At 39.6% G+C, this 60,948-nt stretch overlaps 3 protein-coding genes across 6 annotated transcripts in view; all 3 read left to right on the top strand.

The window, feature by feature from the left end:
* itga7 (integrin, alpha 7) overlaps nt 1-4,503 on the top strand; it is a 42,522-nt gene extending 38,019 nt beyond the window's left edge. For 3 of the 4 annotated variants that reach the window (XM_074670327.1, XM_074670305.1, XM_074670313.1), the window contains exons 23-25: nt 84-182; nt 297-422; nt 2,768-4,503. In XM_074670327.1, the coding sequence (XP_074526428.1) occupies nt 84-182; nt 297-422; nt 2,768-2,923 (381 nt within the window). In that variant the 3' untranslated portion in view covers nt 2,924-4,503. Of the gene's footprint in view, nt 1-83; nt 183-296; nt 423-841; nt 1,007-2,767 lie in introns of all 4 variants that reach the window. The other variant, XR_012598271.1, reaches the window with a different exon arrangement.
* Nucleotides 4,504-9,001: 4,498 nt separating this feature from the next.
* On the top strand, nt 9,002-12,629 carry npffl (neuropeptide FF-amide peptide precursor like). Its single transcript, XM_074667336.1, has 3 exons — nt 9,002-9,154; nt 10,276-10,391; nt 12,115-12,629. The coding sequence occupies exons 1-3, from the start codon at nt 9,002-9,004 to the stop codon at nt 12,233-12,235; spliced, it is 390 nt and encodes a 129-aa protein (XP_074523437.1). The 3' UTR covers nt 12,236-12,629.
* Nucleotides 12,630-22,614: 9,985 nt separating this feature from the next.
* Nucleotides 22,615-60,441, top strand: LOC141788422 (protein phosphatase 1 regulatory subunit 1A-like). Its single transcript, XM_074667335.1, has 7 exons — nt 22,615-23,023; nt 40,484-40,544; nt 48,170-48,207; nt 48,349-48,412; nt 51,887-52,069; nt 56,604-56,732; nt 57,338-60,441. Exons 1-7 carry the CDS (start codon nt 22,943-22,945, stop codon nt 57,412-57,414), a joined length of 633 nt encoding a protein of 210 aa, XP_074523436.1. The 5' UTR covers nt 22,615-22,942; the 3' UTR covers nt 57,415-60,441.
* The last annotated feature ends 507 nt before the right edge of the window (nt 60,442-60,948 follow it).

The following is a 60,948-nucleotide window of genomic DNA, read 5'->3' on the forward strand; positions in this document are numbered from 1 at the left end:
TCAGTTATTCTCCAAATAGTTGTTAAATAACTGATCAGATCTCAGATATCAAGTGTTCATTCCTGTTTCTGTCTCTATCACAGGAGTATTCATCCGTCAGTGCTCTGGAGCTGCTGGTCAGAGCCAACATCACTGTCAAGTCCAGTATCAAACACCTGATCCTCAAGGATGCTTCTGCACAGGTTTGAACACACCTTGCAGATCACATAAAAAATGTATCCACCTGATTATTGTTCCAGATTTTATGATACTTTTTTCTCTACTGCATTTAAATAATATCCTCCCCTCCTCTCTAGATTCCAGTGACGATTTATCCTGAGCCTGGTCTCACAGATCAGTACTGGATCCCCTGGTGGATCATCCTCATAGCTGTTCTTGCAGGCATCCTGCTGCTGACTCTACTAGTCTGCATACTGTGGAAGGTAACAAACACACTTACAGACACAAACACACTCATGGTAATTTACTATGTGTTGCAAGACTCTCATGTTCTGTTGAAGTCCAAAAACTATAAACATCCTGAGCCACATTAAGACCAGGTTAAAGGCCTCATAGTTTTATTGACTGTCTCTTCCACACCATCAGCCTTTAACATGGTCTCTCAACTTTCCATGGAAGTTAGATTATTTCCATCTGCTCTGTTCTGCTCTGTCCTGTTATCATCCTATTCTTACCGGCTCACTCGCATCTCTTCCTTCCCTTTTTGTTATGTTTGTCCTCTGTGTGGCATCTTTATTGTTTTGTCTCCTCTCGACTCAATCTGGGGTCCCTCAATCCCTTCTCTATTTCATTTTCCCATTTCCTTCCTCCATTCTCTTTCCTGTGGTGATGTGTGGCTCAGTGTGGGTTCTTCAAACGCAGTGAGCGGCGTCGACACTATGAGACGGAGTACTACCGCGCCCATTTGGGGGTCCAACCCTCGGAGGTGGAGAAGCAGGCGTCAGAGCTATAATATAAAGAACATTTTACCCTGGCCTGCTCTCCCCTCCTCTTCCTCCTCCAAGCGGTAAACATATTCACCAAAAATTGCTTTGTTCCTGGACGCACTCTGGTGTGGCTGGTGGTGTTCATTGCAGTGTGAAATATTAGCACATTCTGACACTATACTAACAAAAGCAAGGAGATATTGAAGTTTAGCTGTGAAGTGATGGGTGATAAATCCCTTGGTTCTGTTCTGTGCCTTACAAAATTTCATTTTGGTACAGCAGTCATGGTGGCTGCAGATTTGCATATTCATTGCAAACCTGGACTTCTTATGTTTTGGTCTCTATTTAAGAAAAAATAAATGGTGCAGTTTCCCAGAGATTTAAAGTTTGAAACCCAATAGTAAATTTCTTACTTGTTCTTAGACAGAAATAGACCAAATAGAATTTCAACACCAAGCAAGCAGCTGTACATATTCAACTGTCTCTTTCAGATATTTTCAACCATATCAGGTAGCTAGCTAATGTCAAGCTAACATGAAGAAGACGCCATTGTCAAAGCGTTTTAGTGCTTATTTATGCATTTCCCATTTTATGCTCTAAAACTGTGATTTTAATTCCTTAATGCACAGCTAAAACCTTATAGAGATGATTGGTGTCTGTGGTGTCTTAAGCTTGACCATAAGAGATTTATCAGGATTTAGCAGAATTGTGCAAGCTAAACAGCTTGTTGTGTTAAGTTACCAAATAAATAAATAAGTCAGAATAAAAAGAGAAGGCTTCAATGATTAAAAAAAAAAAAAAAAACCTGTACATTTAAAGTAAGATAGACATGACTTCTTTCTGCAAAGTTTTGTTGGGCTTTAACATTCACAAATCTGATGCAATGCAAAATAGAGCTGCTAACGTTGGCATAAACATTTTTCACATCCACGACCACTTTGAAAAGGGAAACAACATTTCAACAATATCCCAGTCCAAAAAAAATAAAACTCTCAACACCCACACTAAATTTTGTTGAGTAAGAGATTTTGTTTTTGTTTATGGAATTGTTAAGCTAGGTTACAAATGAAGGAAGTGAGCTAGCTAGGTAGGCATGCTAACTATTATGCCCTAAAATAGAGCAGAAAAACACGCCAAGTTTTTTTTTTTTTAAGTCCCTTGATGAAAATATCTCTGATAGGAGAAACTGATAAACTGTCAACATGTAAAACATTTCTCCCTAAACAACCTTTAACCGTGTACCCCAGCCCGCTCTGCAGTATCTGTATCATTGTTCGCCAAAGGAGGATGCTGATTTATTAATACTTTACAAATGGATCCTTTCATTCATTCTCTCTCCTTGTTATACATGCCGATTGAACACCATCCAGCCATCTCTCCTTTGGGGCTTTTAGCTGCCTGCTGTGCTGTTTGCTGTACAACTGTTTGATTTTCAACACTTGTTCATTCTGGCACCACTCTTACTTGCCTGTCATGCACTCCTCAATCCATTAACTCTGATTTCCTCTGCATCCTGCGACCAAATGACTTTGCTGGTTGCCAGAATAAACTCGTCATTAATGTCAGTGAATGTTTTTGGCTGTTGTAATGTAATGTGTGTGATTTTCTTAACTCTGGCAGTGTGTTGGTGCCAACTCAGCCTGAGAAGTCATTTTATTCTTTTTTTTATTACAGACATAGTTTTGAAGGAATGAATGAGATTTGGGTATCTTTTTCTAGGCATGATTTTGGAAATCTTATCTACATAAAGAAGTGTGGTTACTTACAATCACAGTCTCATACATTTCATTAACTAACTCTGTTTCCTTCCTCCTTTCTTCCACGTCTCTCTCCTTCGGCAGTGTGGCTTCTTCCAGCGGGCCCACTACAAAGACAAATTGCCTCAGCACCACGCAGTGAAGATTCCTCGTGAGGACCGGCCACAGTTCCAGACTGAAAAGTCAGGAGTCATCCACAAAAAGAAATGGGCCACACACTGGAGCGACGGGACTTCGTAACTCCCTTTGAAGCAGTGACCGGCTTCGTTCGAACCACCATGTGTGGCACTCATTCTGTCTTTGCATTGGGACTAACAGACTAAAAAAGTGCACACAGACTGAGATCACGACATCCTGTGCACATTGTACTGAGCTGGTACTGTCACCGGAAGCCAGTTTCTCCGAGATTGGATCTATAATCCTCCATACTGTCGCCTGCTTATGGCTGGCCTAAGGTTGTCTGTTTATACTTTGCATCAATAACAGTGTGTTTTATGGTAAATACAGAAGGCCAGCAACAATATTAGAACCAGATCAGCTGCTTGTAATGTTTTACAGCCAGTAGAGGGAGCACTGGGACTCTATTATAGAAAAAAGGAAATCACAACTCAAAGACATGCATGAACGCTCCAATGTAGAGTTAAATGAAAGACAGACACACTGGACTTTGTTGATGGAGAAGCCACTGCCCTTTACAGAGACTACTTTCTGCCTTAACTACTGTAGAACTGACAGCTTCTAAGGGCAAAAAAATGCATTTTTTATAAACTGACATTTTCTTTTTAGTTAGAACTGAGACACATGGCGAGATTTTCTGTTTGTAAGATATCAGTAGAGAAAAAGTTGCAAAAAACTGAATGTGTTTTCTGTGGGTGCACTGGTTGCTCTGGAAAAAGGTTAGGTTCACCTGATGGCTTTTTTTAGGAAAAGAATGTCTTCTGGAGGAGAAACTTTAGTTGTGTCTTTGTTTCTTTGAAGGTTTGTCAACATGTACACAGTTAATCACCCTGAGTGAACTTGAATAATAATAAGAAAACCATGTTGCAGCCTATTTTAGCCATGGCTATAGCACTGTTGTTGCATGGAAACCAGAACATGTCATGAAAGCAAAGCAATGTTTAGAAATTATCTGCCCATTTACAGTGAAAGGATGTACATTTGTGACGCAAACCTAGGGTCTTCGCATCAAAATCCACACTCACAGGAGTTTAGTTTTCTCTGTGTATAAATGTGTAATGTTTAAAGATTTGATCTTTTCATAAAACAAATGAAAATATGTGAGGATGTATCAGAGAAATGTAAATGAACTTTTCAAGCAATAACAATTTGAGTTTTTCTGTATCCAGTTGCAGTACGTTTACTTTCTTGTCACATGATGTGGGTGATGTACTCTGGTGACCATACACTTTTCCAGCACTGATGTTTCAAACTGCGTACAAGTGCCTTACGGTAAAAAAAGCAGATTGTTTGCTGCTTTAAAAGAACAGAAGGCAATTTACACACCACACCAGGCTGCTCTGAAAGCATCTGTTGGACACCTGTGGACAAATAAACATCATTTCACACTTCAGGAGAGAAGGGATTACTGAAAGCCCAGAATCTATCATTGAGGACCCACACAGACTTTCTTTAGATGTATTTTTTGGAGGATGAAGTGGCTGTTAAGCATCGAGAGTCAGCTTGTTTTTTAAAGGTATTGCTGGACAATCTTGTATTAGCTGCATGAAGCTCCTGTTACTGTTCTGACGCCACCCCCTCGCCCTGTTTTCTTTTTTGTTTTTGTTTTCATGACTCAATGTTTTAATTTATTTTCTGTTTGGCAGCACTGTATTAACATTGTAAATAAAAATATGATGAAACTGAATAACTCCAGCAAGATGTGTCACATTCTGCAGGATTTTGGTGTTCAAGTGTTTGCTGCAGTTCACATGGAAACCACTAGATGGCGCCAAATCTCAGGCTGCTTATACTTAACTATCTTGTCTACAGAAATAATGGATATATTAAAATAAGTCAGTATTCATGTGAAGGTTGGCATTTTAAGTCCGGATCAGCAATAATTACAAGATAATGACAAAGTGTGTATGGAAGCTGTATACTGTATTTATTTGCTGTATTTAGTGGTTATATAGAATAGAATAGAATAGAATAGAATAGAATAGAATAGAATATCCTGTCTGCTCACACCAGGTGAAGTTCTTCCAGTGTGGCGTTGGTGTCCAGAGTTAGCTCTGTTAGCCATGTCTGTGAATACCATGATGCTACTCTGCCCTCTGGTATTCCCTCTGTTGCTTGGTTATCTTACTGGAGATAGATCTTACATTCCAAATAACGATGGATGGAAGGAAAGGTCTATGTTATCACTTCTTAACTCACACCTGAGTATCAGCATATCGTCCTCACCTCTTTCTCCTCACCTTGTGGAAAATCATTAGGCCTTGCACCAGTTAGCATTGACATGCTAAAGGCTGCTAACAGCTGATTTCACATGTAAACATTGCAGCCATGGTTACATGTAGGATGTCCAAACAATCCATCCTTGATCTTGATATGACCTCCATCATACGTACATGGTGTCAGCAATTATGATGACACCATGATTTTTATTGGTTGATTTAACAAATATAATCAATACCCAGAAAAACAAAGAGAAGAGGCAACTTGAAAAAGCCACTGTGTGTCTGAAAGAATAAGACAAAATCAATTGAATAGGTCTACAATATTGGTGGCTTTCAGTAGTAATATCTTCAGCAGACGGTATACCTGTCCAGGCCCTCAGGCCGACAGCCCTCAGCCAGGTTCATAAAACTCATTCAGATCTGAGCTTTCAATACGCTGTTCATTTCCTGCTTTGAGAACTCAGCTCAGAACACAATTTCCCTTAATTACACTACAGCAGCTCCACACACTTAAACCAGCAGGAGGTGTGTGAGTGAGAACAGAAATGAGTGTTCCACACAAGAATAAAAAAAGATGGGGTTTAATCAAAGATGACCTCTAGAGCCGAGGACAATAAGGATGAAAACAGGTACTTCAACCATCTAACCCCAGCTATAGAATCACTGATGTGCTAACCCTTTAACTGAGAGACAAGCTGTGAGTAACTTCCCAAAGAAACACAGAGTCTCAGGAGCTTGATTTATCACCAGAGCTGAAAATAATTTACTTCTTTTTTTAGAGCATTAGACACAGTAACTATAGTCCAAATAAACTTTCAGACTCACTTATTTCATGCATATTATTTTTCTTTCACTGCAATGTTTATATACAGGGGGTGGATTAATAATCTATTCTACAAATGGTCAGTAGAGGGAGCCCCACATCTTGTGGACTCACCTTCAAAGCTGTTATGTTCTCTCGCTTTCAACCGGTTGGTAATTTAAATGTTTATTCAAAGCTTAAAACAGACTCTCATTTGGGTTATTTTTTCTACCTGATCATGGTTTACCTCATACTCATTGATAAGCATTAGATGTGCTGATGGACATGTTGTGTTTCTTTGTGATAGAGTCAGGCTCTTGGTTTATCACAGGAATGGGAAGTAGTACAAACCTCGGTTAGATGCCTATAAACTGATACTCGTACTCAAAAAGTGTCAAAAATAAGAATTAATAAAGATGGTGGTGAAACAGCACAAAATGAATACCACTTCATATTCCTGTTTTAAAATATAGTGGATTAGGCTCTTTAGCCCATGATCTTATTGGTTAGACACTAATTTCCCCCTGAGTCTTTCATATGTCATCCTGGTTGATACGGCTGTTAAATAGAGCCAGTTTAAATGTGTGTGTGCGTGGTTAAGCCGATTGTCACCCATTAGGCACTCTGACGAGACAAATCTGCTGATGTCTCATCCAGTATTGGGGAAATGACTAATCATTACACACGCAGAAACACACATACACACATGTCAAAGACAGACAAATTGAACACAAACAGCACTAATAAAGCCAGTCACTCACACAAATCAAGCTTTAACATGGCTTTTGTTTGAAACAAGCAATTTAAAGGACCCGGACATTTAACAAATGATGGGTTTGTGTTCTTTGACGCTCTTTGCTGTGGGAGAGGCTTCTTCATTAAACCCCTTCATCAGCATGTCACATCAGAGGTGATGTTGTGGATTCATTGATGCTCTGGTTATCTCACTAGAAAAACTTTAAATACCAACGACCAAAATACAAATATGTCCCCTACGTAAATTCAGAAGAAAAATGATAGCATTTAAAAAATATTGTTTTATTTCAGCTTCTGTGACTTTTTGTTGAATGACGTTAGAATTTAATGAGGTTGTACAGTGATGAAAGTTACACATCAGATCTCAAGATTAGTATAAATTTGGAGCTATGGCATCACAAAATTGAATTCCTCTCTTTTGTCTACAGTTTCAGCACAAAAAAGTAACACATACAAATTAAGTGTCACTCATATCATCAACGAGTGGGAAAAGGCAGTATTTACCCCCACATACAAAGTACAATCCACCCCAAATTATTAACCTTCTACAGCACTGCTTATGTAAACACATTTCAGTGTTTCATCAGCACAACCTATGGCTGTGACAGCTCATAACACTGACACATATAATCATAAATGGAAAGCAAGGCCCTGTTGGCTATGGCTGCCTTTTGCAGCAGCTCTCTCTTCTTTGTCCGTTTCTTGTAATTTTTTCGTCTCTTTTTCATAATCTTTGTATTTGGAGTGGATCATTACTTTGAATGGCTCATTTGTTGGTCATGGGCACCAAATTTTTTGTGGCTTCAGTGATATTTTTACTACTTTTTGCTCCTGTGTTTGTCAAGAGATCCTACATGTAACCATGGTTGCATTGTTTACATGTGAAATCAGCTGTTGGCAGCCTGTAGCATGTCAATGCTAACTGGTGAAAGGCCTGATGTCTCCCCACAAGGTGAGAAGAAGGAGGTGAGGACAACGTGCTGATTCTCAGGTGTGAGCTAAGACGTGACGACATGGACCTGTCCTTCCATCCATCGTTATTGGGAACGTAAGATCTATCTCCAATAAGATGGACGAGCTAGCCATGCAAACCCAGCAACAGAGGGAATACATGAGGGCAGAGTAGCTTCATATTATTCACAGACATGGCCAACGGAGCTAACGTCAGACACCAACGCCAAGTTGGAAGAGCTTCACCTGCTGTGAGCAGACAGAATCTAGGAGACAGAGATGGAGCATGACTGAAGAAGCTCAGTCCTGGACCCTGTGGAGGTGGAGGCTGGCTGAACTGGAGAATGATGGACAAGCTGTCATCATCTATTTTCTTATGGACCTTTTTGCACTTTCTATGCACTTTCTTACTTTTTTTCTTGGTTGCTGCTGTGACTTCAGTTTAATTGTACTTGTTACAATGACAATAAAGTTCTATTCTATTCAAAGCATTATGCAACGAGTTACACTTTGGATAGTTAATACACTTTGACTGCTTAATTTCTGCTCCCTCCACTAATTATGATTCAGTGGACTCTAACATTCTGTTAAGGGCAGCTCTACACCAGATGCTATACGCTGCATCATTTGGTGCAAAGCCAGGCCATTAAACAGTAAAAGCTGGCGTCCCTGCAGCCTTTAGAAATGGCTTCTATAGTCATACAAGATTTTCTAATGGTTAGTATATATTTTTTTTCATTCACACTATTATAGATTTTTAACTTTGCTAGGATGTAAGAATGTTTGCTTCATTATGCTAAAGCTAAAGGTGAAGATGTGTCACTTAGTCATTCTTCCCTTCCTCTGCCTCTTTCATTCATCACACTGTAGATAACTTAAGCTGTCCACACTAATGGGCACATGATTAAGTGGGTATTGAGTGTTTTCTCATATTGTCTCTGTTCATACAGCGCGAGCTACCGGACAACAGGGAATGGTGGATCCGAGTCCATTTGTTGGGATTTATCTGTTTAATAACTGGGAGAGCTGTGTTGCACTACCCTAAGGGCCACATTATAACGCACTCTGGCGCTCAGTCATCGCTAATGCCCTGATCCTGCTAAATGGCCCTGGTTAAGTCGCATATTAGTTGTTCATACTTCCTCCACTCAGTCCCTTGTTTCTCTTTGCACAGTCGCATCTTCTCCAGCACTCCCCAAGGACAGTAACCATGAGGAGTATATAAGACGCTATGAGGAGAATCTTGTCACTTATCCAGGACAAACACACAAAGAGGACAACAATCCTTGAGCTGGACCAGTCTTACCACTGCTCTCCAGTAGTCTTTGAAGGAAACAGGCGTGAACTGACATCTGAAATCTTCTTCTGCTTTTGGCATCATCAGCATTCATCTGACCTCTTCTCCAGTTCATGACCATGGACACAGCTGCGGTGGCAACTCTTCTGGCTCTGATTCTGGCGCTGGCTGGAGTCAGTCGGGCTCTTCACATCCAGGGCAGCCTGGACAAAAGCGATATTGTGCCAGGTTCAGAGGAGAGCTTGGTCGACCACTTGCTGGGGCTGGTGAGACAAAAAACAATCACTAACTTTAACTAAAAACTTTCATTTACAAGTATTTCATCAACATGTATCTTTACTCTTTTATACTCCTGATGCTGTGGCAAGAAAAAATCCTTTAAGCAAAGTACTGAATGATACAATTTATGATGAAATCTGTGACATCTTTGTGAAACAAAAAGATATTAAATTGTAGGTCAGAGCTGTCACATCAAAAATACATTTGTTGAGTATCAAACAATACTTCAAGGCTAATAAGACTCAATTTCTGAAGCAAGCAGTTTTTTTTTCAAAGCTGGGCAATCATTAAATAAACTGATGAGAAATGAAAACATTAATCAAAAATAGCAAGAGAGCTTTATCATACCTTTGCTCCTATATTTATAAAGAGCTGTTTCAAGAAATCATACAACTCTTAAAATCTCACCTCAAAATTCCTGTAACATGCAGTTTGCCAAACCAAATTTGGCATCTTTCAATAAAAACCAAACTCTCAGGTGCATGTGGTTCTGTGTTAAAATAAACTGCCTGTATCCAGGCAGGATCTCAATTCACTGTAAGCCATCACGTTAGGCTGTATGAATCACTCTGCACACTACCACCAGTCTTGCCAGCGCTACCAGAAAAGTCTGGCGCTCCCTGTTAGGAGATATGTAAATGATATTCAAGCCCTTTAATCAAGAGAGACAAGCTAAATCAAACAACCGATTGAGATTCCAGAAAGAGTTTCTCTTCATGCAACAGTATGAAACACTGTAATATATTCAGGGGTCAACAGCCAGTCAGAGGAGGATACAAAAAAAGGATTTAGATCAAATATGAAGTTTCCTCATTAGGGCGTGTCGACTGTCAGATCTGGGATTATCTGGCATGAAGATTAGGGTGGATGGATATTTGGGTGGGGCTAAGGCACATTTTTCTGCCTCTGTACACTGATATCTACCACACCAAGGTCTCTTTCCACAGCAGGACTGACTGTCTGTAGCTGCAACCTCCAGGGTTTGTGTTGCAATCCAAAATTGGATGCAGTCAGAGCCCTTGATGTCCCATCTTTCATAGCAAACACCAGAAAACAAGCTTTGTGATAGCAGGCTTTGCATTTGCTTGTGTGTGGTGTTTTGCTCCAGGAAGGTGAAAACACAGATAACAGCATTGATGATCGCCTGCTGACCGCTGTGCTGAAAGCTCTGCTGCTCGGATCTCAGAGGGAAACCAGGAACTCTGTCCTCCATCAGCCTCAAAGGTCAGTGCTGCCACAGACACTGTTTTTATCACACAACAGTAAAAAAAAAAAACAGAGTAAAACAGGACATAGAAGTCACTGTTGTGCCAGAAAAACAGACTTTAAAGCTCCTGTGAGGAACTTTTTGCTGGTTAAAAAACAAACTGAAATCAATACTTGTGACTCTTCAAAACCTACTTTGGCAACCGAGACTATCGGGACTAAGACTGATTATTTAAAAGTAGTTATTTTAATGTGATTATTCATCATATAAAAACAGACTCAGCATATATTTACATTTTTACTGAAAAAAACCCCAATGAGTGACAAAAATGGCTGTAAAGAGAAAACAGGATGAGATTCTGCATCAGACAAATACCTGCAGGACAACATCGAAGAGACAGGATGTGTAACTTTGCTCACAAGGGGGCGTCAAAAGTGACACAAAAGCCGTGTTTCCACCAAGAAGTCCGGGTCGGTTTGGTACATTTAAGCCTGATCCTGTTTGCGTTTCCACAGCAAACTGTGCCCTCTCGTGGTAGGCGGCGAGTAAGCCGGATGCCGAAAGCCACAGCTGTTAAACAATAGCGTGACACCGTAGCAGCTTACCTCGCTACTAAATCCAACAAAGAAGAAAAACGCGACACAGTAAACAAAGAGCATGAATGGAAGACATGCAGCAATTCGTCCTCTCTGTGATTGGCATGTAGCTCTCTGTTACAAAGGGCAATCAAGCTTTGTTTCAGAGAAGTCTGTGTGCCGCCAGGAGAAAAGCAGCCGCCGTCAGGGTAAGTGACGATTCTTTTGACCAATCAACAGTCTGCAGTGTGTTGCTCCACCTTCTAACCCTACAGAGCGGATTGATTCAGTCTAGCACCCATGGGCACGGAAGGGTCCCAAAAAAGTAGGCCAGCTCGTCTCGGTTTTTAGAGATCTGTCACGGGATAAGTCAGTTGCAACGCCGCAAAACGCTCCTTAAAGGAGCACAGGAAGTTCAGATCAGTGTATGAAATACACACTGCTTTGATACTAACAACTCAGATAAAATCATACAAATTAGCCTTGATTTTAATAATTTTTAGTCATTTGGAGTGGGTTGTTGCCTGTTTTTTTAATAATTAGTTAACATTTTTGGATGTGAAATATCAAAACCATCAAAACAGTGCCTCCAATGTTCCAAGAGCTACAAGTAATTTTATTGAATTTATTCTTTTTGTATCTCAACGATTAAAACCACAAAGATATTCACAGTTGGTATCGATACGTTTTAAGAACTAAAAATTTTTCTGATTTTTTACTCCTCAAAAGCAGGAATGATTGTCTTTAACAACTTAACAACAAGCAATTGTAGCCCTTTAACCCTTTTTGCAACTAACATTCTGGCTTTAAATGAACTAAATCTCCAGTTGCAAAAAATTATGTTCTTGAGGCTGTAATTAAATGACATTTTGAAGCTATCTCTATTATAGCTAAGATAAGATCATGTTTTGCATAAGGCAGCTTTAGTCTAAAACTGTAGCCTCTGTCACCTTTAACCTACCTCCTCTGTTACAGTCCTTTCTTCTCTGATCCGCATAAAACACAAGAACATAAAGTCATGATTAAAAACTTGTGCAGATTATAACTTGGAGTTATAATGGTTTGTATCTTTTGGTAATTCATTAAAGTGTAAAAAAGCTTTTGACTGAACAGATTCGTTACTCTGTGTTACATTGGTTTCCTGTATTCATCTCCTCTCTCACAGATTTGGTCGCAGCTCCAGAGGGCAGGTAACGTCAGAGGATCAGATTCAGTCCCGTGACTGGGAGGGAGCCCCTGGTCAGATCTGGAGTATGGCTGTGCCCCAGAGATTTGGCAAGAAGTAATGTGGCAGGATGACACCCGCACATCGACGTGAGGGCATGAGGGTCGAGCAGCGAGCAACTGAGGCAGGAAAATAATTTGTATGAATAAATTTGAATTTTAGAAGCATGTTTAAGCCCATCAAGCCTTACTTGACACCCTGGAGTTGACTAAAGATGACAGGAGTTGAAATTTTCTGTGTTCTTTTTCTTCTGATACCCGACACTGAAAGCATGCCAACGAGTGCCTATTAAGGTTTTCTGAGCCTGGTCTGCGATGTTATTTAGAACCAAGAGTGTTTGCTGTTCAGTGATTGCTACGTTTTCTGTTTACTTCTGTTCTCTGGTTGAATAAATGAGCTTTGAAGCTGTAAAAGAAATGTAAATGTCTTTCTCCAACAGTGAACAAACATCGGTATTAACAGTGTCCTAATCAGAGGGATTGAGGTGGTATTTTAGTATCCATCATTCAAACAGAAACAGAAATCATCAGAAATCACTCAAAGATTGAGATCTCCATTTGACGAAAAAAAAAAAAACCTCATAACATCAATGAGTACTCATTTTGATATACAGATTGGAGCTGTAATTATTGTTAGATGCCATTATTAAATAATCTGGGGTTTTTTTCCCCCCCAAAATGGTAATCAAAATTTTTACATTTCAACATCAGTACATGCGTTTGTATGTATGAGCTACTCATCCAGACTGATTAGCTTAATTTATGTTGTATGAATAAAACATGAAACTATAGCCACAAAAATGTGTTATAATTTAAACTCTAATTAGAGAAAAACGGCTCAAGCATGGACATCATCTGGAGCCCATACAAGCACATAATTACTCTGGCCATTTTTCCACTTCATTAAATCTTCTTTAACAGGCTAACTCAAATATGAGAGGAATGTAAATTTACTTTAAATGCAGAAAAACGCACAATGTAGAGCACCTGGTAGATTCAAGATACAAAACAACACTGGATATAGTATATTGTATATATTGTGGATATTGTATAGCCTATGTTATATGGTTATTTCATGATTTCCAAATGACTGTGGATTTCAAACGTTGAATAACACAGTGTTGATGTGTTAAATGTATAATGATGCAGTGTTCAGTGTTTCTCTGCAGACCAGAGGAGGCTGTTTGCTTCTGCGTGTGTGGTGAGTTTACAGGCCACCTGGGGAAGCAGCGTGCAATAAGCCTCAGCGCTAATTAAAACACAGCAACACGCAATTACTCTACACTTTCACGGTTTGCGCGGCCAATTACTGGGAAGGAGGGCACGTCAATCTCTCTTACAGGAGTCTTTTAATAGCCTGACCCAACATTCCTCTGTATGAGCCCAGAAGACAAACCACAGGAAAACCAGAGCTAATTGAAAACTAATGACAAATGACCCATCCATTTTATCAGCTAAGTACATCTCTCTGGTTTGTTTTTCTCAAAATGAGCTCTCTTAAATGAACTATTTTAAGCACTTCATTATTTTTTGTACTGGTTTGCCTTTAGAGGATTTATTTAAAGTCATAAAAGACTTTAGTTGTTTGGAATCACTTGCTACAGAAATATTTAAGTTCTGGTTCATCAAACAATATAGAAAAACTGCTTAGTATATTGTCAGCTGTGAAGACAGATAACATGACTTTTTCAGTGCCACTGTTGGAAAAACTTTAAAAAAAGAGAGAAAACGATCATAGTCACTAAAGAACCGAATTATTATTTTGTATCTGAAGTACAAAAAAAAACGCAGCCATGTTTTATTTATTGTTTGTGTATGACATGGATGTGGTCTATGACAAGGGTGGCCAACCTGCAGCTGCATGTGGCTCTTTACCTTTCGGTATGCAGCCCTTCAATCAGTGCATAAAAATATATATGTAGACATTGTTATGAGTAGTGGTGTGCCAATCAATCTAAAATATTGATACATTGATGCCCACGTTGGGATCAGTATTGATCAATACTTGGGTGATGAGATCGGTACTTAAGTTTCAGTTTCTCCTCTCTACATGTGCTCCTTTCAATTGCTCAATCACTTATGTGCTCATAGCTTTCTAGATAGATAGATAGATAGATAGATAGATAGATAGATAGATAGATAGATAGATAGATAGATAGATAGATAGATAGATAGATAGATAGATAGATAGATAGATGCAGTAAAAACAGAAATTTATCTTTGACATGGCTCCAAATATGAATTTAAACACACAAACACAATTAATCTCACTTTTAAAATTGGAAATGGATTGATTTTCATTTTATGTCATTTCGTGCATTTGTAAGACCACATGTATGATGTGGCTCTTTATAACACCATGGTAATTTTTGTGGCTCTTGGTCTCTGACTGGTTGGCCACTCCTGGTCTATGATATGGCACCCACAGGTTTCTGAGGATGGATTCGATCATAATAACCCTGACTTCACACTGCAAAGACATTCTGCAAAGCTGTAGGTGACTCCATAACAAAAAGACAGCTAACTACTGACCAAAGCTTTAACTTACAGAGAAATTAGGGGTGCACCAATCACAATTTTCTGGCTGATCACCAATCACCGATCTTTAAAAAGCCTGACCTGCTGATACCGATTTGGGCCAATATCGATTTTTATCTTTCATAACTGACAGCACATACTTTCAATGTTCCAATCTTACTTTATTGAAAATCATGGAACAATATCTGTGAAACAACAAAATCTCTATGTATTAACTTAAACAATCAATAAAGTGTCATGAGTTTTAGGTCTCAGAGCAAACAGCAACAGTGGTTGGCTGTCAGACCTTCCCAGAGGTATGTAAGATCAGTTGTATATGTAAGGATGGGCCGATCACCGATTCCCCAGAGTTAAGGAAATCGGCCAACCGATCGATCGGTGCATGTCTAAGACAAATAAGTGTCATGTTTGCACCTGGCTGTAAACAGGCATTCTAATATGAGCTACTCGCTGTAGAAAAACATGGACAGCACAGCAGTTCTCCCAATGCGAAGCCAACACTTTCAGGGCTTATTCCACAAACTGCCTGCGATTCAGACCATGCCCTCTTCATTGATACAGATAGGATGTGGGTTAACCAAAAAATAATTAAAACACGTTTCATTCTCTAAAACAACTTTCTATCACAGTAGTTAGCTCTCATCAAGCTGATTTATGTGAAAGTGTTTGTTCTGAGAAGTTTAGTTTAATTACGTGGTGACACAAGAGTTCTGCTGAAGCCTCCACCAACCTGAAGGATTTTTGACCTTTAACTCTAAGTTAAAAACGTGTTTAGTCCTCACTTCTTACAATGGCAAGAGATGGGGTAACACTGTTCATATGCTGTATACAGTCAGTGGGATTCAGGGTAGCTAGTATCAAGTGGAAACTCAAAAAACTGGAGTGTTTTTCTTCATTTTGATTATTTGGAATTTGCATCACATTTCTGCACTGGCTGACCCTCAGTTTGATCAGTCATTGGTGGCTAACGCTATTCTCCCACATTTGTGTATTCAGTCTGAGGCCACAGGGGGCAGCATTAGATGTTCCAGCTCTACACACAGGAGAGGTATTTATGCTTCATCAGGTCATCTTTTAGTTTTGAAAGACAAAAGACCTAAAGATACTATCATATAACATATAATTCCCAAGCAATCGCTCAGAAAATGTCAGATATGCAAAAAACAAAGCATGAAGACTTACAGTTATTAATGCACTACCTGCCTCAGCTAGTCATTATTTCAGAGAGAATGAACGTGTCTGCAGAAACAAAGAGGGATTCCCTTCCTGGAAATCAAAGTATCCGCTCAAAACAGCACAATGAAATGTGCAGCAACAAGGGCAACAACGGTGATAAATAAGAAATCACAGGAGAGGTAAGAAGAAGTGTGTTGAGACCGAAAGATAAGTCAAAGCCAGAGAGGAGGGCGTGGGTGCTGCACAGCTGCAGCATCTGATCCACACAGCTGAGTTTAAGAAATACTCAACTAATCTGAATTTCATGAGTCTGCGGGAGTGCTTTGAGAGCAGCAATTATAACAGACACACACCGGCAGAGAGGGACAACACAGACTGATGTGAAGAGTCACACAAAATAAAGAAAGAGATCTCCAGTTTCATCTTAGATATACCTGCATCAATCTCTTTCCTGCTGACCTGTCCTTGACCCCTTTCCTTCATGGTCCTCATCTTGGAGTGCAGCCATCTTGGGCCGTGAACATCTCGGCCATTAGCGGCCATGGCCATGACACAGCACAATCTGTCACACACATCAAGCTTTAATGGCATCAGCGTGAGTGAAGCAGCTCGTTTGGAAAAAAGCAATGCCTCAGTGAAGGGTAAACTGCAGGAGTGTGCTGTCCTGCAGATCCTTTTTTTTGCCTTGCTATTATTCCTTCCCAGAGTGCGCGTTTTCAGTTTACGCATTTAGCTGTAAAAATTGATGCACTGTGACATTACATGAAGCCTGTGCCAGGAACTGTGCTGCATGCTCCAACAGGTAGGGTAGTTATTCAGTGCAAATCAGCATGGCAGAGAAATGGAGGCTACATAAACCTTAAAGGTTAGCAAGTTATTAATTATGAGGCTCAAGTTCTGGGCAGACTTTGTGGGCATGAGCCCTGGTTATTGATCTGTGGTTATGTGGAGGGACTGGATGAGATGACAAGCTCAGTCTAGACAAAATGTCAACCTATTTGCATGACCAGAAGAATCCTGGCTGTGTAATTATGACCTCTAACTTGTCTGTCTTTCTTCCTCAACGACTGGTGGCGATAATGAGTTCTAATCTGTTCAGAATAAATATGTTTGTCTCAAACTAAAATGTCAAAGTTTAGACAGTAAACAAGAACTGTTGAACAGAATATGATGAATTACAGCTGGTATTTCTTGCTGATGCTTCCCTGTGAATGCATGTGCAGGATTTTATAACAAAAACAATTGTTCTCCTTCCATTTACAGACAAAACAGACAGCTCACTGTGTAACTTTGCAGGTAAAAACAAAGTCTTTCGGCCTTCAGGCTGCAGACTGGCTTAGCAATCTTTATCAGACATAAATTTAGCCAAGCATTATTTAGAGCAGACTGCAAAGTCAAGCGGGGCTGAGAGAACATCAGCTGCTAAGCTAATTTGTGATTCCAACTGGAAAATAGAAAAAAGGATTAATTTATCATTCTTTTTATCTATTTCAATTGCTTTAGCTATTACTTCTTCCCCTGCAAACTCAGGCTGTCAAAATTAAAGCATCAATCAGATTAATTTCATCATCATTATTATTAATCTGACTAAAAATCTTAACTCAGTTGACTCATCTGCTGTGCAGAATGACTCAAAATCCCCGAAATGTTGCTAGCAACACATTTTGGGCAGTTTGTCCAAGTTTATTTGAGTACAAAAAATAAAAAAAATATATAAATAAAACATAAATAAATAAATGAAAATATTTTTAAAATTCATTAAATAATTGTAAAAAAAAAAAAAAAACACGTAATAAATAAATTTAAAAAAGACCAATCAACTAACATTAAGTATCATGCACACTCTGCAGGGATATCGTCAAGGACATCATTTTTACAAAGGCTTGTAAGGCCCCGTTTACACAACAGCGTTTCATCTGAAAATGCTAAAACATTGTGAAAACGCAGTGGAAAAAAACTGCATTTACACAGAAACGCAGAGACTGAAAACGCTGTAGTAAGCATACCAGGCCTGCAGGTGGTGCTATAACTGTCTTGTCCAGAAGTAGAGTTGAGCCGATCATCTGGTGTATTGGGGAATACTACGTTAAAAAGTGGAGCAACAGATGCACATTTTGTTGAAAGACAGTCAGCAGATACAGCAGATTGAGCAGCACAAGAACAGCACGGTAGACCCCGAGGATCGTAACAACGGTACTGTTGTCCTGTTGTATGTGCTTGGCCAAGGTGGAGTGTGACGTCAGTGTTTCCGCTGAAAGTGTGCTTACTGTTTACATGGCAACGGTGTCTGCAGCTTTTCAGAAAAATCCCACTCTGGAGGCCGTTTTCAAAAGTTTGCTTTTTAGGTCGGCTGAAACGCAGTTTCCGTGTAAACGCGGGGCTGAAACGCAACAAAACTTTTGGGTTTCACCCTAAAACCGTTGTGTAAACAGCTCCTAAGTTGCCTCTTAAGATGCATTGTACAAGGCTCCTTCAGGAAGCTCAAAGTTATTTTGTTAACATAAACTGTTAATGGTGTTTAACCAACACGTCTGTTTGCTCATGTAAAATGAAATATAATTAACATCCTCAGCAACCCTGAGAATGATCTGATTCAACATTTTAGTCATTTGACAGCACTATTCAAAAAAATCAAGGCATATGTATCTTTAGACTTTATTAAGGCAAAAGAAAATGTGTGATTGATCATGATTAATCACAGAACAAACATATAATTAACTCAATTACTTTTTTAAATCACTTGACAGCACTACTGCAAACCCACCCTGATTTTATCTGTTTCATACTTTTTGTATTGTTACTTATGCCTGCTCTGTTTTCAACAACAGAGGAACAGAGGGTTACTCAAACCTTGTAGGTGAGCACTCCACAGGAGTAGGGACCTCTCAGAGCAAAGCCATACTGCCAAATACAGCTTGTCATTGCAAATTATCAGAGCACTCCTGACAAAACTGGGGTGAAAAGGCTCTACAGAAATGTTGAGACCGTGTTTTTTTCTGCTGTTGATCTGGTTTGCTTTCATTTACTACCCTGACATCAGCAAAAAAAAATGTTGATTATTTCATAACCAGCCCCTCACAATAGGCCGAAACATGCAAATTGTGCAGAAACAATATTATGGGCCTTTAAGGGAGCAACAAGAGGTTCGCTTGAAAGCAAATAACTAAGCAGAACCTCACATTATGCAGCAAGCTGTCACCCATTGTGAGAGATAATTAGCAGGGTAAATTAATGCATGTATGTGGGTGGTTTGGTTTGATGATGCCAAGTAGCGTTAAGGCTTGTTGGTGGCTTTTTTTACTGTCTTGCCTACGATGGTAGAAAAACACAAAATAATGATGACTTCCCATCTTGAAATAAAACATGATGAACATCAGACCAGGAAACTATTAGCAGAGGCATTCAAACAGTGAATAAGAAAACACACCAAGAAGGATTTGCTGTAGTAAACAAGACCTTTAACAGCCAGCCGGAGACTGAATTCATGACTGTGGGCTTTTTCTTTGAAGCTGCTCAACCAGAGACACAGACGTTATGCTCGCCTTGAGAGAAAACAGAATGTATAAATTCACTGGTGTATCTTTTTCAGACACTGTGAACATCAGAGGTTGAAAAGGAGAATATGCAGTCAGCAAAGAGAATTTGGACTCTTATCAACACGTCCTAGCTTTGCTGAAAGACAAAATGTGTGAAAATTGCAACAAAGCTTTGGAAAAAGTTAGTTTTTTTCTAAAAGGTTGCATTTAATGTAGCTGGGCAGCATGGCAGGCGAGTTAAAAAGGATTCTGATGTTGCCATTTATTTATTTATACCTGAATATGGAGCAAGGGAGCTCTTCAGGTCAGATGGCAGAGTGGAATTCATCCCCTTTTGAAGCTTACAGTGAATATCTTCTGCCCTGTCTAGTTTATTAGGGGAGTAATGGATGAAAACTGCAGCTGGTTCAGGGAGTGTGCCATATGGTCACAGTGTCTTGGTTCAATTCCAGCTGGGGACCTTTGTTCTTACCCTCCCCTTGCTTTTTTTCCCCTCCTTTTTCCTGTCCGTCCATTCACTCTAAGTAACAGTAGTCTAAATGGGACTGTGATCATTGCAACACAATTTACAATTCCCAGATAAAACGTTGCTTTTCAGGAATACAAATTTTTGTGTTAGCTCAAAAATGTGTGACCGCAAGATGAATGATTTTCTTTTCCCCAAAAAATGTGCTGCAAATCTGGACGACGCATCTGTCATACAGCTTGAGATTGGTGTCAGGTATCAAGGCCCAGCAGACGTGTGATGTAGGGACACTCAGTCTCAGAGTCAATCAATAAAAACTGTGCTGGCCAGGCGGCAGAAAGGACACAGGATGAACAAAGCTTTGGGCCCTGCTGTTTAAAACATTTAATCTGGATGTTCACGATACAGATTGGAAACTAACTTTTTGCCCTCCAAGATAAGGTGAGCCATCTTACTTTTGTTCTGGTTTTCAAAGGAACGCTGAATAGGATCAGTCTTGACCGGGTACAGACATTTAAAGATAACCAAAACCTAATGCCTTATGATAGATTCTATATAAAAATGTAGTCTGCAATCCAGGATCTGAATTTCCAGCGTAGAAAGTGCTCTGGTGTTCATTTGAAGTATGTTTGTAGTATTGGCCAGCCATGCTTCAGCAGGCTTTGGTGTATGGGGGAAAAATAGTCTGTGTGCTGAACAAAACTAGATGGAACACGCTGTTGAAATGACATCCAAACTTTTCACTAGCTTAGTCTTTTTTCCCCTACTTGGAGACGCAACTGACAAAGCCAGAAATGTTTGTTTTCACATACCTTTATCATGGTGTTCTTAATTGAGCAAACTTAAGACCTGTACACTGAAAGTAGTTCCAAGAAAATTAAATGATTTCCCCTTTGGTTCATTAGAGCGAAGCCTCTGTATGTTACACAAAGGCATCTATTTCCATGAAGCATAAATTGTATCGTGTCATCACATGAAAGGTAATGTTTGCTGGTGGGTTCCAAGTTTGGTAAATCTGGACACCTTCCCCTCAGGGGCACCAAAACCCAAACTAATCCAAACTGAAAGGCCCTGACAATTAATTTAAATGTTTAAGGTGGTTTAATGTAACAATGTAACAAATAACATACAAAAGATATCCGAGCAACTGCATCCTTCTTACGTTTAGGGCAATTTAGAAATTTGAGGCAATTTTGTCTCTAAAATTCAGCTGTTTGCTTGGATCATAAATTCCAGATATTTTTTAAAAGGGCTGTGAGGAGTTTGAAAGTGATCTTAAAAAAGTCTCCCTGCTAGATATATGCCTGATCGTAATCCACACTTTAAAATGAGATTATCAGTGCCAATATTGCTGGTTACAGTTTATTTTAAAACCGCTGCTTCTTAGCTTCCCGATCGGGTCGACCAGGACCAGACTGATTTACGGCACGTCTATGTCTCTTTGACAACACCATGCCGACTGACAAAGTTTAGTAGAGAGAAGAGATAAAACTCTATGATTAATTTTGTAGTGATGGTGGACACTGGAGCCTAACTGTCAGACAGAAAAAGGATAGAAGAGAAGAAGAAAGCTAAACGAGAGAGTGATAAAGTCCAAGCTAAAATCTGATTAGCCTTTAGCTTGGGCTGTATCATTCTATAGCACAGCGGCTAAACTGTGATAATGTTCATTCCAACCCACATGCAGCAGTTATTCTGCAGTGGTCTGTTCAAACTTAGGAGTCTATAAATTAAATGAAGAGTGAGGTTATGTTAGCTCTGCTTGGTAGATGACTGGCAGGACATAACCAGGATTCACTAACATTACACATTACAGACATGTCTTAGAGTACCCTAAGTTAGCTGCACTAAACATAAGTGGCTACTAAACTACTTACAAACTGACAGTGTTTACTTTTTGTCACGTTAGCCTACAGATACAACCGACCACCAGGCTGACGATGTTGCTAACATATAGTCGACTGCTACAACGTTTGCTTGATGTCACGTTTCAAACTGTAGCGCTACATAACTGTACTGTTAAATACCTTACCTCGGCGCGTTATATCCAGTAAAAAGTTGTCTTTGAACAAAGAAAATTTGTTTTTCTCCATTTAATTCCAACAAACACACACCTCACTAAAAGTAATTTACAACAGTGTGGGCCAGGCCACAAGGTGTTGAGGGAGTGTAATTAAAAAAGATCCTAAAAGGGCCCATTGCCAAAGTTGGATCAAAACAGGCAGTTTAGTTTTCTTTCTATGCTTTATTTTCTATTAGGTCATCTGTAGGTCTTTGAAAATAACCATCTGGTCCAGGTTAAACTCCAAACATTTGGATACATTTGTTTGTTTGGCAGGAGAAATTGTTGTAATTGTATTAAACATTGTCAGAAGTTTAAATAAATTTTACTTCTTCACCTGAGAAAGTCAGTGAGTGCATATGACTCATTCTGTGTGAGCTTATACTTAAGCACGTGTGGGCAGGTGATTTTAAAAATACTTTCCATAAAGCAGAGGCTGGTTTGTGCATCTTTCCTACGCATCCAACAAACAGGGAGACAGAGAGAGGGAGGGTGAAAGTCTGAGTCGTTCTCTCTCTCCCTCCTGTGCAGGGGCTGCAGCAGAACAGCCCTGATCTCAGACGTCCAATACAGACAGAGAGGAATGTGAAGAGAGGGCGGGCCTTACATGAAGGGGAGTCGTGCATATCCAATGAGAGTGAAGGAGAGGTGTTCCTTGCCCAGAATGCCCTTGTCTGAGCGCTGAGAGCCGGGAGAGACAGAAAGGAAGAGGAGTGAAGCCGGAGCAGAGACACCAGCAGGTGCTGTGAAGAGAAAAAAAAGAGTTGAAGAGAAAAAAAGGGACCAAAAAAGATTGCTAACCAGGGAAAAGTGTGCTAAAAGATAGAGGAAATAAACAGACAGGGACTATAATTCATCCTCTGTTTTTCTTAAACTGGAGCACACTTCTCTTCTTTCTCAGCCTCCTTTTCTCATTCGGATTCTCCTCCTCTGGATCATTTATTCCTCCTCTTCCTCCTACTCTTCATCCTGTTTGACAGACAGAATCACTATGGAAACCGGGAGCCCCAGGAAGATACAGTTCACCGTTCCTTTGCTGGACACCCACCTGGACCCTGAGGCAGCTGAACAGGTGAGGAGGAGGGACAGGATGTTTGGGGGATTTCAGACTTAAAAAAATAATTTAAAACAAAGCATTATCATCGCTTTTGAGAGAATTTAAAGAATAAAGCTGACAAAAATGTTTCCAGTCCTTTAAAGTAGCAGGTGCAGAGGAAGCAGAGTAACAGAATTGCAGCAAAAAGCGCAGACACAGTCCTGAGTCCACAGTTTAAGGATTCCAGTCTTGCCACAAATTGCCTCTTTTTAAATAAAGCACACTTTTTGTGACTTATTACTCCCCCTGCACACAATTAGCAAGCTGTGTCTCTTCGATGGAGCGATAAAGTGATTGTGATTAATTTAAGATTGATTTTTCCTCCTCCTCCTCTCTCAGCGCAGCAGCTTCTCAGAGCCTAAGCAGTGTTAGAAAGGGGTGTTGCAGTATGAGGATGAGTCTCTAGAGGTTTGCAGTTGTTTTGGTTTCAGTGACTGGTTGCTGGCTTCACTCAGCAGAGAAACAAGGAGAAGTTAGAGAAGATGAAAGTCTTGGAAAAACAGTTAAAGACGCTGTATTAATAGGAAGGCGACATGCTCTCCCTGAAAGTGAAGCCAAATTATTTGGAGGTCGTTTTCTTCCCGCCCTGAAAATGAGACATGGGTCAAACTTTAAAATCAAATGCACAGTAAAATTGAAACTGAAATAGTTTCTGTCATTGAAATCACAGTTGATTTTAAGATTAATTTATGTACAAATATTCATTGAACTCGATAATTCACAGTTCTGTTAAAAAAATGAAGCTCATGGCCCTGAAGTGTGTGAAATTTAGTCTGTCATCACCCTGACAATTTCATAAAACAGCCTGTAAAAATCTTTATCATTTCTGGCCGAAAAGATCATCTGTTGTGTCTAAGCTGTTATGCAGATACCTGCCACTGGATGGGGCTGTAACCCCAGTTAACAGCTCGCGCCATAATGTTATAATTCACCACTACCTGGTTGTAAACAAGTAAATATGAAATCTCGTAGCAGAGCATGGTTTGGCAGCATTTTGATACAGAAACTTGAGATAAAGTTGTATGTACATGTGCAAGTAGCACAGGCAATCTAATTAATCTATATGGAGATTCAGAAGCTAGTGAGGCTAATAGGGCTGGCAACGCTAACTTGGCCACAGTCAACTATTTCATTTGCCTATTTTTTTTTTTTTTATCAAGTGAGATCCTGTGCTTTGCAGTGTTAAATAAATTCTGCTAAATATGACTGTTTCTGGGTGTTTTGTTACCGTCAAGTGCTAGGGATTAATTGCTTAAATTACCCCTCAGTGGCAACAGTTTGTAAGGAAGAGGAGGAGTAACTAGAGAATGCATAATCAGTGATGACACAAATGTTGTGAAACTTTACGAGATCAAAAATGCCTACTTAGACTGACAAAATAAGCTGGTGACATTTAGACCAGATCTTCTAAGTTTTTTTCTTTTTTGGTAAGTTAGCGTCTGATTTTGTTAGCGGGAGTGGTGGGACACTGCTGTGAAAGTTGAGGCCTACTGCACAGAGTTTGACTTCAAATGTAAAAGGTGTCCTCACCCATTTTACGGGGTATTTTGGTTTCACTTTAAAACAACAGGAGGAGCTAGAGATGTGTCGTCCATCTTTATACACAGTCAGTAATGTTAACGTGACTGAAAGCTTCAAGATCAAAGAGCTGAGAGGTAGAAGAAACTCCAGTAGATGCATTCAAGTGTTTCTAGACTCTAGAGAATGTTGGGTGAAGACATGTCCTATTTTCCCATTTTTATAAATATATCATTAACAGGACGGGTCATTTATAACTAATGAGCCTCCAGTTAAACTGGCAAAGATTTATGAGTCCAGCCACACCCCCTTATGTCTCTCTTCTTCACTCTCTGCTGTGACTGTGGCACTGAGAGAGAAAGAAGATGTCTACGTTGTGCAGAGCTGTTATTTTTTTGGTTGTTTGTCCTTGTGAGGACAGTTTATTATGGGCTGAGTCAGATGTAACTTTGTGAGGCTCAGAGTTGTGAGGAGCTGAATTTGAATTATCTGCACTAAAGGAATGCAAAGGTGAACTTAAGTACAAATTTGAAGGTAAACTGAATTCTTTGGAGACATCTCTACTTCTACTTCACTATGTATCAGGGGAAAACATGCTTCTCCCCTTACTATGCTTCCTTTCAGCAGCAAGAATCAACTCCAAAAATCGCATCTGTGACGTGCAGATTACTACATGTGCTAACTTTGATTGATTACAACACTCTAGGTTTGGGAGTAGCAAAAGAACTGCTCTGTGACTGTCAGCGATGACGCAAATAATGACATCAAATAACCATTAAAAGCCACAGTTTAATGCTCACTATTGAGTAAACTATTGAGTGCAGAGTAAATTATACAGGGAGCACTGAATGAGGCAGTGATTTCAGTTGCCTCCTTAATCAGAGCTGCTGAAGCTAACTCAACTTTTTGGCTTTGCATCTGTTTTTTTTTTACATCAAAGTATCCCTGGCATAATGGGGAAAAATTCACATAGCCATAATTAAAAGCAGCATTGATTTCTGTAGATGTTTGTTAGTACTGCACACACATGCACCTTTCCCCCCTGACATAAGCTTCTTAATGAGTGTTTTCTGTCCTCAAACGTCCACAACCTTTACAAATTACACTGCTGTTTCTAAGGTAACCACAGATACGGCTTAATCAATTTAGGGGCTGAATTCTTCCAAAGATCACAACTTTAATGAAAGTGCCAGCAGATGGACATAAAGGCTGCTTGGTGTGATTATCCAGGCTTGAAACTTATTAGTTTGTGCCCCGGTAGAACTCGTTATGTAGCTGTTTGAGCTGAGAAACATTACATGTGTAATTGGGGAAGTGATATTTCCAAGCAGAGTGTCTGTAAATTGGTGCCGGAGGTATATTTGAAAGGCTTTATTAGTCGTATGGTTGTATTTTGTAGAAAGAATGCGAGCGCTCTGGTCTTCAAGTGTGTGAATCTTTAGCACTCAATTTCTCTTCTGTGTACACTCGAAGCGGGCCCAGTTTAATTACTTTTTTAGTAAGTTTCACAAAAAAAGGAAGAGTAATGGTGGTCATTAAAACTGCCTGATAAATAAGCACAGTATGAACAAACAGCTCTGACAGGAAGAAAATTATATGAATTACATTTCAATTTTCTAGTTTAACCCATGTCCCATCTGTTATAATGAGGGAGGCCTGACATTTAAAAGTTATACAGCAGCCAGCCACCAGGAGGAGCTCTAATGTTTCTGGCTTTATTCAGGATGGTTATTGATCTGTTTGTTGTTTTATACAATCAGTGGTCTGATGTTAAGGAAACAGCCTTCTGTTGCCTCTCTGCTTTGTTAGATAGATACTTGTTTAGTTGCGTTTCAGTAAATTAGTTTATTTGTTCTGTAAAGACAGAACAGACGAAAGAAATGAGCATAGGCAAAAGCTTGTCTGAAGACTTCCAAGACCCCATATTTGAAACACATTTTGGGGTAAATTTGCTCAAAGGACACTGTTCCTGTTTGCTGGCTTTTACTAAGGGAGGACATCTAGTTTGAAAAAATTAAGCCTATGCATAGTCACAGTTTCTCGAAAATCCACCTGAGGCTGGATGCTGAAGGACTGGATAGCACATACACACCAAGCAAAAAGAACAGACTTTTACAGCATTACAAAACCTATTTGCAGCCGGTTCAAAAAACGGCTTGGGTCTAAAATGCTAGTTTTGCTATCTGCACATACTGTGCAGATAGGCTAGCCCTGTAAGATGTCCTACTCAGCAGTTTATAAAGATCACATTATTGTCCAAACAGAGACACAGCTCAGCTCATGTGACTGAAAGACGCCCTGTAGCTGTTAGAAAGGGAGCCCAAAGCCCATCTTATATCCAATAAGGCCCCTGCCAACAATCGGCTTCATTACTCTGCATTAGGAACAGAGGTGAATAAGTCTGTGTTTCATACAGTCTATGTTTTACCTACAATACTTCAATGGTAGACCTCCTTTAAGCTGGATATAGGTAGAATTTACTTTTTCTGTGAGATTCAGGAGGGTTTTCAGCTTTCACAATCAATAAGCAGGGCTGAAACTCAGCTGATTACCTCAGAGACTTCCCACTTCAGGACACGTTTTCTATTTGTTCGAAGGTCAATCAGTGTGACCACAAGCCTGTATGGTGTGCTTTTTTTTAACTGCTAAGCTAATTAAACATCTTTTCAGCCTTTTTTTTTTCAAGCTCACTGAACATGACTGAGGTTTTCGTTGAATGGAGAAACAGAAGTTTTTGAGCAGTGGCAAATGTTCCACAAGCATTGTATGGGACATCAGAGACAGTGAGAGTTATTGCTTGTGGCTTTTCAAGAATGTTACAATCTTTGTTTAGGAGGAAAAGGGAGACAGAAAGATGATTAAGACAGAAAGCCCAGCCACAATGTCACAGTCATATGGAAGCAGAAAAATAAAGTAAAGAATAAGTAAGAATGGCAGATAAATGCTAACAAGTGTATGAGCTCATCTTTGTGTTTGCAAGCACTCTCATGAATGTATCACCAGGGGGGGGCTTCACCCACGGTTCAGTAATCCCTGCAACCTGACACCTCCCAGCGCAGTGAATCAGCCTCCGTGGAGAATGGGACGTCAGTCAGAACAGCCTCCCTGAGGTCGGACCCTCACAACAACAACAGAACACACTCTCTTATCCTTACACAGACACAGTGTGTGCCAACCTTATCATAACCTCGCATTAGCACTCACTGTGAACCTAACAACACAAACAGACTGAGGCCGAGACCTCATGGTGTCTGTGGACTGCATCAAAGATTCCAGTTTCCAGATTCCTTTCTTGTTTCTGCTATTATAAACAAATACCTCCTCTTCCACTTGCATGTTGTTAGCTCCTGTTTTTGACAGTATGACTGAAACTTTTTAAAATTGATCACATCTACTTATCTGCTACCCTACATGACTTCCTTGAATGTTTAGCTTAGCTCCCATTTCTTCTTGTAAATATGAAAATAGAGCAAGGTGACAGTTAGCATAGCATCTTAGCCAATAAAAAAAAAGACGGGGAAACAGCTAGCCAAAGGTAAAAAGAGAAGTTTTTTGAACAGCACTCCAAAATATCAAAGGGGCTGACGAAGAAACCACCGTTTGTGACACATTGGGTTCTATTTTTTTAGAAAAAATTTACAGCCCCACCAGCATGGCTGTGTTTCCAGATTTTGATGGAAATTGGCGGAAGGGTGTAGCATGAGCCAAAGAACAATGCATCAAATGTTGGACTAGATCCAGCTCACACTGACCAACAAGAAATAATATTGACCATTTGAATTCTTAAAGCTCTCTAACATATCTCAGCACAGTAGCTGTGCTTACTTACCGGTTGGTGTTTTTGAAGAATGTAGCATTAGCATTTGTGGATATCAGAGCTCTGTAGTTTATTTTATCGACTTAACAACCCAGAGACAGTAGGAGGAGCTGGTACCATTTTATCCAAAGAACCAGGCTATCTGGGTCAGTCTGTTTTCTGTCTTAATGCTAAGCTAATGTACAACTTCCCCTCTTTACAGCCTTATGCTTACAACAGACATGAGTTTTGAATCGGTGTCGAACCTGCACATGGTGAAATTTGACAATTATATGCTGTTTTTAAGCTTCTTAAAGAAGCCAAGCTAAATTTTAAAGACAGTTTCATATATATGAATATGTTGTGTACAAACAGGGACATCACTTTTGAGAGAGAAAAAGGCAGAGGTCTCCATGGTCTACATGATCTACAGATCTCATCCAAATCTACCACAGAAAAAAATTCAACACCCTTTGTGCCAGTGCTTTGGCTTTACTTTTTAAAACTGGAGGAGATGGAGCCACATCATCCATCACATTGCAGATATTAGCATCTATAATAAAATTCAAATAGTTGGTTTACCTCTGTATTCAACTTTCTTATGTATTGAAATGGCAATAATGTTACCACAAACAAACAGGATTAACATTACATTTTTTTAGAGCAACACAGTAAATATCTAAATATTATGTCCGTTCCATCCAAAAACTTTAAACAAAGGCAATCTACTCCTTGTTGAGATGGTGAATCATGACTTTTTGAGATGGTATTCTCTTTACAGTGGAGGTTTCATTGCTGACAGTGTCCTCACTCATACTCTGTTAGCTGGCATGTGGGACCATCTTTGTCCTTCACGGCAGAACATAACAATTACTCTGAAGGCCATTTCCCTAGAATAACTCTTGAGTGCAGTAGATTATACTCATTTCCTCACCAAGCACACCTCAAGCACACTCAAGTAATGTAGAGCAATTTAACTTGAGATACATGGTTTAATGTGTAGATGAAGTCAAAGTAAAGAGCTGTTCTCTTTCTGTTCTTTTTCTTTCGTCAGTGTTTGTAAACAAAAGTGTAAGGACACAAAAGTTTAAGGACGCTGATAAAAAAAAAGTTGGTTTGTCTGGGAACTTCAACCACAAACATTTGGATGCCAAACTGAGATACTGAGTTTCGCTTCCAAGGCCAAGGGGCATAAGCTATCTAACAAAAATAAGTCCTCTTTTCTCATGGATTGTAGACAACATTACTTTTTCTTGTTTTGTTTTTTTTTGCTAAAGAGTTTGGGGTATTTGAAGCCAATTTGTGCTGCACTACAGAGTGTTGGGGGAAGATTAGACTAAGACACAGCCAGCTGGTTTATCTTAGGTCCGACAGTCATTGTAACCTCATGTAGCCTTGGATAATACAGAGGGTGGAGCCAATAACGGCAAGCTCCTGGTCATTAAACTTAGTCTCAATCTCAGTTTTAATTTGCAAGCAACTGAGCCATTTACTGCATTTATCATCATCATCTTCAGTATCACTTAAATTAACACCGTTAAAATCGACATCATCCCTTGCATCAATATGCTGAGTGCTGAGGTGTTCATGAGAGAGCTGGGTCTGCAGCTTTTCTCAAAGGTTAAAAGGGACTCAGAGATCGAAGGAAGGAGGAAGCTCATTCCATCACTGGGGATTACAAAGAAGAAGTGTTGAACTATAAAGTGTTCGGGTCTTTGTAGTTAGAGAAACAGGCTTCTTTTACCAGCAGGGTGTAGCAGGTAGTGGGTAGAGTCGACTTAAGTGAAGATGTACTAGTAGCTGTTTCTGTTGCAGATTTTGTTACTTAAAATGCAAGTAGAAACAAGTGAAGGGGTCTGAATAGTAGAGTCACAAGTGCTGTTTTGGGTTGGTTGAATTAGTGGTATCTACCTCCAGATCGTCTGGGTTGAATGTGCATGCAGGAAAACCTGGAGAGGAAAGTTGAGAATTCAGAGCCCTTTCCATGTACACAGCTCTGTATTATAGCATTTTTCTGCCCCCAAGTCTAGTGACTGTAGCTAAGCTCAGCAAAAAGTGAGGCAATTTGTGTTTGGTATGCTGTTTTGTTATGTTTTATTGTTGTAACAATGCTTCTTGGCAATGAATATTTTGCTACTAAAAAGTCTATTTCCTTTTTAAATCAAGCCACATTTTAAGGAAGATGCATTTTTAGGATCAGCTGCACACCTGAGTTGGTTGCGCCCATGAAAACTTTGCGGTATCTTCTCTGTCAATGCCAACCTGCTTATGTTGATTGAGCTGCAGCTTGTACAACCTTCTAGCTACAAGGTTATTGGCACAAAAATTGAAGCCTTGCTGTTTTCTTCCTTTATTTGCATTCAAAGACCCTTCATTCAAAAACGGTAAACAGCTCAGATTGGAAACCCTCACTCCATTTCCTGGAAATTTCAATAGCTGTGCAAGAGTAAGAGGGCAGGGCTGAGTAAAAAAAATTCAATCTCGAGTGACTGTCAAGGTCTGTGTGGTGTGTCAAGGCTCTTTCGAGGGCAAATTAGGGGAACAGGTCTCAGGAAACAGATTTTCATTTTAAAACATTATGTGTTTGCCACTTTGGTCTACAATCAAAGCTGAATGTGTTTTTGGTATTGAAAATAAAGTATGTGTAGTTTATCTAACCTTGAGTGTAGAGAATGAATGACTTTCATTGAGGGACTACAGCAGAAGGTCGTCAAAATTCTGATAGAAAATGAGCAGGCTGAAAAGACTTTTATAAAAGAAAGTAATGATCAATGATTTGAGTTGAATACAGTATTTCCCTCTATTCAGAATCACCTGAGATATGAGAGTGTGAGAGGGTTTTATACAATGGCTGAGCACTGGTTGTAGCCGAAACAATACCAAGATCATATTTCAAATGACAGAACGAAAGATGAAGGATCACGCAAGTTCCTGTCAGTGGGTAATCATTGGGTGAACTTTCAAAGATTCAGCACCAGGTGTTGGGGAAGCTTTCTTTAACCTTTATTTCTGCGGCAATTTACAGGTGAGAATGACCTTTTCTGATTCAGGGCTTTGACTAGTGCAGACAAGTTTCTTCTTGTGAAGGTCACAGAGCAGCTTATACGGCACAAAGGTTATAACACCACCAGTCATCTGTAGGGGGGGCAGGTTTTACATCATCATTAACTTGTTCCATAATGTGTCTGTGTAAGAAGTTCCTGCACATCGTGATACTTTCTGAATATTAACTGCATGCATTTGGTATAAGGATATTTTTCATGCTTTTTCTAAGGGTTTGTTTATAAAGGCATTACAAAAACATAAGTAACATCGACCTGACTCTAAATATTTTTTTGGAACGCAGATAACACTTCATGTGAAAATAAGGCAGGAACTAATATAACTCTAAAGTTCCTCAGATGCTTCATCCTAGGTTCCCATGTTCACAAAATACTGTTTTTTTTGCCAATTTCCTCACTTTTTCCTCCCTCATCAAATGCAGACTGCTCAGTCAGTTCTTTGCAGTTATTCTTAATCCTTTTTATGCACACAGAGGAGTGTAGTGTGGGGGACATGTGATTTTAAAACAGCTCAGTAGTTAAAAATTAAACAGCGCTGTAAGTCTGCAGTCTCTTAGCCTGACCTATATTTTCCAGCCACGGGTATTTTGCCCCCACACAACAAGAATATCAGGCATGCATGGCTTTTCCAGCCCACCCATCACTTTGGAAGGCTGGTATTGTCCGTTGTTGTGACTAGTGACAGAAGTGCATTTTAATCGGACTGTGGGTTGGAAGGCAGACCAATGGAGTGAGGGTCGAGCCTGTCTGGAAAGCGTTTGGCATTTGTGTGAGCGAAGGATCGGGGAGTTAGCTCTGCCACCGACTGAGAAGAATAACAATGACTCCAGGCATAATCAGTTTTGCACAGCTACGGCACATTTGGGCTTTAATGTGGACTGAGGGTGGGATTTTCAGAAATAGCAACAAAACACAAACAATCCCCGACACACAGGGCTAAAAGATTACAGTGTACACAAGATAGCTTCATGAAACTTGATTTCTGTGCAGGAGTTTTTTCTGACCTCAGAGTGCTCCACGTTAAACCTCATGTACTGTAAAACAGCTCTACACTATAACAAAAGTGTAGCAGTGAAACACAAATATTAGTTTACAGTTTGATGTGTTTTAATTGCTTTCTACAGTTTCTAATGACCTGATATTGGTAGACATAGACTCTGAATGTGATTCACCCTCTCAGGAGACGTTGCTCATCAGAGGAACAGACTTATTGAGTTGCACAGAGCCTTATAGATAATTAGTTGCCTTGGCTTGGGAGCACAAAGGTTCCCCTGTATTTATTTTTAACTTTGAAGATCACTATTTACAGCTACCGGGACATCTGCTGACGATCAATAATTTCTGAAGTCTGCTGACCCTGGCTGGTGAAATAGATTTCCGATTGTCGTGGTCTAATTTAAGAAAGTTTTGGATCAATTGGTCATTGATTTTAGCCAGAGGTTAGTGCAAAAGCTATTTTTAAAGGGCTTTCAGTATCTGTTTTGCTATAGTAACTTTGATTATTGCATGGGTCTACTTTGAATGTTGCATTTCAGAAACTTCGTCCACTTAAGCTGCAAGTTTGCAGTTTCCTTCCTCTGTTTTGCCCTGAACCAGCGCTCTGATCAAACTTGAAGTCCCAGCATCCACCTGCAGGCTTTGACTGCAGAGGGTTTAGGATCCATAATTACTCCTTAATGTCTGCATGTAAATTTAATCTGCAAAGAGTGATGAGGTTTAGGACTGAGATGCCAAACACACACACAATACAATGCTGCTAAAATCAGTTTTGATCCAAAAAATGTAAGCTGTGTTGTGAAAAATCATTTTCTGCAACCTACAGCCCAATTCACATCACAGCTTAAAGTAGCACACCATAAAAAGATATTTCTTCCAGTCAGAGTTTGATAAATCTGTGGGAAAAGGATGATTTGAGCTTTTTCTTTGTTTTTATTTTTTTATATTTTCACCCAAACAGGGAGATGGATAAGTGAAGGAGGTGAATAACCTCATCTCCGGTACTTGTCCCTAGTAACTGAGCAAAAGTTACAAAAAAAGTAGAAAACTCAGCACACTACATGCTTTTTAATATTTTTAATCTAGGCAGTGGCATAGAGGCCAGCATTTGTTTGTATGTTAAAGAGGGTGTTATGTTTTCTTATATTTTAAACATAGATATAAAGTAGAGCCCAACCGATTAATCGGTTTAGGCCGATTATGCCTCTCGCCGATTAATCAACATCGGCCAAAATGTAGCCGATTATAAAAAATTTTGCTCCGCGGAGATTCTGTCTTTCCTGCTCCTGTGTGTCTGTGTGTTGGGCTGCACGCTGCCCGAGTGCCCGGCCCCTCTGTCCACCATTATCTAATGTAAGACTAAAGAACGACCTTCTAACACTGTGTTAGTTGCTTTTTTGTGAGATAAACAGAGATAAATGCTACTGATAATTCACACGTCCGCCATTATCTAATGTAAGACTATAATCCCGTGTTTTAATGTCATGTAAGTTGCTCATTGTGTGTTTACATTTTGACTTTTTTTCCTACTTACTGTGTCTAAAGTTTGACTTCTTTATTTAAGGTGTTTACAGTTTGACTTCTTTATTTATTATCGTGTTTACAGCTTGTTCTTATTTATCATTGGTTAACCCTAAAGTTCTTATGTTGACAGTTTTATAATTAAAGTTCCTCGTTTTAATTTTATAGTGTTCTGTCTCTGTCTTAAATCATATAGGTATTATGATAATTTGTGTTCATATACAGTATATATCCTGTGTATATCAATGAATTTATTATATATTTATATCAGCCCATATATCGGATATTGACCGATATGTTGGATATTGGCTTTTTTTGGCCCTCAGTATCAGTATCGGCATCGGCGCCAAAAATCCCATATTGGTCGGGCTCTAATATAAAGTAACAATGCTGGATGTCTGTCACACCAGCCATCCGTTCTGTGCTCAAACACTCTTCAACTCTAAAGTCCAGTTTATTTGGTGAGCGTGACCGCAAGTTTACCACTCTTTAAAGAGCATTCAAGATGCTGACATTTCTTTCATTGTCCAGTCTTGTGTGGTTATCCTCCTGAGGGGGTAATGTTTGAGTGTTCACCCATTTTTGCTTATCTTGCAAAAGTAAGGCCTCATTTACATGATGACGTTTCATCCAAAAACATTAAAACGCAGTGAAAAAAAATCTGCATTTGCACGAAAATGCAGAGGGACTACAAACGCTGCAGTAAGCATATCATGCCTGTAGTTGGCGCTATATGTGTTTTGTCCAGAAGCTGCTTTTGGTAAATCTCCACCAAAGTAGAGTTGAGCTGATCATCTGGTGGATTGGCAAATACTAAGTGCAGAAGTGGAGTAACAGATGCACATTTTGTTGAAAGAGAGTCAGCAGATTCAGCAGCTCAAGCACAACATGGTAGTCCGCTATGGTCGTAACAACGGTACTGTTGTATGCGCTTGCGCAAAGTAAAGCGTGACGGCTAACTGTTCACACGGCAACAATGTCGGCAGCAAAAATTCAATTCTGGAGGCCGTTTTCAAAAGTTTGCCTTTTTGGTTGGCTAAAATGTTATTTCTGTAAGCGGCCCCTCAGTTATCTATACATGGGGGAATGAAAGGGTAATTCTTCTGTGTAAGACGTGCGGTTATCAAATATGTAGGCAAAAATCCATCATCCTAAATGCGTCTTGAGGGATGAAAAGATTTGATAAAAATTTTAAAGGCACAGTCTCTGGGGAGCACCTTCATTTTTAGATATAAGAGAAGCAACGTATTTCAGCCCAATGACTCCAGATGCCACTTTAGCTGCGTTTCCACCGAGCAGTCCGGGTCGGTTCAGTACAGTTTGGCTTGATTTGGAACAGTTAAGCTTGATCCCGTTTGCGTTTCCACAGCAAACCGTGCCCTCTCGTGGTAGGCGGCGTGTAAGCTGGATGCCACAAGCCCCAGCTGGTAAACAATAGTGTGACGCCTTAGCAGCGCAAGTTTACCCTGCTAATAAATCCAACGAAGAAGAAAAATGCAACACAGTAAACAAAGAGCATAGATGGAAGACATGCAGTACTTCGTCCTCTTTGTGATTGGCATGTAGCTCTTTGATACAAAGTGCAATCAAACTTTGTTTTAGAGAAGTCTGTGTGCCCCCAGGAGAAATGCAACCGCTTTGGGGGTAAGTGACGATTCCTTTGACCAATCAACGGTCTGCAGTGTGTTGCTTCACCTTCCAAGAGTGGATCGGTTCAGTCTGGCACCCATAAAGAAGGGTCCCAAAAAAAGTAGGCTGGCTCGTCCCGGTTTTTGGGGATCTGTCAGTGGAAACGCCACAAAATGCGCGCCATACTGAGACGAAGCGAACCGGTCTGCTTGGTGGAAAACGCAGCTTTCGACATCATGAGACCACTACCCCACTAGATTGCTAGGAATCAGCCTCTGAGTTGTCTCCTCGAAGCCTTTTTGCTCATGTTGTGATCAAAGGCCAAAGACATGAATAAAACATGTTGTGTAGTTGTCAGCTGCTGGACTGGTGGCTGATTTTAACATCATATGGAGACAGGCTCATCAGAACACAATGTGCACCGACAAGTTGCCACACCAGAGGCATGGCTCCAGGTGGCACAGGGGTTAATGGGAAATCACAAGCAAAAGAAGAACTGGATGTAAAAATTAAAGCTTGCTATCTTGGAAGTCCATGCAAAAAAAAACCTGTCGCTGTTTCTGTACCAGCTTAATGACTGATTTAACACAGTAGTGTATACAAGTAGGCAACAGAGCTCAATCACAGCCTCATTGTGCTGTGCTACAGGGAGACGACGCTGAATGGCTGAAAAGTGTCCCAGCATATGAGCTCAGCAGTTTTCTATGAAAAGTGAAAGAAGCAGTGAAACATTTCTGCTTGCTTGCTAAAGTAAAGCTCAGTCGTCCACAGCCTCCTCTCTTTCACACATCCTTCCTGTTCTTCATGAATCTGATCTGAAAGGTAATGGAAATGAAGCCTCTTCAGACCTGAATACCCAATTAGACTGTGCGCAACAGAGATACTTCAGCCCGCTCACTTTCATTACAGCACATTATTCTGCAGCTACATCTGTATGTCATGTTATTATCATCTCCAGATCATCAATCCAGGTCAAACACATGCAGCCATTTTTCCATGTATCTGTCTATGTGTGCTTGAGATGTAGATGTGGATGTAGTAAGATTTTCTGAATAGAAGAGAAGCAGCAAAGAGAGTTCAACAACCCTTTAGTTGAGTGTTATTTATTTCCTCTAACATTTTATTCTGCACTCCACAGCCTCAAAGTTAAACCTGCACCCTGGAATTGAGATCCAAGGGCAAAGATTTTCATCCCTGATTCTCCCTGTCCTTTGGTTGCACCTGCAAAAAAAAGAGCTTTGTTGTTGTGTTTCCTACTGTACATTGACAGCACAGCTCAAAACTCACAGGCAGGGTTTCTGCTCAAGCTTTGATGTTTTGTTTCTCAAGAGATTTTGCTACTAGCTGATTTAAGATGGCTCATGAAACACCTAGTGATGCTGCACTAGACGGTGGTGATGGCTGACTGGAGTTGACTACACTGCTGCGTAAGTGCTCGAGCAGCATTTAAAAAGGATGCACGGACGACTGGAGCTTACATGACTTCTAGTTTAGTCAGCAACTCTATGAAACGTGTGTGTAAGAGGTGTGTTTGTGGATGCACATCTGTGAGTGTGGTTGAATAATTTATTATCGAGTTACATTCCTGTAACACAACCTTTCACATGTAAAGAGAACTAAATCAGATAGTTTATCACCCAATCCTAGAGGCAGATGAAAATTAATCACTGTTTTCCTGAGAATTTTAGACCATAGTTTTAGAGATTTAGAAGAAGCACTGATCTTATTTGGTAGTTAAAGAGCAAAGCATGCATTTTTCATGCTAAAAACTAGTTGCTAGCCTTGGGATACATACCAAATGTTTGGCTGTTCAAAGGCTCTAAGTAAAAATCTTGGCTTCCTGCTTTAAACTGAGCTCTCCTCCCCGTCTGCTCATTGCTTTTTAATCTTTTAAAACTTACTGGCACAAGAGGGGAAACATCACTGTCCAGGTCAGCAGCTCAAATACTGAAGATGGCGAGATCTGACAAAGATCTGATTGCACAATAAGGCATCACTTACACCAGCTATCCACATTTTATCAACAGCTTCTTTTTTTTCCTCTATATGGTGTTTAATGATGTGACTCACCTCCCATCAGTGCTGTAGTTGAGTCACTGAACCTAGAGTTGGAGTCAAGTATGAGTAAAGTAAGAGTTCTCATTTCCTGAGGACTTTCTCAATGAAGACTGCTTTTACTCAAGCTAAATTGACGCGGTGATGTGTAGATGCATAGCCCCTCTCATAAAAGGCTCAGTCATAGTTCCTGAGGATGTTTATCACTAAAGATGCATCATGATTTTCAAAGCTTCCAATATTCATTCCTTGATGAAAAAACAAATATTTATAACAAATATTATCCCACTGAAAAATCAAACTTTTTCATTCAGTGCCTATTTGTAATATAACACTCCCCCCAGGTGTTGGCTGTAGTGAGTCCAAAAGCTGGTTGCTGACTGCAATACAAAATAGGGGTGGGAGAAAAAAATCAAAAAGCGATATATCGGGATATTTTCTTTGACAATATCAAAATCCGGATTCTTTGTCAAATTTTTTCAAATTCTTCATTTCAGTCTTTGTTTATAAACTGGATTGGACAAAAATTATCACTTCTCTCCAGCAGAGGGTAAAATGTTTCTCTGACTTACATGATGTGCATTTTATGTGGAAATATGGCTCCTGATATAGTCTGTAGACATGATCATCAACATTTAACTTGATCACAAGGTCTGGTGTTAAAAAAGAAAACTAAAAAAACGTTTAAAAAAATTGTTAATATTGAAGAATCCCAGTTTAAATCAAATGGGCCCCCTAAAAATTGTAATGGAATTGCATCACGAAAATAGCATATCTTCCCTAACCTGACCGTCATCTGGGTAGCAGCTCTTTGGATTTCTTTTCAGAGGCAAAACCTTCAAAAAAAATCAACATCTGGTGATTGGACAACCGTTCTGATTGATACACTCACCATAGAACAATCCACATCAAGCCACGGTATGACAGCATATGTGCGCCACTGCTAAGAAACAATAGACTGACAACTACAGGAACACGAGAAACAGCTGTGATAATGGCATCAAACAACTGCTGCCGTTTTTGTAAAGTTATCATAAGAATCAAAGGAACGCTGACAAGTACGAAAGTCTGCTGACGTCACTTCCCCTGCTCCTGCTGCTCCCGCAGCTCCCGCCTCTCTTCTCTTCCCTGATTGGGCTGGTTTAAATTAAGCCAAGTGAATTCATTGGTCAATGGAGCCTGGCAAGATGGATTTGCAGGATTTCAGAAACTGAATCAGGCGGGTCCATCTTCTCTGCTAGGTTATAGCTTTCCAGTCTTAGTATGTAGCGTGAGAAGAAGAATGGTGACTGCATCAATCAGCAAAAAAAAAGAAGACAACATTAGGTAAAATAGCTAAAAATACAAGTTTTAAGTTGTCTAATCCAGAGAGAAAAATAAGAGCTGGCAGTAAAATGTTGACCATTTACAGAATGTATGCCAGTCACTGTTGAATAGGATTTTAGCCTGAAATGCCTATCCCTTAACTCAAAAATACCTGCAACTCAACCTTATCAGCTAACTGAGCTAACATGTTGGACAGTTAGTTACTTAACAGATTTCTAGCAGTAATAGCATTCTAGTGTCTCATTCATCATTAGGGTATATCCTGGATAAAGTTTCCATTTTTTTCTTACTCCTTCCTGATGACTCGTTTCTCTGTTTGCTGTAAAACCCTTGAAAGAGAAACATGCCCCTTGTGACACCTCTTCAAACATCCAGACGGGAACTGTTACTGACAAAACAGCACATGAGTGTGAATAGAAGGGAACACACATACAAAACTGAATGACCAGGTTGTTTTACTTCAAAACAAACAAAAAACAATAAAGCGGTCTTTATCAATAAATTAGTCGCCCTTTTTCAGAGTCCAAAAGAAGCCAATACTCAAGTTCTAGGCTAAGTCCACTCAGTGCATCAGTGAAATCCAAGCTGCATCAGGAGTCCTGCAGTCAAGTATTACAACACTGCCTCCCACTGGGCCAATGATCCACAAATACAACTTTCACCACCTTGCTCAGTGAGATTAAATGGTGGTTGCATGAATTTGAAGTGCAGGTGTACTGAAGGGGAACTCACCAAGTCCAGTCTGGCCCTGGTCCAAAGACAAAGAGAAAGAAATGATGTGTTGTTTTTGCAAAGTTGTCACTGATGAATCTGGCGACCAATTTGTGTGTTCAGCCTGCTTGAGTAGCTGCCATCACTGTCCAGGAGACTCAGTGTCTGCTGTTGCACTTGCTGACAGGCAATGCAGACCGATGATTTTACATGTTTCACTTTGTGAATTTAAAATAAGATCCTTCCACCCAGCACTGAAGGACTACAAGGGCTAAACATATTGTTACTCTGATTTTTATCAATTTCAAAGTGATCTGACAGCTTCACTGTAGGTTTATGACTGCTCAGCTCAGTGAATGTGCAAACTTCCATGTGTTATCCCAGAATGCTCCCTCGCTGCTGCACTCCAGTCATGAGCCAAGAAGAGAGTCTGTGGTGGCAGAGTGCCCAGCTGATCTCATTGCAGTGTGAGATTCAGCATCACACTGAGCCGTCTCAGATAACTTCAAAGTGTTAGTCCCAAAAATGCATCGCACGGGCCGCAAGCTTTATGAGAGGAAGAGGATGCTGAGTCGGCTACACAGCAAGAACCCCGGGAGCGAAGCCAGACTGTCTTAACTTCGCCAACTTAATATGAGTGAGACTGTTATACACACTGTTAAACATTGTGAGCGGCTAGGGTCATTTGAGGTCAAGACCCAGGAAGTGACTAAGATAAATCGGTTTGTTTCAATATTTCAACTTACCCTAAAATTCTTTTTCACTCCAGAAAACACCCATGAGTCTTGACTTACTTTGGATGTGTGATTTCTTCTTTTCCAGATCAGAAGACGTCGACCCACACCGGCCACTTTGGTGGCATCCAGTGATCAATCATCACCTGGTAAGACACAAAAACACAAAGTCACAAACTTACCCTTACTCAACAGAATGCACTTAAGTAATGACTCAAAATTGTGCAGCATGAAGTAGAGAAGCCACCACGTCAGTTGAAGAAAAATGTCAAGAAAAAATAAATTCCCAGTTATCTTTAACTGACTTTTATGAATTTCGGGAAAGATTATCTATCAAAATTTGAGCTATATATATTTCTTTAGCTATATTTTCTGTCTCTTTGTGTGGTTATCTGTTAAGAACAAATGACTTATACAGAAATTTGTGTAGGCGCACGCCTGAGTTGACTGACAAGCTGGTGTGACCATTTTTTCCTCCATAACTGAAATAAATTGAAGCCCTGTGCACACACAGACAAGCATCTCCGACAACATTTTCTACAGTATTACAGATGATTCTTCGTCTTAGTCAGACTACTGCAATATCACCTCAACTGTATCATGCACCAAATGATTTTTTCTGCTGCATTACAGCAACAAACACACTCTTGCGTGTGCATGTGTGTGTCCTCTCTTGGGATCACGATGATCAAACACAACAGTGCCCCTCTGGAGAGTTATCTGGTACGATGAGTCATCCCTGGCTCCCTGCTTCGTTCTTTGCCTCTGCTGTACTTTAGCATGGTGTGTGTTAGTGAAAGTCTGTGTGTGTTGAAGTGTGTGTGTGAGAAATGTGACCCTGCACAAAATTAACAGATGATCAGCTGGGAATGAGGGGCACACAGAGGAATGTTCTCCAGGTGAGAGGCAGAGGGTGGCGTTCTGTGTTTACGATGGATAACTGAGAGATGATGTGTCAGTGAGGAGAGCCGCAGAGACAGTCACTGTAACACTGTTTAAATCTCAGCGTTTCATCACTGAGAGCTCCTCTAATTAGGGTTTTATCTTGAAAACAACAGCGGTGTAATTGTGTCTGATTAAAAACTGTTTTCTCTGCCTGTGATATGTTTGTTAATGTGTGTGAATGTGTGTTTGTCTCAGTAATTGGATGCTGAGTGCGTGGTGTGTCTCAAAATCAACCTTGATCTCTGAGCGAACGTGCAAGGAGAACCCTCGACAATCCTCCAGCTCAGCAGATCAGAGACAAGAGGAGAGAAAAGAGAAAAGGGAAACTTCAGAGGCTGTCGAGTGGAGGCTTTAGTTAAGTGAAGGGATGAGAAGTAAAAGGAACAAGAAACTGATATAAAGCACAGAGGGCTACCAGAAAAGTGTATATTTTATTTATTAGATAATATCACGAGCTCTCAGATTGGGCAGATTTAATTTAAATACTAGACTTTTAGATCCTTACATATAAAAATTGCATCTTTGCTATTGGTTTTGCTATAGAGGAATTATTTGTTTATCAACAACGGTGGATGCCCGAGCAACTTGGGTGCAGAAGCACTGTGGAGTATAATGGTTTGTCAACCGATGTGGAGGAGTTAACCACCAAAAAACACATTTTTCAACTTAATGTGATCACTTCAACAGACGGCAAAATGCTCCCAGGTTTGTGAAATAGCAGTGAGTGGACAGAAGAGATCAGCAAGTGGACGGATATTAGGTGAACAGACGTTTTTGGCAGAGAAACCTAGCGTGTACCCAGAGAGGAAACACAACTCTCACTCGATGCTCATCACTGCATTACTCGTGGACACTTATCAGACTGTGACAAACCAGGATAATATTCCCTAATTTTACTTTGGCCATAAAATCAGTTTCTGTTAATCATAATTTATAGGCTCACTCATTATTTACTGTCCATTGAGTCCATGTTTGGTCAGAGCCTCAGCCCCAAACCAACTTTTTCATTAAATAAGGAAAGTCAGATCTGTATTTTAAGTATTAGCAGTTATTATTGCTTGTTTGCAGTCAAACTTGGTTAACTGAGGTTGGATAAAGAACACACATTTAATTACACACACCCAGACGTTGCTGGTGTATCAGTGTAAAGTGTGACCCTGTTAACTGGTGACTCTCAGCTGTTAATCACGTCTGCCCTTAGGTGAAAGACACCAGTTAGCATGGTCGCTATTAACGCCTAAACACCAGTTGCACTGTAACGGTCGAAACTTGACAGAAGTTGCCTCTATTGTGTAGTATTGTACATTTTTATGCTTCTAACAGGTTGAATTTAGTGTTTAAAAAACGCTAACTTGTCTGAATGAATGGAGCTAAATGCTGCTTCTGTGGTCAAGATGCGAGATGCAGCTTTATGATGACCTGAACTGATAATCCCTCTATAAGGAGCTTCATAAATGATTGCAAATCTATCTGCTGACTCAGTAATGCATTTTAATTTTGGTTGACTTTAAAAGCTTCCCAATTGGTTGTTAAGTAAATAATACCAAAACACTGATGATCAGAGTCTTACATTCCACTACCATCAAGATCTACATTTTATCAACCAATGACTACCAGAGAGTCCAAACCAAAATATCCAATATCTGTTTAAAAACTTTCCTACCTTATGCCACGCAACTTTTTTTCTATGTTCACAAAATATATAAATGGACGACATGGCTTCTCCCCAAAAAGTGAAATCAACACTAACCCTGTACGGCCTAACCTATCAAGAAAAAAAAATTGCCGGAATATTCTAACTTCTTGAGACTGAGATGTTTTTTTTAAAACCTTTTAACAAACTTCAAAAGAAATGTTGCTTCATCATTTTATTTATGATATTTTTTTTTGTATCACATTTGACACATTGGGCAGTTATGGCATCATTTTTTAGTATAGTTAGCAGAAAACTTGCATTTTTAAAATTCAGAAAATACTTTAAAAAAAATAGTAACAATTTAGAATTCTTTCAGAAACTTCTTAAAAATTAGCAAGATTTTCCTGGAAAAAAAAAGTGTGTGGATGATTTTATTAGAGCAGCCATTTTGAATAGAGCCAAAAAAAACTTATTGCCTGTAGTGGAATGGTAATGAGATAAAGCTATTTAAAACTCATGTGTCAAATATGATACTTTTGGTGTTACAGGGTTAAAGCCCAATCAGATATCTCTGTCTATACTTCACATGATATATAGATACATGAATAAACTGGTCAAATGTTTCTCTCAATTGATGTTTCTGTACTTTTTAATTCTCATTTCTATCCAAATTTTGAACTTCTTTAGGAGTTAGTATTCGATGCTTCAAAAATGGGTAAAATACTTAGATTGGCAAACAAATTGCATGATGATATTACCCATCATGGGGTATTTTGGCTTCAGTGGGAAGAGGTGCAGTGGATATTGGTGCAGATAGTAAACACTGCTGGCTAAGGTGGTCCCCTTACTTTCCCCCTAACTCTACAATAAGTACGTCTCAAAGCATGTGAGTGCACCGACGCTGATTTCAGTGGATGTATTTCTCTAAACGATACAGCCAGTAGTAGCTCATATTTTAGAAACAGAGCTGGTATAATAGGGAAGAATTGTTTTACTGTTTCTAATTTCTGTGGATATGTCTTCTGTGATACACTGGACAGCATCCCCTTGCATGTGTTCCCAGAAGCAAAACTACGAGGACGAAAACCGAAGACAAGAACAAAACACAGTTTGACAGAATGATTGACAGACAAGCAACAAGAGACATCAAATCAGAAACAATCAGAGACAGTTAGACATTTGTGTGTGAGTGAGTGTGAGGATGTGTCAGAGCGGAGGAGGAGGGGGAGGAAGAGGAGGAGGAGGAGGAGAGGGATAGGGAGGAACAGATATGATGATGAGGGAGCAGAGCGCTGCTGGTGCAGTAATGTGGTGTGCCCCACATCAGACAGAGCCCTGCATTATTTAATGCTCTGCAGATTGCTCTGCCCTGTGCACTGTGAACCCCAATGGCACATGAGAGGAGCAGCCACATACATACAGACGACTGAGAGGCAGCTGCAGGCTGAATAATGAGGGAGAGGAGAGCCTGATTTCAGTCTTACCAGAGGGAAAGAGGAGGCTTTTTGGGGAGAATTCAGGTCTCAACTGTTTCCTGCAGAGACAAAAAGAAGAGTATTAAATTTTTTATACCACACAAAAATTGGAGAATGTCTACTAAATTACCCTGTGTTTAGTTTCTTTTGCGGCAGCTTAAATTTGGTAGATGAAATCAGAAAAAAAAAAAGCTCACTGATGTATATTTTCATGTGTGCAACTAACCACCTGACCACGTAAAACAGTCATGTTGTGTAGAGCTCTTGAGGTGAGATACTTCATCTCTATGTGCAGCAGCAGCTGCTGCTCATTGTTTCCAATACCTAAACCATTCTGACAAATACATGAAGCTATAGCCAGTGAAGACTTATATAATACTGATTGGATTTTAAAGTGAAGAGGATGTTTTAATCATACAAGATCCCACATTTCTTGTTCAAAAGGCTGAAACAAAAATTAAAGCCTCAATATTGATTTTTTTTTTTACATACAGTATGCACAAAGGGTTTTAACTGGTTATGATGATGACAGAGTGATTTTTTCCAGAAACTAGCATAAAAACTTTACAATCAGGCATTATTTATTTCCATTCAGTCGTGGTTATAGGACTTATTGGACCAAACTGGTACTAATGTACTGTATCTCACTTCAACCAACAATTCTACATACAAAGACATTTACCTGTTGTTTTGCCGATAATTACATCATAAGACAGATAAAGATTTATTTTCAGTAGCATCGCAAGGCTAGACGCTAGTTAGCTTAGCTTAGAACAAGACAATGACAACACTTGATGGTCACATTTAACATGATACCTTTTTGATGGATTTGTAAACCACAGTGCAATAAAAAATTCTGCAGTAGTCAAGCTAGCAGTGCATATGAGATGCTAACCAGATGCTAGGGAGAGAGTAAACAGCTTACTCCCCCATAAAAAAAAAGTTGATTTTTCTTTTCTTTGTTCAATAAGTGTTATTATGTTAATGTGCTGTGAGTGATTAAACCTTACCTGTGTCTGTGCATCTTTTTTACCGCTAGCTGTGTCAGTTATGCTGTTAATGGACACAGGCCCTCCTTGTTAAAAACAAACAAACGAACTTCCTGTTTGAGATGTGTGTTGGTAAACTTTTTATTCCTCTACAGTTCATGGCCGGATTAAGTGAACTCAATAAGATGGAGTAAAGAAGTAGGAGGAATGTTTTCTATGATAGTAAAAGGGAGTCTTGTTATTTGTGTAAAAAGGAGGGCAAAGACTTCTTTCCCTCCCCCTCTTTGTTTTTTTCTCTTCACCAAGCAACAGCGAGTGAATCCAGAAAGAACAAAGACAAAAAGCACTTTAAAGACCACACTGACTGTATGTAGATATCTTTATCTTTTAAGCCCAAAATGTTAAATGAACTTATTTTTTTGCTATTGAGGCACAGGAATCATAAATCCACCCAGCCTCCAATGGGCAGATAAACCAGAGCGGCTTGGCTAAATAAAGTAGAGGCAGAAGACTGGTCCTTGTTTTGTTCTGGCTTTGTGTCAGACTGACAGTCAGCTGGGAGTTGCAGTGATGGACTCATCAGTGCCAGAGAGGCTTTTTATTATTGGCCTTTTCTCTCACTCTGCAGCACAGATGGGCCCAATACAGACGGCAAACAATCTGAATACGTCAGTTAATGCAACCCAAACTCTATATTTGTTGACCCACATTATAATTCAATTACATCCCTGACTTTAACAAGTTAAACGACTTATTCAAGTACAATTTTTACCACACATTTATTTCTATTTAACTATAAGTGAGTGCTTTTTTAACATTTTATGTAGTAAACCACATGACTGAGCTTCTATAAATAAATAAAAAAAACAGGTTTTGCTTTCCTGTAAAACCTGATAACTTTTCATGCTTTTTCACAAAATGTTTCACTTCAAAGATCTCATTTTGCAGCCACAGTTCAGAAATAATTTTTCAGAAAGATTTAGTTCGGCAGTTGTCTGTCAACTTGGAGTCAATAAATTTCAAGTTTTGCCCTGATTTTTCTTTAAAAAAAAAAAAACAACCCAAGGCTGGCCCATTTCCTGAGCAATTCATTTAAAACAGAATCCATAGTGGGTTGTAAGAACCTCGTCAAACTCCTGGGAAAATCTATAAATAAGAGTTTCAAACGTCAGCTGAAACACGCTCATGGAGAGATTAATCTGTTTGAATTGAATCTGTTTTTTTGTGTGTGTGTGTGTGTGTGTGTGTGTGTGTGTGTGTGTGTGTGTGTGTGTGTGTGTGTGTGTGTGTGTGTGTGTGTGTGTGTGTCAGGTTTTTTACACTACTGACTTTGTGTTTGGTGCTGAGAGGGAGAGAAAGAGATAGAGAAAGAGAGATGAATAAAGAAACAGGCACATCAGTGGCATCTTGAGCAGCCTACTGAATACTTTTAAGTAGGAATAACATATGCATACACTCACACTGTAACACACACACACTGGTGAACACACACACTGTGCCTTCCTACTGCCAAGGGATGTACAGGTTGCCAGGCAACAAGGTGGTGTCCTAGAAAAAAGTTCCATGCTGAAACACTGAGTTGGATGCTGGTGAAACACGCTCACTATTGATTCCAGTTTAGGGTTTCTCTGTACTCCAGTAGAGTGATTTTTCTCTATTTTTGTCCTCTCATGTAGTGACCTAAGAGTCGAGTTTCAAGTATTGACATCAGATGATGAAGCTTTTCTTTATCCAGGGGGAGTCACATGACTTGAGTGGAGTGATGAAGAGGAGTAGCCTTGTTCTCCCGTGCAAACATACAGTGTATCCATAACACTAATATGAACAATCCCATATTGGCTTTAAATTTACCTGAGTTATATTTATCTCTGTTTATGGATGCTATCTAAAAAATACCAAATATGTTGGTGCAGGACTGGATTCTGGTTTCCTGTTCTGGCTTATGTGCCAGTAACATCATCCTCTAGTGTTTAAGCAGGCTTTGGCTGCAGCCAACAGCCCACTCTCAGGCTGGTCACGCGCCACACGCCTTTCAGACCTAGTCTGTGGTCTGAGCTTTTTTGAAAAGATAATCTTGGGGTCAGAGGTCAGAGCATGGGTGGAATGATTGCACAGGTAAGAATACCAGCATGTGTGTAAATTGACCTTCACAAGGTCCAAACCAGATGTGATCCAGACCTGTGTTAGATTGTTCTGGCCTTTAATTACCCAAACATTATTTTTAGATCAGGTTTGATGAAGGTGTAAATGAGGACTTAGTTGAACCCAATCAATTGAACCTTAACAGTTGAGCTCTGACTCACACATTCAAACCACAGATCAGTCTGCACAACACTGACTTCCTTTTGAATGAACTGCACTGCTGGCTTCATGCAGATGCATACCTCTGCAGACTGGATTTTCCTCCTCTTCTTCAGTTAAAACCATCCAGAGAGTTTTATGCTCCAGGACAAGAGTAAAGAATAAAGTAAGGATTATTTCCACCTACACTGCTCGGTAAAAGTGAGCAAACACTTTTCACACAGGCTCATAATGCTTCAGAAGCATCTGGCTCGAGGTCACCTAACCACCTCTCTGTTCAGCCCGGTGAGGACGCAGCAGCTCTCTGGCTCAGGACACTTAGTGTGTACACTGAAAGTATTTAGGAACAATGTGTTTGCCTTTTGATGGTCAGTGCTTTCTTTAAATTGCCTTGACTGTTTTTAATGCCTTTATTTTCTTCTTTGCAGAAATAGATGAAGATCGCCTCCCGACCCAGTTGTATAAGGTAATTCATACATTTTCTGTGAGAGACATTTTCATCAAAATGCATGCCAAGAAGATGAGTTGTGGTTTCCTTGAAAAATAAACTTGGATCTCTGTCAAAGTCTTTGTATGTTAGCTGAAAAACAGTTCTGCTGTTTTTCAGGCCGCTTTGTTGAACTCTCCTCGACAGCGGAGAAAAGGGCAGAAAGGGACGCCGACGATGAAAGGTAGAGTCACGTAACGGCTTTCTCATAAGCCTGCATGTAATGCTAATGCACACTGCTAGTACCCATAGGTATGAATAAGAAAATACAACAGGGGGAAGCAAAGGAATTCCATGGTTGTAGATGGCACGAAAACTAAAATAACAAGAACGCCTCCACATTTTGCTGCATACGGCTGCATACGGCTGCACACTACGCCATAAGGTGGAAACAAGGACAAATAAGCAAATTGTGATTTATTTTCAATATATGTGCACTGCCTTTAATGGGAACGTTTCCACCACCAAGTTGGTCACCATGTAGGTATGTAGCTTAGCGGGCTGCCACAGCGCTCTGATGTATCTAGTCTTCTAAATATGTCAATGCTGGTACCCACCATAAACTATGTAAAATCATCAACAATGTTACAACAGCTATCCAAAATGAAGCCAAAACTTTTACAGCCTCCCCTGGTGACAGACTGCAGTTTTTTCTTAAAGCTTGCCTCCATCATAACCAAAGACTGTTAAAAAAATGGATGTCATCTTGCTTGGCTCAAAGTGAGGTCTCCACAAAAACTGCTCCCCCTGGTGGCTGGTTGCAGTATAGGTCCAAAAATCTAGCTTTCCAGTCATTCCAGATAGGCTGTGGTCAAATTTTAAAAAACGAATACACCTCGTAGAAATGTTTCTCACGTCCAATTGTTGTGGTGATTTTAAGATATCATTTGGCTGCCTTGTATTCAAGTCCTCTTTTTTCTGAAAAGTTTCATTTTCATTAGTTAAACAAGTTTAAAAACAAGGTTTTACAATGATTGACAGCTGCCGTTCTCGTGTATTTTTTTCGGGGATTGTAAAATATGTTGGGAGGTAGAGTCAAGAAGTGATTAGACTCTCGAAAGAAAAAAAAAGATCATTATTTTTGTCAACAGACTCCACTCAGATTCTCACAGAGTCCCTCAGTCTCTACTGCGCAGACTCTGGCTGCACTACAGCTACCGGGGAATTTTTTGTCTTTTCAAAACGGTACAATGGTATACGGCAGAGCCACGTATATACAGTCTATGATCATAACAGATAGAACAGGTAACAAACTATAAAACGTTATTTGAATGTCTGTTCATGTAAACTTGCATTATTCATATACAGTATTAAGGAGGATTAAGTTTGGTGACAGCTCTGTTAACAAATGTTGGCGCTGGCAACATTCTTGACCAGATTGGCAGATAAGAAGAGACAAGTGAAGGAAAACTTAATGAACACTGACACAAGATGTGTTGACCTCTGTGACCCTGAGTGTCTGTTTCAAATCAACACACAAATCTGTTCAACTGTGGAGGGAATCACCTCTGCGATTGCTTCTGAGCATGCCTTGGCTTGAGTGGGAGCCAGGAGTAGTGGACGCAAAGTTGTTGCAAATAAGATGAGTTATATGTAAAGGTGAGTTCATCGGGAGGTTGCTGATAAGAAGTAAACTAGTCAAAATGTACTACTCTGAATGTCACATGAGCAAAGTCCATGACATGGTCAACCTTTGTAAAACGTGGAAAAAGTTCAGGAAGAATAATATTAAGAGAATGGGCTACACCTAAAGAATGGGAGACTTTTTGTTTTCTTGGCGAATTCCAATCTTCTTTTATCCAGGTAAAGTTTTCACAATAACACTAATTCTGGAACCTGATTTACACCTGAAATACACCAGATACGTCTGCAGTGTGACTCCATTGTGCTGCGTCTTGATTGGGTTTGTCAGCTTGCACCAGCTGCGTGTTCAGTCTAACAAGCTGAAAGACTGACAGACAGCTGGAGTCACAAGACTGAGGAGTTCCTGCGCTTCCCTCTTCATTCATTTTGGACTGTAAAACCTCAAACCTGTTGACACCTGGTCTGGCTCCATTCACTATGTCTGTTTATCATCGTAGTCAAGCTAAATACAAACTGATTTTGACATAGTCTGTTTTATTTTGAAAGTCACTGGATGTTTTTAGTTTACAGTCACTTCTTCCTGTCCTGCTGGCCTGAATTTATGCACCACAGCTCCACATCCGTCAAAAATAGGATGGCTGCGTTTTACCTGTAACATGACGGACCAGCCACGCAGACTTACGGCAACATAGCGGATCCCATGGGAGTTGACACATTGACTTGAAAGAAACCTTTGATCTGTTTGCCGTAACAATACGCAGACACATCTGGTGTATTTTAGCTGTTAGTCAGTTCAAGCCATATTTCCATGCAGATATGATACTATTTATTGACGCAATTCAAATTCTGCAAACAAGATTCAAACATCTGCATGTTTTTATCCACTGCTGGAGAAGCAAAGGGTTTAAATCCTGACAGAGAAACTCAGAGACTGGCTCCAGAGCAGCGCATGTGGATAGAAGACTTAGTGAAAGTCTCTCATCATGGTCCATTTCTTAAGTTGCAAACTTACCATGTCTACTTTTCAAATATTACAACATTCTTACCATGTGTCAAAGACTGGATACTTTCCCTACAACTCTTAAATTTATTTTTGCTGGATAATAAGTTTGTAATTTCTTTTGTCTCTTGTATGTTGTTGATGCGCCTTCATCTTTAGCAGACAAACATGCATGCAACATGCATTTTAAGACTGCAAAAATGATGAAGATGCTGCTCTGTGCTTTATTGGGACAATACTTTCGCTGAGTTGAGAGATCAGACCTATTCAGTGACATAATGATGAAACACTGCTCTGTTTGAGTGTCCTATTTTAAAAGCATTCAGTGTTGCATCTGTCACAGTAAGGTGACTTTATTTTAGGTTTCTCTGATCAGAATTTCACCTAATTTTTTTATTTTTTTTTAGTTTCTGGGTCTAAGTGAAAATAGGACCTGGAGTCCTATACCACTTATCAAAACCCAATCAAAGTTTCTATGTGGAGGAACAGAATAAATTACAATGAATGAACCCAAAGCAAGGGAACAATAAAAAGGAGATAAGTGAAACTTGCTGCTCCAGGATGTTTATTCTTCAATTAGTTTTATGACTAAAAAGCTCTGAGTGTGATGAGCCACTTGGTAGCATAAACCCAGGCGTTAATCTGTGAGCTTAGGTTTCCCACTACAAAGAGATTAAGAGTAATGACACCATGGATGAAGGCGGTTTAAAGAGATTAAACATCTCCCAGCTCTGGTGCATCCTTACCTTCCTCCTCACTCATAACTTCTGAGTGTAAATTCAAATCCTGATTCTTGATTTAAAATGTTAAACTTGTAATATTCCAGGCTGCTGATCCCCCATCTTTCCTTTCATCTCTCTTTGTGTGTTTACTTCTGTCTTCTCCTTCTTACACCTCACAACAATTTCCTTTCCTGGTATTTCCCCAATGACATCCTTATTTTTACCTTTCGATGTTTCATTTCCTCCAATCTGCCCTCCTTCTATTTCCTCCTCTCATATTAACTCCTAACCATCCTTTCTCATGTTCTTCCAGTATTTATCCTCTCTAATCTCTTCCTCCTCCTCCTCCCAGAGCTGCAGTTCCTGGTGGAGCACCATCTGTACCGGCAGCAGCAGGGCGCGGGAGACGAGTGCTCCTCAGAGAGCTGCCTGTCGGACCGGCCCAGCCCTGATTCTGTTCCCACCGGGGAGGAGCTCCCTCACGACGACGAGGCCACTGCAGAGGCCTTTGAAAAACTGCGCTGCCAAATGGAGGGTATGTTAGAAAATTTGAATTTTTTTTTGTCAACATTGTCACTGCCTCATCAGTTCAGGAAAAATCCTCAAAGTCTACTGCTGACAAAAAAAAAATGTTTTACTGCCTGAATCAGAAGAAAGCACATGAGATATGCATGCAAAAGCAACTTAAATCTACACAGTCTCAATCTTGAAGCTGTGAGTGAAGAGGCTCAAAGCCCACCCCTTGAACTCAAAGTATTTCCAATACAGCTCCCAAAGTCTAAAGCTTGGTTTATGCTCGACATGTCCATGAGGTCCACACAACTTTTTGCAGATGATTGACATCATGGTAGCAACCCTTTCCCCCTGTTTTTTTTTTCAAGCAGAAAATTTCCAACTTCTCCACAGAGACATATAGATGAAGAAGAGCTCCTAGTGTCCAAAGTACAAAAATACTGACGTTTCTATGATTCATCATGCAGAGATCACCACGGTAACCGTGTGATGAACGATACCTGGCGTGAAATTGCAGCCACATCCCAAAGAGAACAGGAAATGGAAAAAAAAATGTTGTACAGTTGTACAGTGTACAACAGTGTAAACAACTTCTTCTACTCTTGTTTAATACTGTGGTACATGTGTGTTTGGGATACATTACCCCTTGTGGTATGGGAACAGGTACCACACAGTGTTAATATAAATACAAAACCATGTCCGTTCCTTAATGCAGATTGTGCACATCTCATTTCCATGCGTCAGGTTTGTGCAGAAGCATAACCTATCCTTAAGGCTTTAAGACTCAGTATCAGAAATGGATCATCATGAATACTATTATTTTTCTAATGTTCATTAAAAACCAACAAACTAAAAACCTTAATCTGAAATAAAAAAAATTAAAGGGATAGTTCAGTTTTTTTGAAGTGGGGTTGTATGAGCTCTATGTGACCACTAAGGACATTAGATACAGTAGAAAGTTGTCTCCTCTCCGTCAGTAAGACACAAACTGTAATCCATGGTGACGAGGAAATAGACGCTAACAGGGAGAGACCGTACCAAATTCAAAGGCTATTTTCTCTGCCTACAAGAACTAAAATCAAAAAGTAATACCACAGTTTAAGAGTACGCAACATAAAGTATTTTTTAAGTGCATTAAGTCTTTGGAAATATAAACATTTATCCGGACCTAACTAACTGGTCATTTATCCTTCCGCCCAGCGCTAGTGTGCTCCATCCCCCCTCCTCGTTTCAGCTGTAAGGAATGTAAAAAAGCTATGCAACGCCGGTTGTAGCCTCGTGTAAGTTTGATCAAGTATCGTAATTCTTTTGTTTGTACTCTAAGGATTGTGAGGCAGCGTAGGAAATTCAAAATGAGTGACTATGACAGCAACAAAGAAATTTCATTCACTTTGGAACCAAAAGGATACCTGTATGAACCGAAGTAGCTACACAGAAGAGGAGCTGCTACAGATGGCGACTGAAAGGAATACAGAGGAAACATCCGCGGACACTGGAGGGGGGACGGAGCGCACTAGCGCTGGGTGGAAGGATAAATGACCAGTTAGTTAGGTCCGGATAAATGTTTATATTTCCAAAGACTTAATGCACTTTAAAAATATTTCATGTAGCGTACTCTTAAACTGTGGTATTACTTTTTGATTTTAGTTCTTGTAGGCAGAGAAAATAGCCTTTTAATTTGGTACGGTCTCTCCCTGTTAGCGTCTATTTCCTCATCACCATGGATTACAGTTTGTGTCTTACTGACGGAGAGGAGACAACTTTCTACTGTATCTAATGTCCTTAGTGGTCACATAGAGCTCATACAACCCCACTTCAAAAAAACTGAACTATCCCTTTAAGCTAAAGCTGCAAGTTGTGAGAAGTAAAGATAAGAAGTAAAGCATATGTCTGTCTAGTTCTATTTTTACATTAACAGAGAAATGATTAGTTCACAAAAAGAGTCGGTCTTGAGTCAAAAATGCTCCCAAGAAAAATGAAAGGAAATGGGAAAGAGGAAATATTGAACATGAGGAGGTTTGCTGTGATAGTTAGGTGGAGTACCACGAGAATGGAGGAGACGCCAAGGTAAAAAAAAAGCAGGATGGGATAAAGCCTGCTTCATTTCATTAACATGAGTTAGGGATGCAGAATGTGGAGGAAATGGGATAAAAGCAAAGCATAAAATGATTTAGGCAGCACAAGAATCATTTGGAGGTGTGTTTGAAAATGTAACTGTATGAGAGGATAATGAAGGAAGAGATTAAACTTATATAAAATATAGACACTAGGGGAACTAGTGGAACACTAGTGGAACATGAAAAAGAAATCTAAAATGAGTCAAAACTGGATGTTAAGATTGATGCCACTGAGGGATCTATGTTTACTGGTACTGGGTACAACTGGAGCCAACAGCAAATTTAGCGTCAAGTAAAACTGAAAGCAGTTGGAAACTGAGCCTGACTTTATTCTCGTTAAAAAATGCCTTTGAAGTAAAATAATTTATCTTTTCTAACTTTAAAAAAAGAAAATGTATCATGTGATGTTTAATGGCGGCAAAATATAATACTGAGTTTGTTTCAGGCGCACTTGTGTGCTGAGTGTGAGTTTGATTTAGCAGGCCCCATGTTTCCTTCCATGTTCATTATCTATGCAAAGCTAAAGCGCCAGATATCGACCATCTCATCTAAAATGCTGCAAGGAAGTTTTTATTCCTTGAATTAAAACACTCTGATAGATTGAACCTCACTGGCAGATACTGTGTCCATCCTGAGCCAAAAACTTTACAGAAACCAGAGGGTCAGCTTCTCAGCTACGGCCAGATAATTCAATCTGATGGCAGCAGAGTGGATGAGAGCAAACACACACTGTACACACACATTCAGTTATTGTCCAGTGTTAATGCAGCACAAGAGCTGCTTTTCTGAAGAGACAAAATGGATGTTTACCTCCATTCACCAGGTTATTTTGGGGGTGTAAAATTGTGAAAAGAAAAAAAAAGGTATGATTACACTAGCCCACCTTTATGGATTTCTAACATGTTCAAGAGGAACCACAAATAAACCTCTGAGTCCAAATGACAGAAGCAGAGAGAGAGCTGGAAAACAAATCGATGATCATTAACACTAGTTCAATAGAGCCAGGTTAACTTCACAAGACCAGCCTTTTAAATTCCTAATAACATGTGGCTGAAAATGTCAGGTGGGATTGATTCACGATGTGAGGTAAGATGAGACGTTGTTCAGTAGTGGGGCAATGAATCACAGTTGATCTGTTTGGATCGTCCTCTCAGTCTGGTACTCTGGTGATCAACTGACTGGTGCAATTCATCAGTGTGGTGTAAAAAGGAACTGACTGCCAATAAATCCAACATGAAACTAACTTCACTGTGATGCCACAATGAAGTTGTTTCCACATTTCTTGTCTCTTTTAAGCTATTCTATCAAAAACAGACAAAAGGCAAAAAAAATATCCAAACAGTACGTAATGAAGTGGAGTAACAGGGTTTTTTAAGTGGGGCGACAATAAACTACTGGATAACTAGAAAAGCACTCAGAGAGCGCAGACCTCTACCAAGCACATTGTGTCACGCAGCACTTTGGTCCTACTTTAATGTTATACTCCCTTTCAGCAGACTGTCTGCTACAATTTGGTGTTAGTTGCAGGTTTGTACAATAATTTGTTACCTGACAGTGTTGAAAATTATGATGACCCAGTACAAATTTCATACTCTGGATCTTAGTATCCAGAATGTTGCCAGGATCTGGATCTTACTTTTACATCTGTCAGAAATGATGGTGACCTTGTCTTGTATTGTTTTGCAAAGCAATCTGACCATTTACCGTGGAGTTATAAACACATATGGTGAAAAGGGCCCTATCTCACAATGATAAAAAGTCCTTTTAAAAAGTCCTGGATCCAGATGGTGATCCGGATCACCTCCAAAATTTAATCACTTCTTCCTTATCCCATTTTAAACATTTCCTGATTATTTCATCAAGATCTAATCATTATTTTTTTATGTTGTTTACAAACCAACAGACAAACTCTCCCAAGAACATAACCTCCTTGGTGTAGGTAAAAAGAGACGACCTAGTCCTTTAGAGTAATATTATGAAAGTTACAATGACTTAAAGTTGCTTTGGAATATCTCTAATTGAAAGGTTGCAGCTTTATTTATTACAAATTATTTCACTCAAATACCTTAGATTTACTTTCAGTGTGCGCAGTAATAGAAAACTGGGTGGAGCATGCAGTAAGACCGACAGTGGTGGCTTCAAGGGAAAAGATGTTTCAGCAAGATAAACAAAAAAACAAAACAAAAAAATTTAAAAAAGGAAAACTATAAATCAGAGGACAAATATATCACAGAAGTGAGTTTAGTCAAAAACATCATGATGCACTGAGGAAAAGCTGAAGTGCTGAAGAGAAAAAAACAACTTCCTGCAGCGACTGATGATGTAGCTTAAAAAAAGGAATCTTAACATTTATTTCAAATTGCTTATGGGAAGTGATTTTTCTTCTCTGTCTGGCTCGTTACTCTCTTTGCCCACATCTCCTCTTTTTGCTACCTACAGAGTTCTCCAGGGAGAGCCTACTAGAAGCTGCAGGTGGGCTCGAGTGCCCCCTCTCCAATGAGAAAGCGGGTTGCTCCGGTGCTGCCAGCGTAGCAGATCCTTCAACGCAACAAAACAACGCACAAGCAGGTACAGGAGAGTCAAAAGAGCCCCGGCTATAAACACATCATTGCTCTCCTCTCAGGGGACACTTCACCATCTGCTCACCCGGCAGGGTTTATTTAGATATTTTAAACAGTTCAGCAGGCCTGGCTTGGTGTCATGTAATCATGGCTTGTCAACAAACATCACTGAAGAGGCTTTGATCTACACTTCACACAGCAGTGCCTCAGAGGCAGCTACTGGATTAAGCAGGATGAAGTTGTATGAGGCTCTGGTGGAGGCTGGTGGGGACTGGGTGGATACTGAGGGCATCCTGCCATTCAATTAATTTTTTTCCTTCCATCACTTAAACATATGGGCTCTCTTCTCAAGAAATCTTAATTTCATGTTAGTGCACTCTGTCACTGTAAGTGCAGGTGCAGGGGATCCAGGGGCTACATTTTCAATGCAATGCTAAATGTGATTTGATGTGATTTGTTACAAATTCAATGAGAATGCATTAAAATTTTTAAAGGAGAGGATAGATAAAGCATTAACAGATATAAATTCACGGTTTAACTGCCAGAGTTCAAAACCCAGGAGTCAGCTCCTCTCCTCTCTAAGTCTTTTATGTTTCTGTCTTCTTCTCACAGACACAAAAGCAGCAGCATCGAGTGCGGGTCAGCCAGCAGAGGAGAAGACAAAGAAAGGTGTGGAGAAAGGGAAATAGAGAGCTCTTCTGTTCAACACAATGCTGCTCAGTCTGCTCAGCCAGCCCAACACAATGACAGAAGATTGTGTCTGCAGATCCTCTTTTTACAGACATCAGGGCATCTATGTTCCTCTACAGGCAGGCCTTAGGTTCCACCAGAGAACAGAGGTTTCTACTTTTAGTTTGTTGAGAAAAAAAAACCTGTGTAAACGATGGTCATTTCATTATATTCTTGTTTTCTATATATTTCCCCTGCACTAAAGTAAAACTGGCTGACTGTATGAACCAGCCTGGGAGTCACACAATCATTGTCATAAACTACCAAAACTGACATCTGTAATGTCCCCAGAAACTTCAACAAATGAGAAATGTGCTTTTTTTTTCATTTACTATGTGCCATGACTTCTGCAACTTGTCCCAAATCAATAACAGGTTTTTGCATCTTACAGGAAGCCGAGACAGAAAAAAATCTCTTTCAAATCCCAATCCCATTACTCATTCAGATTGAGGCCTTGTACACACGTAGCCAGGCATTTTCAAAAATGAATATCTCCCCCTCATTTGTTTTTAAAAATACTTTTGTCCACATTGACCGGGTAAATCCGCTAATAAGTTCATCTTGAAGCATGCCAAACACAGATGTGAGACCCATGCCAGCCAATCAGATTGAAGATCAATCATTCTGCCATGGCGTTCCAAACCAAAAATTTCTGTTTCCCAGTGTCTACACAAAATCATGAAACGGGAGTTTAACAAATCTTCACTTTGGCCAGAGTTTCCAGAAAACATTGTTTTTTGTGACTTAAACTGTGGTTTCATGTGGATGACAGGCTTAAATGTTTAAAAAAATATATGGGGTTTCCCAGATATCTGGCTACGTGTGGACATGGCCTGAGACGGATCGCTGCTGCTAAGACCTTTGTCATGAATGACACTCTACAAAGTTAAACATCGGAAACATATGACACTATAAGAATAAGTCAACTCTTTGCTAGTTAATAGCAGTTAAAAAAAATGTTAATAGATCAAAATCTCATTAATTTTGATTCATTTGTGAAGGTAAATGGCATAAATCCACTGTCCCTTGCCACTCAAGTGAGATTATTTGTTTACATTTGTAAATAAAAAAAAAAGACAAACACATGACATTTTAACCGATTTCCTTTGACTAAGTGAGCTCACATAGTGGCATAATCTATCACTGCTAATAACTGGTGATTTAATTTTAGAATAGAGATGATTAAAGTCCTAAAAAGGAGCACTAACCCAAATTCAAAAAGTGAAAATTAATCGTTTAGTTCAAGGCAAACAGAAAGGCTTAAAAACTCACCAGTGTTCTGCTTCAAACCGCACCCATAGTTTTTATTTTATTCTACTTAGATAATTGTCAGTTTATCATTATTGCAAGTATGGTTTCCAGCCCAAATAGCATTCACATTACTTAAAAATCTATCAACACTTTCAGGAACGAAAAAAGGGAATTTGTGTTTTAAGATTATTGCTTTTTTTAGGATGCATCTTTTACCTATGAAAATACCATGAAACCCATTTAAATTAAAGTAGACGTTTGGTTCAAACAACCAATTAATTTCTAGTTATTAAAAACTATGACATAAAATAGCAATATCACCTTTCACTTTGGGTGATTATTTGTTTCAGAGTGCAGAACGATAGATTTATTTAATATTTTACACAATACCACATTCAGGCTTTATGAACTCACTACCGATTTACTCGCTCAACCTGCGCTCAACTCATGACATTACGGTAGTGCAGCTGCTCGTGACGCGCTTTTTTATTTCAGCGCGTGCGCGAGTAAACGTTCCCAAATTATCCCGAAACGATCAAAAATATGGAGTTAAATTTTTGGACAGGAGTCTGAACAAGCTTGGGTTGACCAAAAGTCAAACTGCAAACTGACACACAGCAAAGAAGTCGAATTTATTAACCACCTGAGCCGACCACACACCAGCACGAGCAAGCATAAGCTAGCTAACTGACAAACATTGAGTTCACAGGCACGACACTAGTTAGCGTCCTAGCTTTAGCACATGTGATAAACTTACCTCCAGAAGTCTCTTTCGTCCAGTTGTGGCCATTTCTCTTCAAGGCGTTAACAGTCCTCGGTTTATCAATAACATTGACGCTACCTGTAAACTTTGCCTCTGTGGTAAGCTGCTGTCAATCAAATAAAAACCCGCCCCCAGCTGCAGAGGGGGGGAATTACTGATAATACCCATAGACTGCCCCCTGTGATATCATTTCATCTCATTGTAGAACAATCAGATATTGACCCGATTAGCTGTTTGTAACTCTCAGTGAGAAGCAGAGTGCGTACATAAGATTAGCAGATATTTTCTTTCAAATGTTTTGTTGTAATGATTAAAAAAAAAAATCCCACTGATTAAATAACACTTAAATGTTCAAAATGAATACTTCATGGAAACCTAAATCCTGTAATAGATCACCTTCATGCATGACACTGAATGTACAGTGACTTTTTGTCCAACCTGAGGTCTTCAGTGTGTATTATTTGTTTTTGATTCATTTTAACATTTAAAACAGAACACAAATTTAAACTCCAGCCATTCCCTTCTAATTTCAGTCATGTATGAAACAAGGACATCACATAAAGGCATCATACACACTAAAATGTATGTTATAATAACACCTGTTCATTCTATGAAAGAAGCAATGTTTTTGTTCCTCGAATGTGTGACAATCCCTCCGTAAACTTAACACTGTACATGACAGGTATAAATCAAAACCCCCTGGTATGGATGCCACTTTATCAGATTATTGATCTACTATATGAGCAGCTCATTTCCCAGCTGCCAACAATATGTCTAAACTTAAAGACTGTAAAACATTCCTTTTTTTTCTTCTTCTGCTGAGTATTTATGGACCATGCAACGTTCATTTTGTTGATGTTGTACTTTAAATGAATTCAATCTGGGGAGTTTTGTTCCAATTTTACTTGAATTGATTGATGATTACGTCAGTAATCTAAATTTGTTTGATACAATAAAACATTTAAATTGGTCATTGGCTGTGTTTTTTTTTCTAACCTATCTAGTCGCAGTCCATGAATTTGGTGATCAGGGGCAGTTCTTAACAATTTGTACATGTCCTTAGGGTCTAAAGTGTATAAGCCAGGATCTGTGCCTTAACAAAAGTGACAAAAGAAGAATCATTCAAAGGGTAAAAACTCCAAAAACATACAGTATTTGACATCATTGCATCACTGGTGATGAGTTCAGCAGAGTCTGACTTTGCCTTTACTCTAAAAATAGATTCTCTGTGGATAAATAATTCAATGTCAGAGCTTGGAGCACAGAAACACATACATTTTTCATATGAAGGGCTAGTTTCCACAAATTTATTTTGTTACATTGCAGCAATTTTTTCTAAATGTAAAATATATACAGACACATACAGCTGCCTGGCCGAGATAAATCCATGTCCGATGGATGAGTTTCTGCTGTGAGGGCATGTTGTAGTCATATTCTGAGATGGATAACCAGATCATCTCTCAAGAGTAAAAGCTGAAAG

This window comes from Halichoeres trimaculatus, unplaced genomic scaffold, assembly GCF_033239565.1.
Source record: "Halichoeres trimaculatus isolate MK-OKI-2021-1 unplaced genomic scaffold, fHalTri1.1 fHalTri1_scaffold_1, whole genome shotgun sequence".
NCBI classification, from domain to species: domain Eukaryota; kingdom Metazoa; phylum Chordata; class Actinopteri; order Labriformes; family Labridae; genus Halichoeres; species Halichoeres trimaculatus.

What these genes read in the sequence shown, in the direction of transcription:
- npffl (XM_074667336.1), top strand. Translation starts at nt 9,002, where the DNA reads ATGACCATGGACACAGCTGCGGTGGCAACTCTTCTGGCTCTGATTCTG. An exon ending in TCGACCACTTGCTGGGGCTG is followed by an intron (nt 9,155 to 10,275) that starts GTGAGACAAAAA and finishes GTTTTGCTCCAG; the next exon opens with GAAGGTGAAAACACAGATAA. An exon ending in GTCCTCCATCAGCCTCAAAG is followed by an intron (nt 10,392 to 12,114) that starts GTCAGTGCTGCC and finishes CCTCTCTCACAG; the next exon opens with ATTTGGTCGCAGCTCCAGAG.
- LOC141788422 (XM_074667335.1), top strand. Translation starts at nt 22,943, where the DNA reads ATGGAAACCGGGAGCCCCAGGAAGATACAGTTCACCGTTCCTTTGCTG. An exon ending in CAGTGATCAATCATCACCTG is followed by an intron (nt 40,545 to 48,169) that starts GTAAGACACAAA and finishes TCTTCTTTGCAG; the next exon opens with AAATAGATGAAGATCGCCTC. An exon ending in AGGGACGCCGACGATGAAAG is followed by an intron (nt 48,413 to 51,886) that starts GTAGAGTCACGT and finishes TCCTCCTCCCAG; the next exon opens with AGCTGCAGTTCCTGGTGGAG.